The sequence below is a fragment of the Paramisgurnus dabryanus genome, chromosome 1 (assembly GCF_030506205.2).
Source record: "Paramisgurnus dabryanus chromosome 1, PD_genome_1.1, whole genome shotgun sequence".
Lineage (NCBI taxonomy): Eukaryota > Metazoa > Chordata > Actinopteri > Cypriniformes > Cobitidae > Paramisgurnus > Paramisgurnus dabryanus.
Genome location: NC_133337.1, coordinates 11,563,569 through 11,635,657, shown reverse-complemented (window position 1 = coordinate 11,635,657; position 72,089 = coordinate 11,563,569). Strand labels below are relative to the sequence as shown.

The window sequence follows — 72,089 nt, the reverse complement described above, 5'->3', positions numbered from 1 at the left end:
ATGTATTCCATAATTGTTTACTATCATTTTTTATTTCAGCAATTTTTTATTATAATACAGTTTCTTTTTCTTCTCATTTAACTTAGTTACAAAATTTCTAAATTTACAATATATCTGCCAATCCGATTTAACTTTAGATATAATTGCTACTTGTTTAGCTTGATCTCTTTCTTTCATAAGATCTTTTTAATTCTTGATCCAACCACTGGGTATTAACATTTCGAACAGTAATTTTTTTTATTGGTGCATGATTTTCTACAATTGTCATAAAACTTTTATCAAAAAGCTGAAATGCTTTCTCTGGATCTTTTTGTAAAGTTACCTCTGACCAATTTGCATTTCTAACATCATCTTCATATTGTAATTGATTAAATCTTTTAAATGACCTTTTCATTATTACTTTTGGACCCAATTTAGGAAATTTTGTTTTCCTTACAATTACAATAAGATTATAGTCACTACAACCAATTTCCAGATAGTCCCTTTGAGCAAAGTTCTGATCTATTTATAAACATGTGATCAATACAGGTAGCTGATTGAGTACCATCACTTTTAATACATATTCTAGTCGGTTTTTTAATTACTTGTGTTAATCCACATGTCATTGCTGTGCTCATTAATTTTATTTTCCTAGGACAATTCAAAGAATTCCAGTCTATATTAAAGTCACCCATTAAGTAAGTTTCCAGATTCATACTGCTTACATAATCTATCATGTTACATATTTTGTCCAAATACTCACTATTCACATTTGGAGGTCTATAACAACATCCTATAAGTATTGGCTTAAGATATTTCAAATTCATTTTTAACCAAATTACTTCAATACCAGAATACATTAAATCTGGCATCACTTTGACAGGTATATGATGTTGAATATAAATAGCAACTCCTCCTCCATATTTATTCCTGTCATTCCTGAAAATGCTGTATCCATCAATCATTAAAGTTGCATCATCAAATGTCGAATCTAAATGAGTTTCAGACACTGCCAATATGTGCAAATTATTTTGTTGCAGTATATTTGTTAAATCACTCATTTATTTCTTAAACTGCATATATTAATATGGGCAATTTTAAGACCTTTCTTTGGCAATTTATGTAATGTATCAAGGATCACTGTATTTCTTTGAATTCATACTATTAGATTCTATGTCGGAGCAAAACAATTTACAAAAAACAACTAAATTATACCACATATCTACATTCATACACATAAATTCAAACATACAAATTTGTATTGCCACTCTTATTGTCAAGGTTGCAATATTAGTGAGCTGAACTCCTCTTGACTTTCATTTCCTTAACATAAACTATAACAATATGTCATATCTAAGTGTAAATTATAAAATAATTTATCTGACTTGCTTATAATGCCCATAACTTAGTCAAAATTTAACAATCCTTAGAACGACACAATTATATTTTAGTTCCCTTTCAGTCGGTCACTACGACGTCACGTCGTGACCGACGAATTGGGAACTCGCTTAGAGAGACCAATCTGCTTCGAATACTACTAAAACGCCAATGAACTTGGCATTGAGATATTTGCATAATGCTGGCGCCGCCCCGCCAGGTGCGTATATAAGCAGCAGGTGCAAATAGGGAAATTAGCTTTTTATCGCTTCGAAAGCCGGCAGTATCTGCTACTGAGAAGCTACTTTACTCTGTTGGGATTCGATTGCTGAAGTTGGTTGGACTAGCAGTACCACAGCGGACGCTTCGCTTAATTCCACGACTCTTCATCTGTTTGTTGTTTTGAGTTTAGTGTGTGCGTTGCCTTTCCCTGTGCGCATCATCAACTGAGCATCTGAGTGAATTTCCCTAAAAGAGTGATACGAGAGAGCTTTGTGCCTTGTTAAAGGCAGCCACTCTCTCGTATATCCGGACATCAGCTTCCTTTTCAGGATGGCTTTTCGTCCGTGCGATCTTGGGTGCGGCAAATACATGGGTCCGAAGGACGGTCACGAGCGTTGTCTTTCGTGCTTGGGCATCGAGCACGCAGAGGCAGCGTTCGCTGGGGGTAAATGTTCTCACTGCGAGATCATGTCCCTTGTGGATTTGCGGAGACGGTTGTCTTTCCTCCGGGAAAAGCGCAACCCTCGTCATGCGAGTGCTGAACGCCGCCACGGTGCGGCTGTGAAGCTCTCTAAAGACGACCTCCGCATCACTGTGCTGAGCCGGTCGGGGGATTCGTCCTCCAGCTCTCAGCCTCCTCATCCACAGCCGGTTGATGTGCCGATGGAGACTTCAGCGTCGTGTTCTACGATGACTCTAGAATCCATCGTGCCACCCTCCGGGTCCACCGACGCCGCAGCATCCGAGGGTGGGCCTCCTCCCCCTGACGTGGACCCCGACGCCCTTCCTCCCTCTGGTCGGGTTGGGACGCCGGAGTTCGATCCAGAGATGGTGGCCGTGCTCGCTCGAGCGGCGGAGACCGTCGGGTTAGAGTGGGTTCCCCCCCTCAGCCCGAGCCGTCCCGCCTGGATGATTGGTTCTTTGGAGCTGCCCGGGTTTCACAACCCTCTCCACCGGTGCCTTTCTTCCCCGAGGTGCACGAGGAGCTGACTAGAACCTGGAAGTCGCCGTTTTCTACGAGATTACGGCCGTTTCAGCCCTCCCCCCTCACCTCCCTCACCAGCAGAGCCGCTAAGGGTTATACGGGGATCCCTCCTGTGGAGCGCGCGGTCGCGATGCAGCTGTGTCCGGCTAACGCTCCCTCTTGGAAGGACCGCCCAACCCTCCCCTCTCGTGCCTGCAGACAGTCCTCCGGTTTAACGGGCGCTGCCCACCAGGCATGTGGAGAGGCGGCTTCAGCCCTGCACGCTATGGCGTTGCTGCAGGTTCACCAAGCTAAGGCCTTGAGGGATCTGCACGAGGGAGGACACGACTCGCCTGTCCTTTCGGAGCTCCGGGCTGCCACTGATCTGGCTCTTCGCGCTACGAAGGTGACAGCGCAGGCAATTGGTCGTGCCATGTCCACGATGGTGGTCCAGGAACGCCACTTATGGCTATGTCTGGCGGACATGTCGGATGCGGAGAAGAACAAGTTCTTGGACGCTCCAGTGTCCCAGGCTGGCCTCTTCGGTGAGTCGGTGGAGTCTTTTGCCCAGCAGTTCTCCGCCGCCCAGAAGCAGACAGAGGCGATCGCTCAGATCATGCCCCGGCGCAAGCGACCTGCATCTCGCCCTCCAGCGCCGGCGGCCCCGTCTGCTCCTCGCCGAGGGCGCCCTGCGGCGGCTGTCTCCACCCCCCCCCCACTAGAACATCTTCCAGGCCACGGAGGGGGAACAGCCGTCGGCAGCCCGCCCCGCCCCACCCGCTTCCCGTGGTAAACGGAAATCGAAGCGGCCCTGAGACGGGCGACCTGGATTTGGATGGGATCACTCTACGGGAGACGGTGATGGCATCGCTCCCTCCACCGGTAGAGGGCCGGGTGGAGAATCTTTGGTTTCGTTTTGTTTCTGTTCCGCCGGCTTCTCAGCCGGCACCCACAAAACCACAAAAAGAGTGCATTCCTATTCCTTCTCCAGGTCTCCAGAGGATCGAGAGAGATGTGAGCGGGCATTCACATGCTCTTCCTCCCTCTCCTCTATCGCCAGCGGGTGCCCTGAGGAGTCCCAGCTCTCCGCTGAGGAGACGGGACCACCAGCACCCTCTTCGGAGTCTGTGCTCTCCGCTGAGGAGACCAGACGACCGTCACCCTCAGCGGGCTCAGGTCAGTGTCACACACACACATACTGTAGATACTTATGCTGTCACAGCAGACGTACCGGCAGTTCCGCCTGTCCCGCCTCGCCGCCCCACCGCGGGTACACTGGTAGTGCCGTTAATTCCTCTCGTATGGTCCCTGGGGGCTTGGCTTCAGCTTCCCAACCCGTCTCGTTGGGTTTTACGCACTGTCCGCCTCGGTTACGAAATACAATTCAACCGGCACACACCCAAATTCTCGGGCATTCGTTTCACCACGGTGAAAGCGTCCGATGCACATGTACTGCGTGCAGAGGTCGGAGTCCTGCTGGCGAAGGACGCGATCGAGCCGGTCCCTCCAACCGAGATGAGGGCGGGTTTCTACAGCCCGTATTTCATAGTACCCAAAAAAGGCGGTGGGTTGCGACCGATCTTGGATTTGCGCGTTCTGAACAAATCTCTGCAGAAGAGGTCTTTCAGGATGATAACACCGAAGCAAATATTCAATTCAATTCGCCCCCAAGATTGGTTTGCGGCAATAGACCTGAAAGACGCGTACTTCCATGTGTCCATTCTCCCTCGTCACAGACCGTTTCTCCGGTTTGCGTTCGAGGGTCGGGCATACCAGTACACAGTTTTACCGTTCGGGCTATCCCTCTCTCCCCGTGTGTTCACGAAAGTAATAGAGGCGGCGTTAAAACCCCTCCGAGAGAGCGGCGTTCGCATATTGGCTTACCTCGACGATTGGCTTATAATAGCGCATTCTCGACGGACGCTTTGCGAACACAGAGATTTAACGCTTCGGCATCTCGCCTGTTTGGGTCTCGGGTCAACTGGGAAAAGAGCAAACTCTGCCCCACGCAGAGGATCTCTTTTCTCGGTATGGAACTGGACTCGATCGATTTATCGGCGCGTTTAACAGAAGAGCGCGTCCAGTCAATTCTGACTTGCCTCGGTTCATTTCGAGGGAAGAATGCGGTCCCGCTGAAACAATTTCAGAAGCTCCTGGGGCATATGGCAGCAGCAGCGGTCGTGACACCGCTCGGACTGCTCCATATGAGACCGCTTCAGCGTTGGCTTCACGATCGAGTCCCGAGGAGAGCGTGGCGCGCCGGCATCCATCGTGTAGCTATTACACCTGCGTGTCGCCTAACATTCCCCCCGTGGTCGGACCCCGTGTTTCTCCGGTCCGGTGTGTCCATGAGACAAATCTCCCGGCATGCTGTTGTACACACAGACGCGTCCGACACGGGCTGGGGTGCCACGTACAACGAGCTTACAGCTTCAGGGGTGTGGACAGCACCCCAGTTGCACTGGCATATCAATTGCCGAGAGTTGTGGGCAGTATATCTGGGACTCGTACGCTTCGCTACGGAGCTGCGAGGGAAGGATGTACTAGTACGCACCGACAACACTGCGACCGTTGCGTATATCAACCGTCAAGGCGGTTTGCGCTCCCGTCACCTGTCGCATCTCGCTCGTCATCTCCTCCTTTGGAGTCAGAAGCATCTGAGGTCCCTTCGTGCCATTCACATTCCGGGCTCGCTCAATACAGCGGCGGACGCGCTTTCTCGAGCTGCGTGCCCCGGCGAATGGCGACTCCACCCCAGACGGTCCAGCTAATTTGGAAGAAGTTCGGTCGTGCGCAGATAGACCTGTTTGCGTCGCCGGACGATACCCACTGTCGCCTATTTTATTCACTAATGCGCAAATACGCATTCCCCCCAGTGAGCTTAATCGCACAGACACTGTGCAAAGTCAGGCAGGACGAGGAGAGCCTTTTACTGATCGCCCCGTATTGGACGAGCAGGAATTGGTTTCCAGAGCTAATGCTCCTCGCGACAGCCCCTCCCTGGCGGATTCCCCTGAGGAAGGACCTTCTTTCTCAAGGAGGGGGCACATTATGGCACCCGCGCCCCGACCTGTGGGATCTCCATGTGTGGTCGTTGAGCGCGCGCAAGGTTTAGGTGATTTACCACAAACGGTATCTAACACAATCGACGCGGCTCGAGCTCCGTCCACAAGACGGGCTTACGCGTTTAAATGGAACCTTTTCGTCACCTGGTGCTCTTCGCAACGCGAAGACCCCAGAGAATGCTCTGTTAACATCGTGCTTTTATATCTTCAACATAGGTTAGACGGTAGGCTGTCACCCTCCACCATTAAAGTTGATATCGCTGCTATTTCTGCTCATCACTCACTTATCAACGGCAGAACAGTTGGCCAGCATGATTTGGTTATTAGATTTTTAAGAGGCGCTCGTAGGCTAAACCCCTCGCGCCCTCCTTCTATTCCTCCCTGGGACCTGTCCATGGTGCTGAAAGCCCTTCAGGCCCCCCCATTCGAGCCTTTGCAGTCTGCGAGTCTGAAGCTTTTATCAATGAAAGCTCTGACCCTGCTAGCATTGGCCTCAGTGAAGAGAGTAGGGGATTTACATGCATTCTCTGTTGACGACTCGTGCCTTCAGTTTGGTCCTGCCGCCTCGAGTGTAACATTGAGGCCCAGACCAGGCTACGTGCCCAAAGTTCCCACCACTCCTTTCAGAGACCAGGTGGTGAGCTTGCAAGCGCTGCCTCCGGAGGACGCAGACCCAACCATGGCTTTGTTGTGCCCCGTACGCGCACTGCGACTCTACGTGGATCGCACGCAAAGCCTCAGGACCTCAGACCAGCTCTTTGTTTGTTATGGTGGCCAGCAGAAAGGGAAAGCTGTCACTAAGCAGAGGATGTCTCATTGGATAGTTGATACTATCACCCTGGCTTATAATCTTCAGGGTATTCCTTGCCCCTTTAATTTGAGAGCGCACTCCACACGGAGTGTTGCCTCATCTTGGGCTCTAGCTCGTGGTTCCTCGCTAACAGACATCTGTAGAGCTGCTGGTTGGGCGACACCTAATACGTTCATTAGATTTTACAGTGTTCGTATCGAGCCTGTATCCTCTCGTGTTCTTTCCTCACCAGGGAGGACACGGAGAACAGACTCGCAGGTCGGCTTGCAGCCTCCAACTGATGCTTCATAACTGTGTCAGTATGGAAGGCCTTCAGAACAAAAATGCGTAATGGTTTGAATTGTTCTTCCTCCGCTGCCTTGGCAGCCTTTGTTGCGGAGCATTGGCTGTCAGCCTTCACTAGCTGTATCCTCGCGAACCTACGTGTTGGCTCGGGCTCCACATTGTGTCCCATCGGGTTCCTTTGTGAGTATTTTTCCGTGGGGTTAATCCTACCAGCCCACGTTTCCCTTAGCAGAGCACTGCTTTGCTTACACAGCCACGGCTGTCTTTATTTCTTATCGTCCACCATTAGCCCTTAAGAGGGGCGGTGGCTTCCGCAGCGTTCCTATCCCGCTCAGGTAGGGCGCTTCCCAGTCGCTGGCACTTCTGTGGGTTAAAGGAACATCTAGTGCCCGGCCTTTCTGCCCTATCTTATTTCTCCATTTTCCCCGAGGGGATTTTGGAGGATTTTCTGCAGACACTGGAAGAGGTCAGCCCCTAGTGGCGTTTTGGTAGGGATTCCCAATTCGTCGGTCACGTCGTGACGTCGTAGTGACCGATTGAAAGGGAACGTCTCGGTTACGGATGTAACCCTCGTTCCCTGAAGGAGGGAACGGAGACGTCACGTCCCGTCGCCACAGGTGCTGCCAGCTGCTGTTACGGCCGGTCACACTTTCCGGCTTTCTCAGCGAAAAAGAAGCTAATTTTCCTATTTGCACCTGCTGCTTATATACGCACCTGGCGGGGCGGCGCCAGCATTATGCAAATATCTCAATGCCAAGTTCATTGGCGTTTTAGTAGTATTCGAAGCAGATTGGTCTCTCTAAGCGAGTTCCCAATTCGTCGGTCACGACGTGACGTCTCCGTTCCCTCCTTCAGGGAACGAGGGTTACATCCGTAACCGAGACGTTTTCCACTGCATTTCTAATTAGTCAACAAATTATTTCCACAAATTCAAACATTTGAACATTCAGTGATGTATAATCAACATAATATATAGGCTATGGAATCAATAGTTATACAATATATTATCTCCTCGCATTTATGTCCATATACCCATAATGAAATCTTCTAAATATATATCCGGCAGTTCTCAATTCAGTTCAATTAATCATACCTTCATCTGATGCATTTGTTTCTGTTACGAAATCCATACTTAAATGCCAGACAACGTCGGTCGAATCACTTGATTATAGTAGATCTCTCCTGATTTCAGATCTTGAAAATATTTTGTGTCTCCATTAAATGTTGTAAGCAATGTCGCAGGATAAATCAGGCCATGTTTTATTCCTGCCTGATGTAGTTTCATTCTTAACTCTTTAAACTGCGCTCTTCTTTTGGACACTTCTGCGGTTAAATCTGGAAAGATTTTAACATCCATCCCTTTGAAATGAAGGACTTTTTTTTCTACTATTTGTAGAATCGCCTCTTTCGCCGCATACCTCTGCATCCTGACGATCATCGGCCTTGAACCATGTTTTGTGACAGGCCCCACTATATGTGCCGTTTCCACCTCGAGTTAATACGGCAGATTTTTATCTTTAAATACCTCATTGAAAAAAGACTCCATGAATTCAGTGGGTTTTCCTTTTTCCATATCTTTATCCAGACCAAATACTCGTAAATTAAATCTTCGGCTGTAACTCTCCAATTTTTCAAGTTTTATCCCTCAGTTCTTTGTTTTCTCTCTGGAGAGTTTTACACACGCGCTCCGCTTCATCCATTCTGTCATGCATGCCCGACAGACCCGAATCTTTACAATCCTTCAGTCCGAGTTTTAATTCATCAAACTGTGGTTGTAATTTATTCATTGCTTCGTTTATTTCTTCTTTTATTATTGCACGGATCAAGGCAGCTAATTTAACTTTATTTACTTGCGCGGCGTTATTTTCCATTTTACTCTCAGCTGATCCTCTCCCAGCTGTAACAGGTGAGGTAGCAGCAGGACTGGAGGTAACAGGCTGTACTCTTTTCCTCGGCATTCAGTTATCCTTTTCCTTTTCTTTCTTCTTATTATAATGATTTTCTTTACATCAGTAATTCTTCATCAGGAGAACTAAGAAAACTTTCGAACCTTTAAATTTAATTTTGAGGAGTTCAGGGTCCCTGGTGTTTCACACGCTCACTCTCTGCAACCGGACATGACGTGACATCATGTTGAATCTGTCGTGCTTACCGACCCACTTACATCCTATGGGGTTGTGGTGGCCGGTAATTGCAGCAGTGTAGACTTTAAGTTTGGGACAGCCACCGTTCCAACCCTTAAAAGGACAGCACAGCACTGTTGGAACATTTTTGAGGGGTCTTCGCTATGAGAAAAACACCACTTGATGAACAGGTTTCGCTTCAGGGTGTAGGCTTGCTTCATAGACAGTGCTTGTGTCAAAGTGATGGTGTGCACTACCTGTGCTGAGGTAGTTTACCTAAAACTAGGTCCGATTGGGCCAAAAATCGCAACTAACAGGACCTGCTCCTTAAACACGTTCCTCTGTGAGGCATTGCTGTCTGTTTGCATGCAAGATATGAGCATCTGCCAACCCAGTCTCACCCCATTTCGTCAATATTTGACGACACTTGACCATTCGTCAATATGTGACGCGGAGGGTATACCTTTCGCGTCATTTTTTGACGAACTGGGGCTTTCAATACTATTACGTCCGTTGCATTCTCTTCTCCTATTTTCTTACCAATTTCGCGTCGGTTTAGGGTTAGATTTACATAATGACATCCCTACCCAAACCTAACTCTAACCCCAACGCCAGGTGACAACTGTTTCTAACCCCAACGCCAGGTGACAACTGTTTAATTTCACGTACACTGTTTAATTTAGCGTACACGGTTTAATTTTGCGTAATCTAACCCTAAACCGACGCGAAATTGGTAAGAAAATAGGAGAAGAGAATGCAACGGACGTAATAGTATTGAAGTCCCCAGTTCGTCAAAAAATGACGCGAAAGGTATACCCTCCGCGTCACATATTGACGAATGGTCAAGTGTCGTCAAATATTGACGAAATGGGTTGAGACTGTGTTACATCTGCAGTTTTCACTGAAATTACCTAGATGCCCCTGAACTTTGGGGGGGGGATTGAATTGCATAGCTGAGTCTGAAGGTGTAAAGAAGCCAGCAGCATGGGCTAGGAAGTGCTAGCCAGGCTCCCAGGGACCATACAAGTGGAACCAAGGGCACCACAGGTGTACATGCAACGGGGCAACAGGGCGGAGAACAGGAGTTTGAATAATACAAAAATATAGTTAAATTATTCAATAATAACTTTAAAAATGTCCACTGGCCCATGGAGCCATGGGAATTCCCAGGGTTCCAGACAACCAAAAGGTGACAGAGTGAGAGGTGTCTGTCATCTCTGTATCAGATGCAGGGCTCGCGTCATCCACAGCTGAAGAGAAGTTACACTATTTAGTGTTTTCCTGACATATACAGTTCTTTAAGAAGAATAGTTTTAAATGGACTTGGTTTCAAAGCGGCGATCCACAACTCAAATTTTGGAATATTTGGGCTCCACTAAAGTGCCTTTAAATGCACAACCTATTGTTGTGTCAATGTCATTTGAACTGAAACAAAAAGTCAGTGCGGAACATACCATGTAGCCGCTCCTCTTTTTAAAATTAACCAATAGGGTTTTGTTTATGGGAAAGCCCAGCAAAAGTCGCATTTGACAAGTTCTGAGACCCACAATTGATATAAATGTGAGTTCAATAGATTTAGATTAGCCTAAGTATAAAACTGTTATTACTGAAATAAAACCAGTGATTACAGCATGGGCGAGGCTAGCCCCTTTTTAGGGGTGCTTCAGCACCCCTAAAAAGGAGCTCAGCACCCCTAAAACTTGGAGCAAGAAATTTATTTATTCTAAAATGTTCGTTCGTCTTTGATAAGGTTAAATAATGTCCAAAACATACTCCGTAGATTGTGGTTTAAAATGTATATGTTAGGGTAGAAAATGAAAACCTCCCCGCTTAGCAAATGGTGTCATCCTCTTCTTTTACTTCTCTGTACCTGCATCGCTTAGCCCGAGCACGAAACACACGCAGAGTGAGAATCAGTTAAAAGTGTTGTGATGCAACTTTTTTGTTCAAATCTTACAAAATGTTTACGTTATGTTTATAATGAGCGAGTACATCACGAATCAATCTTTCAAGCCGTGTTTTTGTCTTATACTGAATCACCATGGTACACGTATAATAAGTGTTTATTTTCGGATTATTTTAGTCCGGCGGGTACCCGCGCGCTGCGGAGTAGTACAGTGCCTGGGTGACTCGTCCATAGACTTAAACGGAGAGAAGTAGCGCCGGTTACAATGTTCTTCCGCAAGACGCATGCAGTTTTGTGCGTCTCAGTGGGTAGATGCATACGTGTGTCTCCGTTGTTAAAGTTTATTGTATGATTTATCGTTAATTTAACAATCGGGAGTCATGTAAACATGACGTCACGTGCGTCTTTTCTGGTCAGTCGTCATGAAAACATGGCGTTTGGAACAGAGTGAAAACAAACTACATATCACTGTATACCACCAGTACCGGTAAGTTATGTGTGAAATCACTAACTGTCTGACTATCAAACTAGACAATAAATATTTTTTTAGTTTGTGACATGTAGATTAATATGAAGGGGATAACGTTTTTAACCCTTAGTGCAGGAGTCACAAGTGTTTTGTTTTAGACATATAGTAAAGGTAATGGTTCAATTAAAGGACTGTTAAAAGAAAAGCTGCAAATTAACAAACTATTAATAAACCTACCATATGTTGTAGGCATAAAAGTTATAAATTAGGAGATTTGTCATTTTGACAAAGGCTTAAAACGATACACTGTATATCCACATAAAACCATACCCACACTGCTGCTGTAGCCCACCTTTTGTCCTGATACTTTAATATGGCATTAATGGCAAAAAAGTGCTAGCTCGCCACTTATTAGAAATAAAAAGGTTGGCAAAAAAATGCATCTCAAAACTCATCAGATTGATGCTTTAAAATATGTAATTTTAAAAAAAGTTCTATGGGGGAGCATGCTCCCAGACCCTAGAGGGGTAATTTTCTTCTCATCTTTTTCACCCCCGAGCCGTTTTCATGCCTGAAAGGTCTCCAAAAAAATCTGGATTTTGGAGTTAGTTGAACCAATGTTAAAATTATAGTTATTTTACAATAAACATATTATTGGTTTCTGTAGGAAAAAAGAGTGGGTGGTGGCAGCGGAGCTCATTGGGTGAGCTCTAACCCTAGAATCGCATCTGGATTACAGTGATGTGTTATGTTGGTGTATGGTAGTGGTTCTTTGTGTATGTGCTGCTACAGCTTGCATGACAGCAATAGGAAGACATAATTTAACCCAATGGGCATAATAGTTACAATGTTTGAATAGTTTCTTATCCCCTATGCCACAGGTTCTTAAATTAAAGGTCTTCAGAAATGCCAGAAAATTGCAGGCAAGTGAGTTTGATTAGATTTAATGCTAAACTCTGCAGGAAAGTGAATCTTGAGGGCCAGAGTTGAGAACCTCTGCCCTATGTACATGTAATGCACTATGTACCATTCTCCATATAAGAACTAGTAAATGTCTTTTAATTTGATTTCATGAAGACTGCAAAATGAAAGAGGAGAGTGTAAACGGGCCAGTCGACTTTGTTTTAAATCACTGGCAACGAAAGACTTATACATTTAACCAAAACCGTTAAAACATAACCATCCCACCCATTATAATAAGACAGAGATGTGTGTATTCTGGGACAATGCATTTAGTGTGTTGTCCCTAAACTAACACTGATTCTGTTGTTTTTAACACATCCATTCTAAGAGTGTCCAGCAGTGCATTGTTTTGTAAAATTTTTACTTGAATGCTACAATTTTAAACAATAGACATTTACCTTAAATCTATTGTTTCTATTAACACATTTCTGAATAATGCAAAATATCATCCGTTTGTTGTTTTCAGAAAAAAACTCAGCAGAAACTAGCAGAGACATCTTTTTTTCAATATTGTAAACCCCTGAGACTACATACAATATTCAGTCAAGGATTTTCTACTCACTGTTACAGATGACTCCAGCATCTTGTACATGGCTGCAGGTGCTTGTTCCTAATGCCTTTGAAGGACAACTTGTTACTCTTGGCTCATTCCCAGAACAAGTCAAATCATCCAGCCACACGGGTCCTGAACCCTGACCAAAAAAAGCCCCGGTATATACTTCTATTGGAGTCCCACAACCCATGCTCTTACACACCACTGCAGCATCTGTTAAATCCCAGCCAGCATCACAGACGGTTCCCCATTGATTATTGTATAAAACCTCCACTCTTCCAGAACACAAATTAGATCCATTTACTAGTCTAATATCTAAAGGAGAGTGAAAGAATACTATAAGTAAATGTCAGAAAGTATCTAATTTTTGAGATACAGTGCAAAATTATTTTTGCTGTTTATTTTCTATATATACAGACAAGATACACATAAATAATTAAACTATATTATAAAACTGTTATTGCTGCTTATTTCTTAGGGATTTTCTATACAGCCATTTTTTGAGGCTGTGCCATTATTTATGGCTTGTTAGTCAACAGATTGTACCCTAGTTTGCAATATGCCTGGTTCAGATTTAATCTTTTCAACAGAATAGTTCTGTATGCTATCATAAACATCCCAGGCAGTTACTTAAAGGGCTGAGTAGAGACAGGCAAAGTAAAAACACTGATTTATATCTTATAGTACCTCTACAGATGACTCCAGCATCAAATGAATGATTACAGTTGTGTGAGGCCCATCCACGAAATTTGCAATCCTTTAAAGACCATTCATTCCCCAAACACCCAACATCATCCATCCATATTGTTCCTACACCAGATCCAAAGTAGGAATATAGTTTTGCTTCAGCACCGGTCGGACATCCAACCTCTCTACACACCACTACAGCATCAAGAAAATCCCAGTAATCTGAACACACTGTTCCCCACTGACCATTATAAAGAACCTCCACTCGTCCAGAACATGAATTCTCACCATTCACCAACCTAACAGGAGCTAAAAAGAAATGTTATTAAAAACACTGAAATATTCTTATAAATCCTGTCATTGTTTACTCAGACTCATGTTGTTTCACAGATGTACTGTAAGCTGTTATTACTTCTGTGGAACACCAAAAGGGACATTTAAAAATATGTAGCACTTTTACATACAATTACAAACCAACACGGCAGTTAAAAATGTGAATGATATTACTGGACTGTTGTCGAGGAGGAGATAAACCATGATGAATCAACCCAGTCTCACCCCATGGCGTCAATATTTGACGACACTTGACCATGCGTCAATATGTTGACGCGGAGGGTATAACTTTCGCGTCATTTTTTGATGAACTGGGGACTTCAATACTATTAAGTCTGTTGCATTCTCTTTCCTATTTTCTTACCATTTTCGCGTCGGTTTAGGGTTAGATTTACATAATGACATCCCTACCCAAACCTAACTCTAACCCCAACGCCAGGTGACAACTGTTTAATTTCGCGGACCTAACTCTAACCCCAACGCCAGGTGACAACTGTTTAATTTTGCGTACACTGTTTAATTTTGCGTAATCTAACCCTAAACCGACGCGAAAATGATAAGAAAATAGGAAAGAGAATGCAACGGACTTAATAGTATCGAAGTCCCCAGTTCGTCAAAAAATGACGCGAAAGGTATACCCTCCGCGTCAACATATTGACGCATGGTCAAGTATCGTCAAATATTGACGCCATGGGGTGAGACTGTGTTAGATGAATCACCTACAGATGCAGTAAATCACTCTCATTGGAAAAGAGTCACATGAAGTTTCTTTAAGTTGCCTCTTACTGATTTACTAATACACGTAGGGAAAAATTAGCACCGAGTCGTGGACATTTACGTTCTTTTTCAAGTGACCATTGCATATGCATTTGTAGGAGATTCTCTTTTAGACACATAATATATGAGAGGAGAGTATTTAAATTAAACACCCAAATAAAGCATGTCTTAAATTACTCTGGCTTTATGAATAAATCACTCTCAGAAATATTAAACTTCCATCTGCATTTTTTTTTCTTGGAATTGAGCTTTCATGCTAATTTGCCCTGTTTGTTAAATAAGAACCAAAGAATGATAAAGTCAAAAAAAAAAAAAAAATACTGATAGTTTTTAATTTGGGCAAACTACATGCAATATTTATTCAAGAATTTTAAGCTCACGGTTACAGATGACTCCAGCATCTCGTCCATGGCTACAGTTGCTTGTTCCTATTTGCTTTGATGAACAATTTCTCACTGTTGGCTCATTTCCAGAACAACTCAGACCATCCAGCCACACAGATCCTGAACCCTGCCCAAAGAAAGCCCGAGTCGTCACTGCTACAGGAGTCCCACAACCCATGCTATTACACACCACGGCACCATCTGTTAAATCCCAGCCAGAATCACAGACAGTTCCCCATTGATTATTATATAAAACCTCCACTCGTCCAGAATATTGATTAGATCCATTTATCAGTCTAACATCTAAAGGAGAGTGAAAGAAAGTCATAAGGAGATGTTTAAGATTCAAGATTTTTATTTGTCACATACACAGTATGCATATACATCCTTGTACCCAAGCCCACATATAGGTCTTCCGAGCAGATGCACAGGCAGAAAAGGGGACCACGTGCCATCCTGAAAGTCGTGTTGGGTGGGTCCGGGACTTCCAGGATCCCCGATCCTCTTGGCTGTTCTGGCCGTGCGCCCTCCAGGTGGAGTGTGAAGACACATTAAAACTTTGCTTAAGAACCAGTCTGACTAACTAGCAATTAGTTTGGGCTAATCAGTCTTACTATTTGAATTTAAATAACACCAATTTAGTATTTTATTTGAAATACTTAGAACTGTTATAATCAGTTTTGAAGAAAAACATAGATGACTAACTTTTAAGACGAGTCTAAGAAGTTTATTCAACCGGCCACAGGCACTGTACACTCTACAACAGTGTTGGGGAAGCTACTTTGAAACTGTAGTTAGATAAGCTACAAGCTACTTATCATTAAAAGTAGTTAAACTACAACCAAGCTACCTTTTGGAAAAAGTATAGTTCGCTAAACTCAGTGTTGTGTGTAACGCGTTACAAAGTACAGTAACGCGTTACAGTAACGTAACTACTTTTTTGGGTAAAAAGTAGTGTAACGCGTTACTACTGAAAATTTGGTAACGTAACGTAGTTCATTTCCCAATTCAGCGCAACGTTACTTTTGGTTAGATTTGACAGCGACACTGCCATCTGCATGCTTGCGCAATAGTCACAAGGTCCACACACATGACAGAGGCTTGTATCAGTCTGCAAAGAAATCATGGCAAGCAAGAAGCAGCTGACGCTAACTTTTGAGGGATGGAGGCATCTTAATTTTAATCAATGTTTTATCAACCAATTGCCTGATTTGAATAAATAAGAAATAAATTAAAGAATGATGAGGAGGAGGAGGATGATGCAATGGCCTTTAGTGCAGACTCGGAGGTACTAACTTGAGTACATGAAATCGAGCTTAGAGTTAGAAGTTTTCAACCGTTTCCCCCAAGTGAAAGCTGTGTTCATGAAATACCATCCAGTGCACCAGTGGAAAGGCTGTTCAGCCTGGTAGGTCTTGTGCTTACCCCCAGAAGAAACAGACTTTCAGATAAATCTATTTTAAGACATATGCCTCATTTTGAGGTTACCATGTTGTTCTTAAGGAACTTATTGATACTTTTTTATAATAAAGAGCACATAATAAATACCTGTTATATCCTCCATAGCAGAGATGGGGACTCGAGTTTGAGACTCGGACTCGAGTGCGACTTAAGTCGCACACACAGTGACTTCAGACTCGACTTGAGACTCGACCCTCAAAGACTTCAGACTCGACTCGGACTCGAGCCGCACGACTCGTGAACAATGTTTATTTTTAGAAAACGTCTGATGAGCTCGCTGTCATACCCCTCCCTCCGTTACCTACAACCTGCCCACGACGTCACATGTGACGTATCTGCTCCGCGCGCGCGGCCGCGAACATACATGTCGACTGCACCGGCTGCTGCTGTGCCATTCATCTGAAGCTTTGGGTAGTGCTGTGACGGATCCGCGGTTCGGCTCGCATGCGATTCGTGGATTAATATGCAATTTAAATAGGGTAAGATTATCATTAACGTGTTTCTAAGGCTTGCAATTGTTTAAATGGTTAAACAATTTAACCGCAAAAAGGTGCTCAAGTGAGCAGATTTCTGTACGCACATGCGTTTAAATGTGTCCGGTCCAGCTCCAGTCAGGTCCAGAGTTGCGCTACTTTGTGTCATACTGTAGTGTAGTCCATTAACATACATTTGCTGAATAGACCAATGAAAAACAATGTAACATTTTTATGTGAAGCGACTGCTGTATCTTATTCCTGAAGCGCTGTTTGGAATTCACACTCTGCCTGTGTTTGAGCACGCGTTTAAGTGCCCTCAGTAGTGCACATACAGAGAGAAGTGTTTCAAAAGTTAAGCCAAAATAAAATCTTTCTTTTCTTGACAGGGCACATACACACAAAATGATCTCACAGTATTCTTTTTCTAATAAAAACATTTTTGTTTATGTCTTAAGAAATCAGTCAGAAACCAGTCTGGGCTTATTTGTTCTTAATAAAGAGACAGTAACCTCAATTAACCTACTTAAGTCTGTGTCATTTATGTTAATCAAACAACCCAAGACAAACAGAAAATCCCTTCTATTGCTCAAAAATAATAATAATAATATTTCATTTGTACAATAAAGACAGTGTTATTATCCATTTAATTTAATTTCTGTACCTAATGCTAATTATAGACCTTACTTAATGTGCAACTTTGTTCTTTTTATAACTGTTTATAATTTCTTTATTTGTTATTAGAGTTTTACTTGTTACAACGAGACTTGAGACTTGACTTGGACTCGAGCCCAGAGACTTCAGACTTGACTTGGACTCGAGCTCAAAGACTTCAGACTTGACTCGGACTCCAGCTCAGAGACTTCAGACTTGACTCGGACTCGAGCTCAGAGACTTGTGAGCATCTCTGCTCCATAGTATAACTTTATTTAGGCCTACACATTTAGAAACAGATATTGGGTTCTGCCCAAAGTCAGGCAAACCTTTAAGCAACGTAAAAGTAACGAGTAACGTAAAAAGTTACTTTCCAAAGGCGGTAACTAAGTAAAGTAATGGATTACTTTTTAAAACGAGCAAACACTACTTTTTTAAAGTAACTTCCCCAACACTGGCTAAACTACAAGTTGCTATAAAAATGCCAGCGTGTGAAATATTCTCGGAGTTCTTACATGGTGCTGCCCTCTGCTTCTCTGATAATTTCCTGTTTGTTCCCCATTTAAGCTAAACTCTGACACAGCCTAAACGTGAAGTATTGCCAGTTTACCCTGCATACCGAGCGTTTATCGAGAGTGTATTGTCTGCCTGTATATGACCATTGCCTGTTTACCTGTTTGCTGTTTCTGGATTACCCTTACAACCTGTTTGCCTGGATTGGACTGCTTACTGTTATTGACCTGCCTGCCTGTCTCTGTTTACCCTCTTGCCTCATGTTTGGATTTGTTTGCTAGATTGGCTTGTTTTAATAAACATCCGCAAATGTTTTGCGTCCTCCTTACATAATACAATCAGTTTACTTTGAATTACTCATCTTACCAATCATCACAAAATATTGTAACTCTTTATGATTCAATTCTTATGTTACCATATCAATTAAATTCTTTGCATTTTTTTTATCTTATTGATTTAACCATAAACAACCTTAGGAATGTTCTTTTAATCTCCAGCCAACTTACCTCACAAAATACAGAGTCAATGTTTTCAACCTCAGTAGATATATCCCTCCTTATTGCTGTTTATAAGTGTGGAAGACTGACTTAATATTAAGAAAATCATGGTAACCCATTAGTAATTAAGCAAAATTATTGAGAGAACAGAATGCGCATTGTTTATTTTCTTACTTTTGAGAAATTCTGTTTTTATTGAGAGTGGACAAAAAAAACTAGACACTTTAAATGTTTAAAGTTAAAGTTTTAAATGATGTATAAATCATATCTGAATGTCCAAATCAGCAGTGTAATGTAAGTCTCTTTGCAGAGTGATTGAAAACTAAAGAGTTTCTGGCACGTGTGCCACAGGCGACCCATGTTTTTACTTTCTAATGATAGAAAAGTGGTGATATAAGCATTATCATGTGTTTCTGTAAGTGAACACAGTGACGATCAAAGTCAATTTTTTTAGCAAGCCAAGTTCATTTTTTGCACAGAATAATAAAGTGTAGTGTCAATAAAATTATTATTTTTTAGTATTTTTATAAATTTTATAATTTTTATATCGTGTTATCTTACGAATTTGAGTACACTCCTCACATTTCTGCAACTACTTTAGTCTTATCTTCTCAAAGGACAAATTTATACACAGATCCGCCATAACATTATGACCACTGACAGGTAAAGTGAATAACACTGATAATCTCGTTATCATGGCACCTGTCTGTGGGTGGGTCAGTCTATATTAGACAGCAAGTGAAAATTTTTTCCATAAAGTTAAAGTGTTAGAGGCAAGCATAATGATCTGAGCGACTTTAACACGGGCCAAATTGTGATGGCTAGACGACAGAGCATCTCCAAAACTTCAACTCTTGCAGCGTGCGTTTGATAGTCAGTACCTATCAAAAGTGGTCCAAGGAAGGACAAGCGGTGAACCGGCGACAGGGTCATGTGTGGGACAAGGCTCATTAATGCACGTGGGGAGCGATGGTTGGCCCACAGGTTCTGATCCAAAAGATGAGCTACTGTAGCTGAAATTGCTGAAAAAATGAATGCTAGTTCTGATAGAAAGCTTTCAGAACACACAGTGCATCGTAGTTTGTTGCGTATGGGGCTGCGTAGCCGCAGACAAGTCAAGGTGCCAATTCTGACCCCTGTCCACTGTCGAAAGTGCCTACAATGGGCACGTGAGCATCAAAACTGGACCATGGAGCAATGGAATAAAATGCCCTGGTCTGATGAATCACATCTTATTTTACATCATGTAGATGGCCAGGTGCGTTGCTTACCTGGAGAAAACATGGCACTAGGATGCACTATGGTAAGAAGGCAAGCCAGCAGAGGCAGAGTGATGCTTTGGACAATGTTCTGCTGGGAAACCTTGGGTCCTGCCATTCATGTGCATGTTACTTTGACGCATACCACCTACCTAAGCTTGTTGTATACCAGTGGTTCTCAACTCCAGTTCTCGGGCTCCACCTCCCAGAAAATGTAAGATGTCTCCTTATATAAAACACCACAGTCCACTCATCAGGATCCTGCCAGAATGTTTGAAACATTTCCTTAATTAACACACTAACAAACTGATGAACTGAATCAGGTGTTTTATATATGGAGACATCTTAATGTTCTGTGAGGGGGGGCCCGAGGACTGGAGTTGAGAACCACTGTTGTAGACCATGTACACCCTTCCTTGATAACATTGGCCTCTTTCATCAGGATAATGCATCCTGCCACAAAGCAAAAATAGTTTAGGAAGGGTTTGAGGAACACAACAAGTTCAAGGTGTCGACTTGGCCTCTAAATTCCCCAGATCTTAATCCAGTCGAACATCTGTGGGATGTGCTGAATAAACAAGTGTGATCCATTAAATGCCCTAAATTACAGGACTTAAAGGATCTGCTGCCAACGTCTTTGTGAAAAATACCACAGCACACCTTCAGAGGTCTAGTGGAGTCCATGCCTCAACGGGTCAGGGCTGCGTTCCCCGAAACCTTCTTAGCTCTACGTCGTTCTTAAGTTGTACCTTAAGCTGTACCTTATCGTTAATATGTGTTTCCCGAAACGTTCATAGTTACGTATCCCTTCTATAAGTCAATCGTTGGGAAGGTTGGTCTGGAGCACTCTTAGCTATACCTTATCCCACTTGACTCCGCTTGGGGCCATGGCTGTGATAAAAGCTTGTGTAGATTGCAATCTATATAACTAAATATCTGTAAAAAAAAGTTGAAGTACACTCCGTGTTAAATTAGGCATTTTTTTAATTTAAAGAATAAAACATTCACATAATCAGACATTATTACACTGATGGTGGTTAGATGTTTAATATTTTTTTCCAAAGGAACATCAGCTTCGTATTACAGGCTTAAGAAACTATTAAAAAAAGAGTTTGGGTGGAGGAGTTGGTTAAATGTGGCAGGCAGCTATAGAGCGAATCTTACCATTTCATTTGTGCATTTCAAATCCGTTAAATCTTTACCGGCTATTTTAGCTGCAATAAAACAAATCAAGTACAAATTGCATGCCACGGGAGCACATTCATCACGAAATCATAATTGTTGATTTTCCTAAATATTATTTTTGATGTTAAGTCGACTTTGCATCGAAGTTTTTAATGTTTTCTTTGAGGCAGCTGCATGCCATATTCTTTATAAACACTCAAAAGAAACTGCTCCACTTGATTATTGCTTGTATAAGGTCAACAAATTTTCCACATTAAAACTAATCAAAGCTAAAATCTAAAACAATCATAATATACTTATATATCATATAATATATATTTATATTTTATACTTAAGTTAAACAGACAGGCGCGGCTCCAGAAATGCTTCCATTAAGCGTTATCCGCATTGTAAACGCGCTGCTTGCGCATCCAGTGTCCACGGGTGAACTAATGAACAACATTTTGTTTTTATATATTTGAAGTGTAATGCACAGCCAAGCCAGGTGACTTGCACGACCCACCTTATTCCCCTGTGCAACGCACTTATTGGGAACCCCTAATATAAATTATCCTTTAAAGTGAAGGCATAGCGAATGCAATGGAGCAGTTTATGCATGATACGTTTGGAAATGAAGTTGCGGGTTTTGCACGGGTTTGATATAAAATAAAAGGTTAAATTTAGTTGTTTGCAATTTGAAATATTTTTACAAGATATTCCTAATAATTTAACTTGAGCTATTTCTGAAATGTTTCTTTAATAAAGAACACCGCTATCTCATAACGCAGCGAAACCTATTACATAAAGTGAACAATTGATTGTCGAGCAATCGAAATCAACCTATTCAGCACCATCGCCATGGACAGCACCTGGTAACGTCGTACGTAAGAAGGAATACCTTAAGAAACCCGCTAAGGTACATTTCAGGAAACACGCCTACAAAAGGTATACCTGTAGTTAAGGTTTAACTTAAGAGTCTTTGTAGCGCGCTAAGAGACAACGTTATCGGGAAACGCAGCCCAGGGCTGTTTTGGTGGCAAAAGGGGGACCTACACAATATTAGGCAGGTGGTCATGTCTGATCGGTGTAGAAATAAAATGTGGATATATTTTAGGAGTAGTAAATGTGCTACTTATTTATATTTACTGTCCTCTGAAAATAACTTAACATAAAGCCATTTTTGTCAAAATAGCTTGAAACAAAAGTGAGTACACCCTACACTCTAAATTCTGCTGGGAATTTTTTAACCCAGTGCTGGGTAAATTATTGGACAGAACACATGTTGGGTTATTAAATAAACCTATGCTAGGTTGTTGTTAACAGTGATAATAGATGTACATCATTTAACCATGCAAAGCCATAAGTCCTGTTCATCATGTTCATGTTTTTGTCTGCTTTAGAGGACCATACAAATTTACGTATCTTGTATTAAAGCTGTGAAATTTGTTGCTTTGAGAACAATCCGGTCATACTGAAAACTGGATGTTGAAAAGGCACATCATGGCAAAAATTCTCTGAGGATTAGGAAATTAGAACTATTGCTCTCCACAAAGATGGCCTAGATGGTTCTCAACTCAGTTCCTGGAGGCCCACTGCTCTGCACATTTAGTATGTTTCTCTTATCTGACAGACTCACTTCAGTTCATAGAGATCTCTACTAATTAGCTGATAATTTGAATCAGGTGTGTTAAATAAGGGAGACATACAAAATGTGCAGAGTAGTGGGTCTCCAGGAATATCATTGGGAACAAATGTCCTAGGCTATAATAAGACCAGGAACATCCTGAAACTGAGTTACAGTATAGTGGCCAGGTTTTCCAAGACGGTTCCACTTGGATCAGGCCTTGCAAGGGTCGATCAAAGAAGTTGAGTCCTTGTGCTATGTGTATTGCCAGTGCTCAAACCATACACTGCAAAAAATTGGTTTGGTTAACCATACACCTTCAGATTAAAAGATTTTTAAGATCAAAGTTAACATTTCAGTCAAGTGTTTCAAAACTTTTGACCGGTAGTGTACATCTTTTATCACTTAGGGTGTACTCCCTTTTTTAACTAATAATAATAATAATAATTCGTTACATTTTTATAGCTCTTTTCTGCAGACCTCAAAGCGTTTTACATATGAATGGGGGAATCTCCTCAACCACCACCAATGTGCAGCATCCACCTGGATGATGTGACGGCCAGCTATTTTGACAATAATGGCTGTATGTCATTTTAAAAGGACACTAAATCCATTATGCTATAAAAGTACCACATTGACTACTCTTGATATATCCAAATTTAATTTCTACAGAATTATCACTTGAAAAGATATACTAAAATGCTTGCTAAATGTGAGGGGTGTACTCACTTTGTGATATACAGTAAATAAAAGTTTACGTTTTGTATATTTAAGGTTTCGTTTTTAATCTGTCATTTACAGCAATCACAAATGACATATTTTTGTCATTTTTGTGGTCATGATGCACTAAATCTCAAAATGAGATCATTCGACTTTAGCCAGGGATTTACAGGCAGGCAGAGGTGTCAAGTAACGAAGTACAAATACTTCGTTACCTTACTTAAGTAGATATTTTGGGTATCTATACTTTACTTAAGTAATTATTTTTCAGACGACTTTTTACTTCTACTCCTTACATTTTCACGCAATTATCTGTACTTTCTACTCCTTACATTTTAAAAATCGCCTCGTTACTTCTATTATTTCGGCTTATTTTCTTTTTTTTAACATTCTGTCTTGTCATCGTTAAAAAAACCTATCTTGATAAATTGCATCATCCAGATGAATGCGATTGTGGTTGGATGAGAAGTATAAACATACACCATTCCGACACCCTATTGGTTTGTACGCAATCCCCACCCTCCCAGCTGACCGCAGATGATCAAATGTTTGTTCGATACTGCTGCAAAGATAAACATAAAAGAACAGCGAGAGCGATTAGAAAGCATGCGGAGCATTCTCCTCTCGCGATGCTTTGATATAATCCACCATCCGTTTGTACAGTAACAGAACGCAGCATTCTGTCTTCAAATGGAAAAGTACGAAATAAATCTCGCGCATCACTTTCAGGTCAGTTCACATTCACAAGCCTGTGTAAATGTATAGCTGGCTGCTGACACCAACTCATCTGTGTGATTTAAATAGTGTAACAATACCAATTTATATCATGTAACTTCAGTTGTTCAACTTAAATGACATTGTGCTGCGTTGCGTTTTGAAGCATGGCAAAGATATCTATGCTAAAGACATTGTTGTTTTGTAGTTGCTAATAATGCCCTAAATTTTATTTGCATTAACAAACCTACTTCGCTGAATGCTTGAGTGTCAAATCAATCAAACACATAACCATACATTCAAACTTTTGCTTTTGTTAATATACATCAGCTGTTTCCTTAAACCTGACTTTTAATTTACTTACAAGAAAGACATTTAGTAATTCTCCAAAATTGCTTGGATTTATACTGACTAGTAAAGTATACTAAAGTCCATTAGCTACAAGTACATATACAGGAATATAGGCTATAATATATCATTGCATATTTGTATAATTGTAGTTTGTGTTGCTGTCAAAACACAATTATAAATGATAACAATAGCATATTTCTATTCTCACACATACTATAGTTGTGTGTGATTTTGTTGTTTTTTAACTAAAGAGGGCACCACTGTAAAAGTTTTGCCATCAGCGACCCTACTCTGAAGTTTGACTTTTTGCACCATTACAATATTTATAGGCAACTAGTCATCATATCTTCCTCTCTATAGAACACATGTTAATGCTCAGTAGTACACATTTATGGTTCTTTAATGCAGTGGTTATCAAACCTTTTTCGCCTCCCTTGTGTACAGTGGATTCATTTGCGGCCCCCCCAAAGAAAATGTATGACATAAACATTCTAAAACTTACAATTTGAATTAAACAAAACATATTAAATTATACAATGTATTGCTTTTGTTTAGTAGCCTTATTTTTCTGAGGTTTAGTTACACAGAATTTATAATAAAGTAATGTATTTCATAAAATATTATAAAACTGGGGCCCCTGGCACCATCTCACGACCCCCAGTTTGAGAACCACTGCTTTAATGTATTTGTTTGCATTGTATTAAAAAGCGTTCATTTTTAATGTGAATATACCGTATGTGGTTGAAACAGATAGCCTAGTGCAGGGGTAGGCAACATGGAGTGCCGATGTCCTGCAGTGTTTAGCTCCAGGTCTAAACAAGCAGACCTGAACAAACTAATAAAGGTTTATAAAGTCACCTGAAACTACAGGTAGCCAAGGTTTTATTATGGTTGGAGCTAAAATCTGTAGAACATCGGCACTCCAGGATGGACGTTGCTTACCCCTGGCCCTAGTGCATCCCAAATTTTTTAACATTAACATTTTAAATATAGCACTATAGTTATTATGGCCTTTAGAAACATGTTTTAGAGGAGATAGGGTAGTGCACAAAAGGCTCCTGTGGCGCGGCCTAGGCTTTTTTCCGTAATGACATTTTTTCCTTACATTACTTTTACTTTTATACTTTAAGTAGTTTTGAAATCAATACTTTTTCACTTTTACTTGAGTAAAAAGCTTGAGTTGATACTTCAACTTCTACAAAAGTCTTTTTAAACCCTAGTATCTATACATCTACTTGAGTAATGAATATGAATACTTTTGACACCACTGCAGGCAGGGACACATAATTATTAGATATTACACAATATAATAATGCTGTTATCATTTTCGCTTATTTCCTGAAAATCAGAGGCGGACACTACTTGAGTACTTTGAGTACATTTTCCAAGCATCTGTGCTTTATCAGAGTGTTTGTCTTGGAATTTTTTTTTACTTTCCCTTACTAAAAAATGTTCACTACATTCTAAAGCATAGAACCACACGGTGTATTCCTTTTATAAAATTTATTTAATACATAATTACATAAAAATTGTGTACTTTTACTTTCTTGAGTACTTTTTACTTAAATAAAAGTAGAAAAAATACTAGATGTTTAATGTACTTAAATATTAAATATAAACCATAAACTTGAAATTATGAAATGTAGTGGAGTAAAAATTATGATAATATGCTTTGGAATGTATGTTTTCCAAAGAAAAAACACTGATAAAATACAAATACATGAAAATGTACTTTTCTGTAGAAAGTAAAAATACTTAAAGCAACACCAAAGAGTTTTTTTTAACCTTAAAATAACGTTTCCAAAAAAGTTTCAGTGGTTCATCCACTCAAAGCAGGGTCAATGGCACTTTCACATTCGCTTTGCAGCCCTCTATCGGCCAAAACCGCACTAAAGAAGTTTCCAACCGTCGGGTAGTGGTCCTGTAGTTCGAGTGAAAACTACAAGAACTTGCTTTACGGCAGACCTACAATCCAATCAGAGCCAGCTATGCTGCAGTATTTACGACAGTGCTAATGAACAATTAAGCGTCTAACCTGTAGGGAGAGCAAAGAATAACTCTTTAGTGTTGCTTTAAGTAGTGTCCGCCTCTGCTGGGAATTTTTTGTACAGTCATTCATAGACACTGCCATTATTTTTTTGCTTGCTGGTCATTAAAACATACAGGACTTTAGTTTGCATATCCACCTTATTTTTAATGTAAATGTGGGCACCGCCATCTTTCAGCTCTTTTATGTAAGACTTAAACAACTTTAACAAAAATAAACAACTTATAAACAATATTTTCTACGTATATGAAAACATTGCCATATAGTTTATTTTTGTTGTTGAAGAAAGTGCATTAAATGTAATTCTAGTGCAGTTTTTTAAATGTTTTAAGATTATTTGTTGGTTTTGTGAATTTTAGAGGATTGTTACGTTTTATAATTTTCAAACTGTTATAAAACATTATTGCTATTCAGTTGCGGCTGGTTATTTTAATAACTGACTTGTTGCCATGGTTCGTTATTGAGGGGAGTCCGAAACGTGATGCTAGATGAAACAAACTGTAATTGGTTGTTTGACATGACGGTCAAACAGCTCGTGGGGGGTCCAGAAAAAGCAGCAAAACCACCCGAACTTCAATATTGAAGGTTTGACTACGAGAGACTACCATTATAGTGATCAGTGTCTGTTTTAGTTAGACTCTTGAGCTTACTAGCCTTTCCTCTGGCTGCTACAACTTTGTTTTTAAAACATGTTTGTTGTGGTAAAAAGATGCCAATAATGTAATAATCCAACCACAGTGGCAATTAGTATCTTATTGTTAAGATCATCATCTAGTGAGTTGATTTATTCATTCAGTGTTTGATCAATCAAAAGTATATTTTTCTGTTAATAATATGATACTGCAGTAAAAGATCCTGCACTCTCATAGCAGTTCATAATTCTGACAGATTTTAAGACAATTTCCACATGAAAAAAAGAAAAGTTGGGACATTTACGCATAAAAAAGGTAAAAAAAAAAACGCTTGACTGACTTTCCCACAGTATAGATACTGGTATGCCTTTGTGCTTTTAAAGTTATGGATCGAAGACCTGTTACATGAAATAATTTAATATATCTTCATATGATGTATCAGGCCACTTCTTCATTTCATCCTCTCACTGGGTTATTCATGCCAGGTGCAGTAAATATTTACAATAACTGTTTTTAATCATGTTTTATGTGTGCATAAATGACATTGTTTTATACTGACTGGCTATTGAAACCTAAGTCTTGCACAGAAAAGGAAATACGTCACATTACTTCCACATTCTAAAATAATTTGGATAGTCTGGTTGTGTGAGTAGTTTCTTGGCTTTATACAGGGCCATTTTGTATGCAATCATCAAGATCCCATTTAGTCAATTGAAGGGTTGAGCAAAGACTGGCAAATACTGTGTCTGTCTTACCTCGGCAGATGACTCCAGAATCATATGAATGATCAGAGCTGGATGTCCATCCACGATTTCTGCAGTCCTTTAGTGACAATTCAGTCCCATAACAAGAAACTACATTCATCCATATTGTTCCCACACCAGGTCCAAAGTAGGCAAATCTTTTTACTTCAGCGCCAACCGGACATCCAACCTCTTTACACACCACTGCACCATCAGTAGGGTTCCACCCATCTGAAGCCACTGTTCCCCATGTTCCATTATGAAGAACCTCCACTCGCCCGGAACATGAAGTACTGCCATTCACCAACCTAACAGGAGCTAAACATGAAAAACAAAATAATAAAAATGCAAAAATATTCTAGTAAATTCTAGTATTTAGCTCTTATCCATACAATGACAAAACAACAATGGAAAATGAGGGCTGACGTAACGGAGAAGATTTTTCCTAATAAATGACTTCTAATTAGTCATAAACCAGTGTCACTGGAATGGAGCCACAGGAAGATTCTTCAAAATGTCTACTTTTGTGTTAGCAAACAGTTCAAGAACAATAAAGTTAAGAGCAAATCAACAATTTTTTATTTTTGTGTGAACTACATACAATATTTATTCAAGGGTTTTAAGCTCACAGTTACAGACGACTCCAACATCTTTTGAATGGCTACAGTTGCTTGTTCCTATTTGCTTTGTTGGACAATTTTTCACTGATGACTCATTCCCAGCACAACTCAGACCATCCAGCCACACGGATCCTGAACCTTGCCCAAAGAAAGCTCCGGTCTTTACTGCCACAGGAGTCCCACAACCCATGCTACTACACACCACTGCAGCATCTGTTAAATCCCAGCCAGCATCACAGACGGTTCCCCATTGATTATTATATAACACCTCCACTCTTCCAGAACACTGATTAGGACCATTTACCAGTCTTATATCTAAAGGAGAGTGAATGAAACCATAAGCAATGTCAATTACTTTTCTACAAATCCTATTCAGCTTAATACTGCTACATAATACTAAATATGGACATGACAGATATAAATATATTACACATTGTTATAATACTTTTTTTTTTTCATTTATTTCTTAGGAATGTTCTGTACAACCATTTGCAGAGATTGTTGTCATAATTTATTGCTCGATTGTCAGAAAAGCAGATTGAACTTCAGTTTGCATAAAGTCTAGTTCTGTGAGAATAGATTTAGCAGTATTATAAGAGCATCTATTATTCTTTTCCTGAATTTATCTTTACATTATTGTGTAAACCTGTGTTTCTACTTTACAGGTAAACAATCTGCAAACATACAAATCCCAAAGACAATTCTAAAGCAAGTTATGACCTCTCGAGGAAAATCACTTTTCTTGGACTTTCTTGGACAATAAACAGCAAAGTTGTAATGTTTCAGTTACTTGTGTTACTGTTTGACATTGACATGTAATACATTTGCATAATGCCTGCCCACTGCCTAAATGTTAATGTAGTATTTAGCTGTCTGCTCACTCATTTCACTTTCTTAATTCTGTTTACTGCTCACAGTTGTGTCGATAAAGACTCAGCTACACCCGCTTTAGATAACTAACACTGTGTTTTATTATGTAGTGATGATCAGCCCTATGCCCTTATAATCTCTTCAAAGACTTCATCACTCACTGTAAAAGCTCTTCTGTGTAACACACAGATATTGTGTGCACATGTGCCAACCTTTTCTATGAATGGTTAATTCTGCATCATTTCTGACATGTATTAGATGATTACAAAATGATAACATATTTCTGAAACATCCTTTCCAATTATTCTTGTGTAACCTTCCACAACCACTTAAACCGGTGAATTAACAAAGCTCTACCCCACTCATTAAACTGATAGCGAAACCGGTCTGAGTGGGACTCTTACCGGTAAATCCACGTAAATATCGCTTTGTGTCTTGGACTGATGCCACCGATTACATCAATTACAGAGAAGCTACATCACATGCCCCCTAAGAGGCACAACATCTCTTATACACACACTAAACGACTGACAACAGACCCGGCCAATCACAACAAACTAGACCAGCATGACCAATCAGAGCATTTTGCAACAAGGCTTTTTATAGGCTCAGGTGCAACAACAATGAAAAATATGTGGAAAAAATAATGTTTGTTTAAACAAATCAACTATGAAAAGCTATTCTAGCATACCACAAAAACAATATAAAAAAGGACATAATAGGTGCTCTTTAATCTTTATATCAGGATCATTTTTGTTTGCAATCACAAACATCCTAGAATCACTTGAAGGGTAGAGTAGAGATTAGCAAAGTTAAAAGCAAACAAACAAAACCACTATCTATCCCACCTCGACAGATAATTCCAACATCATATGTATGGTCAAAGTTGGATAATGGCCATCCACGATATTTGCAATCCTTCAGTGACACTTCATTTCCTGAACATTCAAGTGAATACATCCATATTGGTCCCACACCAGGTCCATAGTAGGCATAGCTTTTCACTTCACTGGTTGGACATCCGACCTCTCTACACACCACTGCAGCATCAGTAGGGTTCCACCCATCTGAAGCCACTGTTCCCCATGTTCCATTATGATAAACCTCCACTCGTCCAGAACATGAGTTACTGCCATTCACCAACCTAACAGGAGCTAAACATGAATAAAGAACATGTTATTAAAAAAGCTCAGATGTTCTTGTAATTTCTGTCATTATTTACTAACTTATTTAAAAAATGTGTGCTTTTTCACAGAAAGAGAAAACAAAAACACCTCACCACAGCTTCTTTCTATAATATGACAAATCAACAGCTTAAAAATAACATGGTAAATGAGATTACTTCGTTAGGTTACAATTACTGTAGGTCATTAATCACTGTCACAGGAAGAAGAATTAGCAAAGAGATTTAGAATGATAAGGTTTGGAGCAAATAAATAATCACAGAGTTTATATTTTTTATTCATCTATATCAAATATTTATCCAAGAATTTAAAAAGCTCACGGTTGCAGACGACTCCAGCATCTCGTCCATGGCTACAGGTGCTTGTTCCTAGTGCCTTTGATGGACAATTTTTCACTGTTGACTCATTCCCAGAACAACTCAGACCATCAAGCCACACGGATCCTGAACCCTGCCCAAAGAAAGCCCCTGTCTTTACAGCTACAGGAGTCCCACAACTCATGCTATTACACACCACTGCAGCATCTGTTAAATCCCAGCCAGCATCACAGACGGTTCCCCACTGATTATTATATAAAACCTCCACTCTTCCAGAACATTTATTAGATCCATTTACCAGTCTAATATCTAAAGGAGAGTAAAAGACAATCATAAGGAAATGTCAATGTGTCAAAGTAATTTTTACAATTTCTCTGTTTAGTATAATGCTGTGTTACATAATATTATAATACTGTTAATATTTCTTTTGTTTTCCATTTTTACAGACTGCAGTGCCATTATCTATTACTTGCTGATCAGCAAAACAGAATAGACTTCAGTTTCCATAAAGTCTGGTTCTGTGAATACAGATGTAATGCTTTTAACATGATCATTGTTTGTATGTAATCACAAATATCGAAAGCAGATTTGGTAGTTTCGGGGGGTTTATTGAATTTGTATTATTGAAAATACACTGGTTCTATATGTTACACTCATATTATTGTTTCCACTGGTATTTTCCAAAGAGCACTGAATGGGCCCTATCTTGCACCCAGCACAATTGACTTGATCAGTGACGCATGTATCATTCGTATTTTGCACCGGCACACAGCAGGTTTTTTCCTCCACAGACGCACGTCGGCAAACTAGGGAATGAACTTGCGCTCCCTGGGAAGTTCAGCGCAAAAAAGGAGGCGTGTTCCGGCGCAAACCATCCCTGATGCTATTTTGCAGTTTCAAAAAACAATTGCGCCACTGACCAGAAAAAAAATGTCTAAAGTCAGTGGCGCGTTGCGCATTATGCTATTCTAAGGGCGCATGCTTGACCATAATGTATAGCGTGCACAACGCGCACACACTTTCCTTATCTAATCTACACAGATGCAACAGTTATTTTTGCAAATCATAAATTGTTACAATAAAAAATATTAACACATGAGATAAGGGAAATCATTGTGGTGAGCATTGTGGTGATAGATTTAATTTATTTTGTGTGGCTGCGTTAAAAAATATCATGCAAATAACAATTAAAATATTTTCATAAGTTTGTTGTGTGGCTGTATTACGTTTATTTTATGTAAATAATAATTAAAATGTTTTCATAAGAAACCTTAATGTATGTGAACTTGATTTGTAAGTGTACTTTGGGGTTGGACTGCTTGCGTTTCTTGGCTTTCAGCGGTGAGGGTGGATGCAGCGATGTCCTCTGCTGGCGTCAGGTCCTGTATAGAGGCAGATCCACCTCCGTTACACGGCGTGCCCGATTTATGCTGGCAAGCTTGGGATTCCCCCGTCTCCTGACATCATTGTAGAGCTTGCGGCGCAACGTCCTGGGGATGCCAGCTGATGAGACAATTGTGCCTATTTCCTCCCACGCCTGTTTAACCGACGCTGATTTGGGCGGATTTCTCCCATCCCCATACACAACAAGTTTTCTGTCTTTGACTGCTCTTACAAGAACGTCAGTCTCCTCGGCTGTGAACCGCTCCTGGCGTGCGCCTGGTAAATCCGTCATAATAAAAGCAACCCGCCATGGAACTTGCGCACTTGCGTTTAAAGGGAATGTTGGATGACGTTCTGATTGGTTTATTTAACGTTACGCCCAAACCACACCTATGAATAATGAACCTACTTCAAACCAACCCCTTATTGATTTGCGCCTGGGGCAAGAGTTATTTTTCCCGCCGGGAAAATAGCAACAGCGCCCAAGATCCGCCCACAAAGTCACTTGCACTTTGCGCTTCGCACTTGCATTTCAGATCGTCAAAATAGGGCCCAATATGTTACTGATTTACTGCACTAGAAGTTAACAACACTTTATTAAATGTCATAGCGACATTTAATTTACTTTGTTACGATTAGAAAACATTCAAGTAATAAATAACTGTGACAGGTCGAGGGTGTAACATCCATACCAACATGCCACCAGAGGGAGCCCTCACAGGAGTTCTAACCAGGCACTGCTCTCTGCTTCTCTCATCATTTCCTGTTTACTCCTTATTTAATCCTACCCTGCCATAGTTTAGACGCGAAGTATTGTCAGCTAACCCTGTGTACCAAGTCTTCTGATAAGTATGTTGTTTGCCTGTTAATGACCTTTGCCTGTTTATTGTATTTGGATTACCCCTATTTTTGTTTGGCACCTGGAACCTTTGGCTTGTGAGTTTTTCTTCAGAAGAATTAAGCTAAGACTTTTTGCCACTACACAGTCACCTGAAGGGTTGAGTAGAGACTGGCAAAGTAAAAAATACTGTATCATTTCCTACCTCGACAGATGACTCCAACATCAAATGAATGATCGCAGTTGTGTGTTCCCCATCCACGAAATGTGCAGTCTTTTAGTGACAATTCAGTCCCTCTACAATAAACATCATCCATCCATATTGTTCCCCCACCAAGTCCAAAGTAAGAAAAGCTTTTCACTTCACCACCGGTCGGACATCCAAGCTCTTTACACACCACTGTAGCATCAGTAGAGTTCCAGAAATCTTTACACACTGTTCCCCACTGACCACCATGAAGAACCTCCACACGTCCAGAACAAGAGTTAATGCCATTCACCAACCTAACAGGAGCTAAACATGAATGAAGGACAAGTCAGTTATCAGTCATTATTTGTTGATACATGTTATTTCAAAGTTGTAAGATATTTCTGTGGAACACCAAACGAGACATTAATGAAATATGTAGTATGACATATGTTAAAATGTCATCCATATAATGACAAATCAACATAGCAGTTTTAAAATGTGGGATGGTGAGCGAAGGGAAGATTTTTAATGATAAATTAGGAAATTAATGACTGTCATTGGAAAAGAATGGGGAAATGAATTTCAAGGCTCACGATTACAGATGACTCCAGCATCTTCTGAATGGGTACAGTTCTCTATGTTCCATTTTTTTGAGTTACAGCTTTCCAGTGTAGTCTCACTTCCAGCACATTGTGTGGCATCCATCCATATTTGTCCAACACCTTCACCAAAATAAGCATCAATCTTTGCCGCTTGAGCATCTCCACAGCCCAGTTCTCTACACACCACTGCAGCGTCTGATAGATCCCAGCTGTTATCACACACTGTTCCCCATTGACCATCATGAAGGACCTCCACTCGTCCTGAACACTTGCTACTGTTATTCACCAACCTAACAAAGTCTAAGGTTACATACAAACAGGATCAAGGATTAGAAATAGCATTTTGTGTTTGTCTCTTTGGCAGGGACTGATCAGCGACCGGCATGAGCGTAGATTTTATCTGTCAGTGGAAAACAAATATGATGGAATTCAATGTGTACCATAAACTGTGAGCTTACCCTAATTTATCAAAATATCTTCTTCATTATTTATCACAATACTTCCATAATATTTGTTTTCCTCCTATGGAAGTCAATAGTACGGTGTACATTTTAGGACATCCTCAGATGTCAGAGTCAGGTGTCAAATGAAAAGACAAAGCATCGGACAAAACGGCATCAGAAGATTTTACATGTGGCCCCACCCCTTCACATGACATCACTATCACAAACTTAAAGACTTAAAGAAATCAATAAAGACTTATGAGGGCACTTTTGTTTCTTTAACTGTGTATTTAATTGTAGCCTTGACACAAATTGTTGTTGTTCCTTTTCTCACTCACCTCTGTATTACAATGATTTATTTAAACACGATTTTACACATGATCAAGCAATAAAGAGAGCGAGCGAGCAAGAGAGATCCCTACTAAAAATGGTTATAGTTGTTGTGGTACGTTCCTTAAGTTTTAACACGTTATAAATGGTTGAGTTCCGAAACCCGGTGCCATGCCTATATGGCCGGTACCTACCGGACTGAATCAGAGGTTTTGGTGCCTCTTAAATTACTGAATGGTCCACTAAAATATTTTGCTCTCTCTGTCGCAAAACCAGCCCGGTACATGATGCTAGTTAAATTATACTGCACTCAAATGGTGTAATTACTAATTTCCTGAAAAAGCATGTGAAAGTCATAAAAGTTTCATAATGCATAGGATTCAAGTTTCATTTCTTCTCTTAATTTAAGTGAGTTGTCCATTTTTATATGGTTGTGGTTCCCTTTCGAGGAACTCGAGCTGTGTCGCCATAGCAACACTTCGGGGAATGCCTCGGCGTGACTGATCTGAAGCACGTGTAAAACATAATCAATAATTAGATGATTGGAAATAGGCTGGATGCCGCGCGGACCAGGGGTATAAGAAGGCACCCCAAACAGACACACTCGCTTTTAGTGCCTCAGCAAGTGACTGCGTGTACGTTTGCATAAATCTGAAGTATGTTTTAAGAATCAGTTCAAGTATGTGTATCTCCCTGTCGGCGCGATATCACAGACAAGGATACACATGCATATGTGTCTTAGAGTGCAGCACGCACAGTTGGCTTTTGAGAAACCTGGCTGTGTGCACTGTGAGAATTCACTACATGTGTTGCGCTCCAGCCTCGCGCTTCGAGAAGGATATATCAGGCTCACGCCATCACGGATTCGGTCCCACTTCTGTCGAGGCAGAGCGGTCACTGCACTCGTGCGTGCAGGTGGCAGTATCCCCGCCTACGTGACATCTGTCTCTCGCTCTCTAGGAAGCTTGGGTTCGCGGCTGCGATCCCACTTCTCAGCGGCGGTTGCACTCGTGGGAGTCTCCGCCTGCACGTGAAGTCCCTCTCTCTCACTCGCCGGATCAGGAATGCGCCCTGCGTGAGAGCCATATATTTTCAGCTGTCTATCTCCGGAGAGATGGATCCTCTTCATAATCCGCCTACTGTTTAAAGCTAAACGTGCAGTTTCCACGCGAAGCCTCCTCTTTTTACAGTATATAGGTATTATATGTGCATACATAATAATGAAAATAATAATATTTTTACGTTTTCTACATTTGTATGTGTAGGCTATGTATGTATATCTGCCTGTCACAGCCTGCATGAGCTGTGTCAAACAGTGATTTGTGTTTATGCTGAATGTTGCTTGTACAGCTGTACACAGCATTTATTCTTCTGATCGGCCGCTGGTGCGCCGTCAAGATTTGATCTTGTCTGTTACGATTCGAGTCCATCATCCGCTGAGGCGGGTAACGTCTTCGTTCGTGTTCAGTATTTCTTATTGAAGCAAATCAGCTCACACCCCATTTATGGTGCCTGCTTCCCTTCAGTGCCCTCGCAGGGCACACTCATTGCTGTGCGTAGTACCACAGGCAGCCACAATTAACCTACTCCTGCATATGGTGGAACGGCATACAGCTGGTGTCACAGGTCGGGGCGGACCACAGATGTAAACAAGCCGCGCCCCTTCCTAGTTTCCACCTTGAGGAGGTCCCAAAGTCATCCCAATGACCAGACAAACACAAGCGTAAGTAAAATTTAAAAGACACTTTATTTAATTAAAATAGGTAGGAAAAAGGGGCAAGGGTAAGTTAAAAATAAGGGTCTCTCTTTCTGCTCTCCAGGTGAGCCGAGAAGAAAGGGAGGGGGGCAAAGGGGAGACAGCAGGGCGAAGCTCCTATGCCTTGGCTCCTTGATCCCGTGGCGCCCTCCTTTTCCTCCTGGAGGCAGATTAAAACAAGGTAAGTGGTGATTAAATGTTGCGGAGCCCTGGGGGTCTTGTTGGCGACAGGCTGGCTATCCCCTTGACGCTTTCCTAAGGTGGTGTTCGGTAAGTACTTCACAGGTATGATATGCAGGTTCTCTCCTTCTGCAAGCTTTAAGCTGTAACACAGAGGATTACATAACAGACTCTGGGACTTTCACTCTTACCGTGATGACGTACAGGTAAGTACCTCACAGGTATGGTATTCAGGCTCTCTCTCCTCCTTCAGGCTTTAGCGCACAGGTATGATATGCAGGTTCTCTCCTTCTGCAAACTTATAGCTGTAACACAGAGGATTACGTAACAGACACTGGGACTTTCACTCTCACCGTGACGACGTACAGGTAAGTACCTCACAGGTATGGTATTCAGGCTCTCTCTCCTTCTTCAGGCTTTAGCTCACAGGTATGATATTCAGGCTCTCTCTCTCTCTGCAGGCTTGTAGCTATAACACAGAAGATTTTGTAACAGGCACTGGGGTTTCAATTCTCACCTAGTCGACTTATGACTACGTGCAGGTAAGTACTTCACAGGCGTGTTATTCAGGTTCTTTCTCTCTTTCTGCAGGCTCGTAGCTGTGGCACAAAAGTTTACGTAGCAGACACTGGGGTTTCCATTCTCACCTAGTCGACTTATGATGACGTGCAGGTAAGTACTTCACAGGCGTGGTATTCAGGTTCTTTCTCTCTTTCTGCAGGCTCGTAGCTGCGGCACAAAAGGAATTTCAGTTATAGACCCAGGAGCTCACACTGGTTAGTAGGGCAGCTCCTTATAATAAGCAAAGGCGAGTTAGCTTTAGCTACTGCATTTCTCCAACCTTCCTTCAAAGTTTTCGTAACTCTCTCATTCAACAGATACTAGCAACATTGGAAACGGCTCATGAACAGTGGACTTACGGTGACTGCGCTTCACGCTGTATAGTTATGCTCCAAACCTTAAGAAGGTAAGTCGTCGTAACTTCGCCCTCCAAAAAGGCCTCTGGTACTGCCAAGGGGGAAATCCAACACCGTCACGCCGAGCCGAACGCTGCCCTCTCCTCTCTTCCACTTCGACTACAGAGAACTAGACAGGGGCGCACCTTTGAAAAGGCTCCATGACAGGTGAGATCTGATCTTCACCACCGTTCCTATAACAGTACGAATGTCTTCATACACACGAACACTTATTAATGTGGATTTTACTCACAGCAGTCAAAGAATTCGATGTCCTTCACCACCGTTTCACTGAGCCAGGCCGAATCCAAAAGATGACCAGAACAGACGTCACAACTGAAGCTTTAATACAGGGTCACACACACAGCATATACAATGAGTTGTTTAACCGGTCTCCACAGCCTCTCGTTCTCCCACGGCGGGTTCAGCAAAGGGAGGGGGGTTACAGACAATTCAAACACAGCACGCCACTGCACTAATTCAAAGTGTATTCTCACAGCAAAAGCACAAACTCACCCACAGCATTCTATGTGCACATTAAGGTCACAACCCCGTCTTCCTCGAGCTACACCTGGGACCGGTTTGCGTTGGAAGTGAAAACCAGCAAGGTAGACGTTGCTGTGGCGCCCCGTGTTCCTTTCAGGTTCGTCACTCCCCGGCTCTCCCACCACTTTGCTCCGTGGCAGGGCCGTCAACCTGAATACTGAGAGCTCACAACACACGTTGGACAAGACAGCTCCACAATACACACTGTATCAAACACTGAGTACTCACAATGGTTTAATAATGACCTCCTTTGTCTCTTTCTTCTCCAGACCGATGAGATCCTCTTCACCCGTATTCAAATACACCACTCGGATCTTCATCAGCAACTCTTGCGGTAAGTCATTCCTCCTCAATGCTCCAAACACAACAGTAATGCACATAAATCCATTCGTATCCAAACTTTTCAGGGTTATCACTTACTTGGCCACTGGCTCTATTTTCCTCTTCTGCTTTTTTCCCAGTAAACAAGCTCCTTACTGTTTCCAGCGTGACTGGAAACGGTTTGTTTACACGACACGGCCAACGCAGCTCCAATAATCAACCCCACAAAAGACTGCAACTTCCTTCACACGACCACGGCGTCCTTTCGCCCGGACCAGCCCCGCACTCTTTCCGCCCGCTTTCTAGCGGTCGCCGGATCAGCGGAGCCTGCGGACTCTTCGGAGGCTGGTCTTTGTTGTGTTGCCCAAGGCGGAAGTTAACTCGCCCGAAATCGCCCCTTTCTGCTTCTTCAGCCCGTCTTTTAAATCTGCAGTAATCATATGACCCGCCTAGTAATTAATCGCTGCCTCATTCCCACACCTGTTGCGAATCAAGCCTGATTTCGTCTCCATGGAGAACCAGGAAGTAAACTTGTGTTTAAAAAAAATTCGCTCCGGGCGGAACCTCTCCTCTCCATTTTTGGTTCCGCCCTAAGTCACCCTGTGACACTGCCTCCAGTGGGGAGCATGTATACATTCTTGTGCAGGAGGCTGTAGAACCTCCACATGAGAGAAATGATGACCTACAGCCATTGCTTTATTGTTTCAAAAAGGAGGGATTTGTAATTGTTCAATGATGCAGCTCAGTCCTATGCTGTGACTGAGACAGACTGTGATTTAATCAGATCCGTAGACTGATTCCTTACATTAGAGCTTATGTCTTCATTCAACACGGGAGGGTTTTCCCCGAGGGGAATCCCGTCTCACATGATCAAAGTCACGCACCGTTGTTTGCGTGCTCTGGTAACAGAAAGAAAGCCATGGCTTCTGTCCCGAGGTCCTGTTTTGGGTGCGCGTTGTCGATGTGTAATGCTGACAACAGAAGCATCCCTCACAGGTTGTTGCGATTATGGAAAGCCAAAAACGCTGAAACTCAAAAACGCTGAAACTCATCATCGGCTATGGCACTGAAATTGCCTTGGAAATGATGGTGGTATGGGTTGGACTCCCATTTCCTTCTAGACCTGAGGAGCCATCATGTGTTTGTCTAGACAGACATCACATCGGTGGTTTCTTAAATAAATTTCTAAGGAGGTCTGCAATCAAAGTCACGCATTGTTGTCTGCGTGCTCTGGTGGTGTGGAGGAAACCTTGGTTTCTATCCTAAGGACTGTTTTGGGTGTGCGCTGCTGGCGTGTGACCCTGACAACAGACGCATTCCTTTACAGGTTGAAGTACAGTTATGCAAAGCCGATAGGGACAAAATCACAACATTGTTGATTTTGGGATAATGGCATTTGTGGTCTCTGGACAAACTGTGCTCGTTGATGACAGTTTAGATCCAGGCCACTTGCATATGGCAGATGCCCTGTAAGGCAAAGCCCATTCCTGGGAGTTGAGATTCCAGCCAGATGTAGTGTACCTGTGGTGTAGATTATTTGGACGAGCAGAGGTGGATCTGTTTACGTCTCAGGACACCACACACTGCCTGATGTGGCTTTCTATTCTTACCTCCAATCACTCTGCCACAGAAGTTCTGGAGAAAGTTTTCCAGAGATATGGTAGCTGTCAGCTTGGCCTCTGAGGGGGCCAGGCTTGCAGGCTCAGGTCTCCCAACTGAGGTTGTGGAGACCTTACTTTACTCCTGACAGTCCCAGTCAACTGCCCTGTTGTTGTGGTGCTGAAGTTTCTGTAGGAGCAAATCTCTGCTGGCTTAACTCTTTACACTCTTAAGGTTTAGGTGGCAGCAGTCTCTGCCCACCATACTCCTTTGGAAGGATGTCAGGGTCCCAACTGGGGTTGTGGAGACCATATGATTACTCCAGAGCTTTCTCAAGGAGAAAACTTAGGCCTTAAGTGGAGAAACTTCACTTCTTGGTGTTCAGCTCACCTGACAGACCCAGTCAACTGCCCCTTGACGTGGTGCTGAGGTTTCTGCAGGAGCAATTCTCTGCTGGGTTAACTCCTTTCACCCTTATGGTTTAGGTGGCAGCAGTCTCTGCCCACCATAAACCTTTGGAAGGATGTCAGGCTCCCAACTAAGGTTGTGGAGACCATATGATTACTCCAGAGCTCACTCAAGGAGCTTAAGCCCTAAGTGGAGAAACTTCACCTCATGGTGTTCAGCTCACCTGACAGACCCTACAAACTGCCCTGTTTATGTGGTGCTGAGGTTTCTGCAGGAGCAATTCTCTGCTGGCTTAATTCCTTCCACTCTTAAGGCTTAGGTGGCAGCGGTTTCTGCCTTCCGTATTCCTTCTGGAAGGACCTCATATCTCGTCTGGAAAACCCTTGAGAGAGTTTTATGCCCTTAAGTGGAGAATCTTTCACCTATTGGTGTTTAACTCCCCTTACAAACCCAGTCAACTGCCGTGTTTATGTGGTACTGAGGTTTCTGCAGGAGCAATTCTCTGCTGGGTTAACTCCTTCCACCCTAAGGTTTAGGTGGCAGCAGTCTCTGCCTACCATACTCCATTGGAAGAATGTCATGCTACCAACTGAGGTTGTGGAGACCATATCATTACTCCACCTTTAAGGTATAGCTTGCAGCAGTTTCTGCCTACCATACACTTCTGGACTCTCTGAGGGCAGTCTACATACCAGTCTACATCTGACAGACCCAGTTATAACAGCCTGTCGACGTAGTGCTGAGGTTTCTGCAGGAGCGTTTCTCTGATGAGTTTACTCCTTTCACCATTAAGGTTTAAACCGCAGCAGTTTCTGCCTACCATACTTCGGTGGAAGGCTCATCAGTGGGTAGACACCCGTTACTGACTCGCTTTCTTTGTGACACTCGCAGGTTGTGACGAATTAGCCGCACAAGGGTGCCAACTTGGGACCTACCAGTCAGGCTGGAAGGGCTCTCGTCGGCTCCGTTCAAGCCATTTGAGACCTTGCCAGATAGGTTTCTGGCCTTTAAGACTGTGATCCTTCTGCTATCACCTTTTTAAAGCGAGTGGGGGACCTTCAGGCCCTGTCAGTATCCCCGACATGTCTGGAGTTTGCACCTGGGATGGCTAAGGCTTTATTTCACCCGAAGCCAGGTTATATTCCCAAGGTGCTGAACAATGTGCAGAGGCCCATTGTTCTACAGGCCCTTTGTCCTCCCCCCTTCTCTGTAGTAAAACCATGATAAGGTATACTTTTCAATATAATGTAAATACACACACACACACATTATATATATATATATATATATATATATATATATATATATGTATATATATGTATATATATGTATATATATATATATATGTGTGTATATATATGTATGTATATATATATATATATATATATATATATATATATATATATGTGTGTATATATATATATATATATATATATGTGTGTGTATATATATCAACGTTGTGGCATCAACGTTGATGAAGCACCTAAAACTGCCATTTTAAGCACTGAATGAAAGAATGACAGGCTCCTTGGTAACATCACGCAAGGCAAAAAAGAGGGTGACATCTAGTGAAGAAGACTAGTAATTTGATCGTTGAACGTTAATCTTACGTTCAAGGTTTGCAGAAAAATATATGAAAAAAAAATCGATTCTGCTCTTTGAGAATCGATTCTGAATCGACCACGTTTAAAAAAAACTATTAATCGAAATATCAATTTTTTTGCCCAGCCCTAACACATACATACCCTATGTATGCGCGCGTTCATATACATTAACCCTGCCCGTGCTGTTTGCTTGACCGTTTTTAATGATAGAGCACACAAACTATTGATATTTGAGAAATAAAACTTACCGCTGAGTTAAGCAGATCTTACTTCACTCTGTCGTCTATGTGACATGCGACAGTCAGCACGTGATCATTTTAAATCAGTTTACAAGACAAATGCTGTTGTTGTTTAATATAAAGTTTACATCAGGGCTTTGAACCTGATTTTTTCCCCAATTGGTTCATTCCGAACAGAAACAGTATTTTAACGTTTCCGGTTTTTGGTTCAATCCTAAAGCTGACGTTCCTGAACCGGTTAGAACAAAAAAATAAAAATCCAGAACCGGTTAATAACGTTCCATGTCAGCTGTGGGACATAAAAATAAGTAGGCTGATCTTTAGGACATTAAACTTAAGAAAAATTATGTAGACTAATAAGTTAAGTCTCTATCTTGTCATCGAACACACCCCTTAGGTGGTGCAAATACCTTCAGAGTGGGGGGTGAAATTGTGATATAGATCTTCAAATTAATATAACTCTGGCATTTTTTGGTATAGAAGCCTAATCTTGGTCTTGTTTTAAAGAAGACCCTTTGGGGGTTTTCACAGAGGTGAAAGGAGTTGAACATATTCAATTATTAAATTGTTATAGCAGTTTACATTTGTTTTAATAAAAAAAAATAATTCCATAACATATTATTTTTATAAATAAAAATATAAAAATGTAAATGTTTCACAAAAGTAATAATGCAAACATGAAGCCATACGTCTCAAGTAGTTCTGATCCGAATTTCAAGTTAAAATCACAAAAAATGAGGTGTGTGTCACACTTTTAGTGGTTTTGCTAACAACGGCCACTAGGTGTCAACGGTTTGCAGCATACACTTGTCACAAATTATTCAATTACTATCACTGCATTATTTTTACTGCAAAAATGTTTTGAAATATGAAAACTACATTCTTAGAGCTTTCCAACAATATATAGTTTGTCAACATTTTTGAAGATTTATAATATGATATTAGAATTATGAATATATAAAATTAATATGCATTTCTATGGGGGGTGGGGTCATGTAACTAAAAACTGTCACTACATTATTTCTATCATCAAATGACCTTGAAATATGAAAACTACATTCTGAGAGCTTTCCAGTGATATATAGTTTGTCATGATTTTTTAGGTTTAGAGTAGGGTTTTAGTCTTATAAATACGTAAAAACAAATTAGGCCTACCTGTGGCCCCGTGACATTTAAGAAACTGACTCTCATTACGTCATAATTCTCCAAAAATGGCAATGCAATATGAAAACTACACACCTAGAGCTTTCCAACAATATATAGTTTGTCAAGATTGTTTAGGTTTAGAACAGGGTATTAGTGCTATACATATGCAAAAACAAATTGAGTCCAACTGTGGCAGTGTGACATTTTACAAACTGACTCTCACTATATCATTATTATCCCAAAATGGTGATGCAATATGAAAACAACACTCTTAGAGCTTTCCAGTGATATATAGTTTGTCATGATTGTTTAGGTTTGGAACAGGGTATTAGTGTTACAAATATATAACAACAACGTGGGCCCACCTGTATACCCGTGGCATTTTAGAAAATAGCTCTCACTATATCATTCCTTTACCAAATTAGTGATAATAAATAAAATTTACACTCTTAGAGCTTTCAAATGATATATAGTTTGTCATGATTGGATAAGAATTCACATGCAAAACACTGAAGTAAATGTTGCCGTCCCGCTGGCGGGACAGTGACATTTATCATATTTAAATGTTTTGGGGCGCACTCTCTTTAAAATTGAATCAATTACTCTCCCCTCATAATTTATTTTATAAAACACTGTTGATATATGTATTCTAGAGGCTTAGACCTTTCCAACAATATATAGTTTGTTGTGATATACATAAAATTTATATGGAAAATATTGACGTAAACGTAGGTGTCCCGTGAGCGGGACAGCACCACTTATGGAGTTAAAAAGGCTAAATTATGTAAGCGGCATAACTGACATGCCTACATTTGTTAAGTGCACTTAAACACACGCGCACACACACAGACGGAGGACGAATTCCAAACGGCGCTTCGGGAAGAAGATGCTGCATAAACAGTCGCTCCACATAAAGTGAAAATTAAGATGTTTTTCAGTGCTTTATTCGCCAAATGTATTTTATACATCAAGAGTTCTGATCTTTGAAGGGCATAGGGATAATCATATTTGATTGGAGTTAGGGCTGTCACTTTTGAGAAAAATCAAATTCATACGGATATCTAATATCATGCAATGTATCCGAATATATTCGAATATCTAGGTGCCCCCCGCGCGCATCAAAAAAAACCCCACCATAATGGAGATTCAATCACAAATTTATTAACAGTGACAGTCATAAACAGGAATGTCTGAATTACTTTTTTTTACTTTTGAAACAGAAGGTTATCAACTTATAAATAACAACTTATATGAAAAAAAAACTATTCAGAACAGGTACAGACAATAACTTAAACAGCAGGAAGCCCAAACGGATTTCGCGCCCACAGATTTCGGCGGAAAACTCAGCGGATGTAATGCGCTTGACAAGCAAACATATCCCGCGCTTGAGCGTGTTTGTGAGAACTAATATCTTTGACAACAAGCACACATACATAGCCTATCCCACACGTTTGTGAGCCGTCATTGAGAAGTACATTAACCCTGCGCGTGCTGTTTGCTTGATCGGTTTTAATGATAGAGTGCACAAACCCTTTGATATTTGAGAAAAAATTAAACTTACCGCTAAGTTAAGCAGATCTCATTTGACTCTGTTGTTTATGTGACATGCGACAGTCAGCACATGATCATTTCAAATCCGTTTACAAGACAAATGCTGTTGTTGTTTAATATAAAGTTTACATTGCATTTTAAAAATCGAATGCATATTCGAATATCGAATAAAAAGTGACAGCCCTAATTGGAGTTGGGCCGGACACATTCAAATGCATGTGCGTCTGTGTGTACAGAATTTTTTTTATTTTAGTGCCTTTTTGTGGTTAAATTGTTTAAAATCACTTAAGTGTTAACATTTGGTAGCCTACAATATTTACCTCTTATGATTGAGCATTAGAGACTTGGGCTTGAGTAGGCTATCTGCTGGTGGCAAGCTTCTCATTTCTCTGAGTCAATGACGACCGGAAGTGAACTTCACAGAGTCAAATTGCACAGAAATCTTGTCAAAGAACTGAAAAAATAACGTTATTAACCGGTTACCATTATTTTCAATTAACGGTTCTGTTCCGGAACATGTATTTTTGGAAAGTTTCTGGTTTCGTTTCTGTTCCTTGCAAAACATCAAAAGTTTCTGGTTTTCGTTCCTTGAACCGGTTCAAAGCCTTGGTTTACATTCTTCATACATGCTTATTTCATAACGAAAATGTATTAAAGGGACATTTCACTTTTTTGAAAATATGCTAATTTTCCAGCTCCCCTAGAGTTAAATATTTGATTCAATCCAATCCATTGAATCTGATCAGACCATTAGCATCGTGCTAAGAAATAACCAAAGAGTTTCAATATTTTTCCTATTTAAAACTTGACTCTGTAATTACATTGTGTACTAAGACCGACGGAAATTAAAAGTTGCTATTTTCTAGGCAATTATGGTTAGACCTATACTCTCATTCTGGCATAATAATCAGTGACTTTGCTGATTTAACATGGCTGCAGGAGGTGCAATGATATTACACACTGCCCGAAAATAGTCCCCTGCCATTGAAAGTAACCAAGGGGACTATTTTCGGGCAGTGTGTAATATACTGTTACTACGCCTGCTGCAGCCATGTTACATCATTGATTATTACGCCAGTTTGAGAGTATATTTTCTCCGTAAGAATCAAATATTTAACACAAGCTTTTATTCTGCTATAACACTAAAAACAATAATATATGTAATTTTTTGTAATCTGGTTCGTGTTGGTCCAATTTAATTCAGAGCACTTGTTTGGTTTGGTGTTATTATTTTCATTGTAAGCCTTTAAAAAGTTATTATTTTTGATGCAATTTTGTAATATTTACGGCTTAAATTCTCTTATACATTTTTTTTTTAATATTTAAAATCATTCCGCAGAATTATCCAAAAAATTTCCACAGAAAAAGCAAAAAAAAGTCTGCAGAAGCCGGAGCCACGTCTTCCCCGTCTTGCGCACAGTTGCCGTCGGTCTCACTCTCAGCTTCCTCCCTATTACGAGGTGTTAAACTGTAAAAAATGTGCTACACATGGCATTTTAAAAACCGGATGGTTTATTTATAGTGGATATTTCACCTCATGTTTGAATGCATATTCGAATATCAAATAAAAAGTGACAGCCATACTTCTTATTAAACTGTTTGTACATTTACAAAGTTCAACTTGGGGTTAAGTGCCTTGCTCAAGGGCACAATGGTGGTGACCAGGATTCAAACTCACAAATTCTAGGCTAGCATACTAGCCAGGTTCCTTAACTGCTGTGCTACTGTCACCCCTTTTGGCTTAGTGCCTGCTTTCGAACCACACCCGTGGAGATATCTGCTAACAAATGGACAATCAATCATGGGGCTACAGATGGGGCTTGTGGGATTTTTATGTTGTTTTGTTGGTCGGTATGTCATGTTGTAGTTGATGTGTGCCGTTGTGCTTTCTGTGCTGAGATATGTGAGTAAATGTCTGTGTGTAAAGTTGAGAGGCTGTGGTTTCGGTTGGGGGAGAGACCAGCAAACGCTGATAACAAAGCCCTGAAGAGAAAACACGCAGAACAGATGGTTTCAATAAACAAGTTGTTTGCTTTATAACTATGTTATATTTAGAGAAAGTGAAAATTAGTATGTTTAACTAATGAATGCATTTAACCAATTCATGAACAATGGAGTACTGTTGTGTTGTTGAATAATTATGTTTTACATATTTACTGCCTACATTTCATGCTGATTGCTAAAAGTGTTAAAGTTACAAAGATGTCCAAATAAGGACTGTGGAAATTGATTTTGTTCCATGTTATATTTCTTTAATTAATCATTTTATTCTATAAACATTGTGTGTTTTATATATGCACTGAGCTATTATGTAGAAATGAGGTGTTTATGTTTGAGAGTGGAGAGTTACCAGTTTTTGTGTGTGTGCTGCAAGGAGGAATTTAGGAATTTACGACTGGTATCGATCAAGATAAGAGAGAGGCCTGAGGGGGAAAGCAAACAGGCGACTATGTCATTAACTAATGCCTTAATGTTCACAGGATGAAATATGCAATGTATTTCTTACTTAATCAGTATTAATCATTGAATAATTGATGTAGTAAATATAAGATGTTGTCTTTGATAAATGTGTATTAACCAATGAAATGAAGGTTGCATACAGAATAACTTAATGGGGGCAGGGCAGCTCAACCTTGAAGAACAGAATCTCCTGTGTGTCTGTGTGTTTGTGTTTTCTTTGCTAACAGATGGTTTTTAATAAAGATTAAAGTGTTTGCTTAGAAGTAGTATTGCAGTAAAAGATTTAATATGTGTTTATCTATCTAAAGAAGTTAATGTGTGCCTTATTCATATAACCAATTTTACAAATAATGAAATGATGTCATGATATTGAAATATGTTTTACATAATAATCACTTTCATCTTACAGCTTATGTTTTTTATAAATGAATGTTTTATTAATGATTTGTTTTTAAGAAAGCATTATAACATGCTATTCAAAGTGGAAGAGTACTGGAGAGGAACTGCAGGGCTCCCAGGGATGAGAGGAGAACAGTTTGTTTTTCTTTGTCTATGTGTGTCCATCTTTGCCTACAGGCTAAAATTGGGTGTGGTGATGGAGTCAGATGGACGAGGGGAACGGCCTTTGTGGGTGGAGATTTTCTGAAGAAAGATCGACGTCACATATCTTATAAATATGCATGTTACTTCCTGAGCTGGTTGTTCGCTACTTGAGAGGACCCAGCGCTGTTAAACTTTTTCAATCTGATCAATAAATATTTGAACTTAGATATTCGTATCTTGTGCCTTTCCTCTAAATTATGAACATGCAAATGGACGCCTTAAAGTCCAACAATTGGTGACCACCGACGTTTTGTGGAGGGAAAGGAGAGAGTGAGAGGAAGGAGGGTTTCACATTGAAGAAACCAGAGTAAGGGAGGGCTCCATTTCAACACAAAGAGCGCTCTAATAAACAAGGTAAGCAGAAACCTGTTGTATCGAATTCTGCTATTTGGATATATCAAATTAATTGTGTTGATAAGGAGCTCCGAACTGAAATTGATTATTTAAACAATAAGAATTGATCAGAGTGAAAAACTTTTTGAAATTTTTGAATTTTTTTTTTTTTTGTTAAATTAAAGGTTGAGGATTCCTTTAACGCATTAGGCGTTATAAAATACCGACTCGGTTGTAGCCGTAAGGAGTGAAAGGCTCTTGGATGAAAGGTCCATAGATACTGTTAATGGCGGTGTAAGTTAACAGAATTAAATATAAGGTTGAGGATTCCTTTAATACATTAGGTGTTATAAAATACCGACTCGGTTGTAGCCGTAGGGGGTGTACAGCAGCCCGTGAGGTGTAAGGCCTACGAATACTGGAAAAGAAAATTGACGTCTTACTGTTATTGTTGTGGTTTTGTCTGAGAAATTGTATTGTAATAGTATTTGTACCGTGTATTGTACGTTGATATATATTATGGCTGAATTTCAGAAAGAGTGTGATGAATATGTGTGTTCACCGGTGTATGTGCCATGGCAAAAAAAATATTTCAATTCATGATGGCCCAAACTGATCCTAAAGATGTTAAGAAAAGACAGAAAGAGGTTGCATTAGTTAGGGGAAGTTGACAGTGGTGCAGCTGCAAAGCCAAAGGAAGTTAAACAAGGAAACAGTCAGCCAGACTCAAGTGTGACACCTACGGCTCCTCCTCCAGTTCCACCCCCAGTGAAATCGATCTACCCCTCCTTGCACACACCTCCTCCTTATGAGAAATCCAAAGCCCCAATGCAACAGCCTGTTTTTCAAATCAATAGCGGTGAATTAAATGTAGATGTAGATTTTATTTGTGTGAAAATGTAGTGTGTCTGTGATATAATGTCTGTTAAAACCATAAATGGGATTAAGCAAAACCTAGCAGAACGACAGAAGCGAAGCTTTGAAAGAAAAAACAACAGATTAGACAAAAAGAGTAGAGACCTAGTTATTAAATGTGGAAATAAAGATGAACAATTGAAAAAGGACAGAAAATTGTTAAAAGGTGAATGATACAGATAAATTATACAAAAAAAGATGTAACAAAATGAAGAGGAGTCTTCATCTGATGGTGGAAGGTGGTCACCAGATAAATTTTATTTTAAATTGAAAGGCAATATTTTGCAATGGGTTAAGTTAAACCTTGAAAGGCTGAAAGCTCTCATCCTTTGACATTCAAGAAAGTGAATAAAAGCTGGCAAGAAACAAACAATGAAAAACTGTGTGTGACATCAAAGTGTTGGAGTTGCAAAGAGAGAAGTAACTCATAAACTGGACTGAGAACACATTCTATTTGAATGGGACTATACTTGAACTCAAGCAGTGAAGGGGGCACTGCATATGGTCAGAGACATTTACAAGGATGAAACACCAAAAAGACTGAGTGGAATCCAGAAAGAGACTAACAAAGACAATAATGTTCTTGGAGGCAAGAGAAACTGGACAATATTTCACTGGACACTGAACTTTTTCATCTTCATACGGGCCTTTGAGTGAAAAAGGGGAAAGAGTAAACAGCCGTTCAATGTTTAGTAAAGACCTTGTTACTATAGGGACACAGACAATCTTTATGAGAAAATCAGCTAGACACATTTAAAGGCTGATCAAGAACTTTGTTGTTAGGTGTGACTACCTGTTCTGAAATCAAATCAGACTCCTATTAATCTGACAGGAAGAAATGCATAATTGAATTTGGTATCTACAGAGGAAGTCAGAATTCCACTGATGGTACTGAGCAAAAAAGCAAATATAGATGGCATAGAACAGCTATGGCAGAAAGGAAATTAAAATAGATATAAGAAATAAATTGAAAAAGAAAAAAGAACACCATAGAACAATATAAAAGGTAAACAAGAAAAGCTGTGAGTATAGAAAATAACTGATTATTGTGACCAACTTTGTATTTAAGGAAATCGCCAGCCCAGACATCATATATGTGCATGAAGGTGTTCACATGGCAGATCTAATCACTGAGGGTGAGCCGCAGGATTGTATACCATTGACTGATATACAAATTATTCTTATTGTAATTAATTATAGTTGTTATACCATTGACTGAAAAAGCAAATAAATTGAGAGATGGTTTGTTCGCGGTACCACTGACAACTACCCCACCGTTAATCACACTGTTTACAGATGGTTGTTGTTTCAGAGCAGCAAATGACACATTGAAGGCAGGCTTGGCTGTGGTTGAGCAAGTTGTGGGTGATTTTGTAACAAGACTGAGTGGTAGATTGAAAGGTAAACGGTCAGCACAGAGAGCTGAAATGACAGCTGTTATCAAAGCCTTGCACTACACTGGTGAAGAGAGGGTGATTGTTTATAGTGAATCTGCATATGTGATTGGTGCAGTATATATGGAACTGCCATATGGCAGATAGGTGGGTTTGAAACCAGGAAAGGCCGGCCTATAGTAAATGCTAGCAAAGCCTGACACATACTACAGGCTGTGAAGGTACCTAATGACGTGGCTGTTGTCAACTGCCTAATAAACCACTTATATCCCCAACCATGGTTTCCCAAGACAAAGTTAGATCTGACAAAATTGACAAACACGCACTGGAATTGACATATAGTTTCGGGGCTGCTTATCACCCCAATGTTAGAGCAAAGATGAAATAATGAACCTGACTTTGACATTAAAACTTGACTTGACAAACTATGTGCACAGACAAAAATAACACGGCTTGACGCATTACCAATTGCATTAATGTCTATTCGCTCTTCTGTTAACAGGATTTCTGGTTTCACAACCTTTGAATTGCTTACAGGTCGTCAGTTTCCAGGCCCACGGAACGCCTTGGTGCAGGATCCAATCCTGCCACTAACTAATGCTGTTTATTTCTAGAAACTAACTGCTATGATTGAACATTTTTCCTGCCAGGCTACCAAACAACGAAATTGTGAGAACGACCCAGCTGTTAAAAATGATGATTGGGTTTCTAACAGACATAGGTGTGGACCTGAGGACTCAGGTCCAAGAGAGGGAGAGTGTTGAAAGTGAAAGTGAATCAGCTGGAATACAGAGAGGACAAACAGGAAGTGGTAACACATTAGTGGTAACACTCACACAACACCAACAACAAAGTCAACAAACACTCTGTAAAATTGTGCATAAAAAAGGTGACATTTTTTCCAGCCCAGTAACAGAACCCCTAGCACACTATGTGAGCACAGATTGTGCCTACGGAGCAGGTATAGCCGTACAGTTCAAAGCAAAGTACGGTACACAAAAGGTTGTAAGTCAAAACAAACACACAGGTGAATGTGCAGTTACCCATGAGGACGACGGCAGATTGATTTTTCATTTAATAATAAAACAAAATTGTACTGATTTACCAACATATGAGAATTTTACCTACAGCCTCAGATGTATGAGAGAGTGGTGTGAGAAAGAAAACATAACAAGTGTATCCACTCCCCGGCTGGGGTGTGGCTTAGATAAATTGGATTTCCACAAAGTGCTGGAAATCCTGACAGAAGGGTTTAGAGACCTGAATATCACAATTACCATATATTCATTATAACCTACATACCATATTGACCTTTGAATTTTGATCTTTGAATTTCTTAAGTTTCTTATACAATTCTACAGTATTAATTTCATATTTAATTTTTCTTTTCCTTTCTGAATTTACGATTGTTATTTGAGTATTAGCCAATAGGCATAAGTGTATTTTTTCCACAGAGATGAAGCTATATGGAAATTGGAAGGTTCTGTGGCCCTAGGAGGTAGAACTGCAATTATAGTCACCATAATATTTGGCATAAACAATGGAGATCCCTGTGTAATAGACTGATAGTGTCTGCAATAGAGAAAAGAGAATAGTCCACCCCCATATAGCATGCCCCTATTAGGCCTACAGAACCTGGACGAGGAGGAAGAAGAAAATGTGTGACCTCTTTCAGAGGTCAAGAGAGGGAATTGTGGGATTTTTATGTTGTTTTGTTGGTCGGTATGTCATGTTGTAGTTGATGTGTGCCGTTGTGCTTTCTGTGCTGAGATATGTGAGTAAATGTCTGTGTGTAAAGTTGAGAGGCTGTGGTTTCGGTTGGGGGAGAGACCAGCAAACGCTGATAACAAAGCCCTGAAGAGAAAACACGCAGAACAGATGGTTTCAATAAACAAGTTGTTTGCTTTATAACTATGTTATATTTAGAGAAAGTGAAAATTAGTATGTTTAACTAATGAATGCATTTAACCAATTCATGAACAATGGAGTACTGTTGTGTTGTTGAATAATTATGTTTTACATATTTACTGCCTACATTTCATGCTGATTGCTAAAAGTGTTAAAGTTACAAAGATGTCCAAATAAGGACTGTGGAAATTGATTTTGTTCCATGTTATATTTCTTTAATTAATCATTTTATTCTATAAACATTGTGTGTTTTATATATGCACTGAGCTATTATGTAGAAATGAGGTGTTTATGTTTGAGAGTGGAGAGTTACCAGTTTTTGTGTGTGTGCTGCAAGGAGGAATTTAGGAATTTACGACTGGTATCGATCAAGATAAGAGAGAGGCCTGAGGGGGAAAGCAAACAGGCGACTATGTCATTAACTAATGCCTTAATGTTCACAGGATGAAATATGCAATGTATTTCTTACTTAATCAGTATTAATCATTGAATAATTGATGTAGTAAATATAAGATGTTGTCTTTGATAAATGTGTATTAACCAATGAAATGAAGGTTGCATACAGAATAACTTAATGGGGGCAGGGCAGCTCAACCTTGAAGAACAGAATCTCCTGTGTGTCTGTGTGTTTGTGTTTTCTTTGCTAACAGATGGTTTTTAATAAAGATTAAAGTGTTTGCTTAGAAGTAGTATTGCAGTAAAAGATTTAATATGTGTTTATCTATCTAAAGAAGTTAATGTGTGCCTTATTCATATAACCAATTTTACAAATAATGAAATGATGTCATGATATTGAAATATGTTTTACATAATAATCACTTTCATCTTACAGCTTATGTTTTTTATAAATGAATGTTTTATTAATGATTTGTTTTTAAGAAAGCATTATAACATGCTATTCAAAGTGGAAGAGTACTGGAGAGGAACTGCAGGGCTCCCAGGGATGAGAGGAGAACAGTTTGTTTTTCTTTGTCTATGTGTGTCCATCTTTGCCTACAGGCTAAAATTGGGTGTGGTGATGGAGTCAGATGGACGAGGGGAACGGCCTTTGTGGGTGGAGATTTTCTGAAGAAAGATCGACGTCACATATCTTATAAATATGCATGTTACTTCCTGAGCTGGTTGTTCGCTACTTGAGAGGACCCAGCGCTGTTAAACTTTTTCAATCTGATCAATAAATATTTGAACTTAGATATTCGTATCTTGTGCCTTTCCTCTAAATTATGAACATGCAAATGGACGCCTTAAAGTCCAACAGGCTGCATTCAAGAATTTTCAATGTATGTGTTCAAATTCACATTCTGCGTAAAAAAAAAGTTTTGATGAGAGGTGATGGAGGGTGGTGTTTGGCACTATGACCCTATCTCGTCTGCAAATTAAATTGGTGCAAAACTGGCCGCCATGCTTGCACTAAGTGTGGCCTTACTTTGCCTATTCACGTACTTTGTCACTTAATTTTACTGACTTGCACTAGAAGAAACGGCAATAAAGATTTTTTTTATCTTTGTGATAAGTTTATCCACCAGTGTTTTGTCTACTTTATACCTAAAACTTTTTCTTTAAAATGTACCTTCTGAGATGCAGTTATGTCAAAGCACTCGTTTCGGCTGGCCAGATTGGAACAGACCTGAATGGGAAGATGGCAGAGCTAAGACTGACAATGTCCAGGAAAAATGTTAACTAAAAATGAGTGTTTTTCCTCAGCGAGTGAGTTTGGGAGTGTTTTAAATATGCCTAAAAGTTTGAAAATGTAATACTGAGGGAAAAAAGTGAGTGCTTTGAAAAGGCTTTAAAAACTGAAGTTGATGGTAAATGAATTTAAAGTTTTTACTTGAAAAGTTTGTACTTGTTTGTACTTGTCAAGTCTGTGCTGAAAAAAATGGAGTAAAGTTTGTATTTGAAAAGACTTGGAATTGTGTGTTCTGTAGAATGAGTACACATATATGTGCAGGCTGTATAAAAAACATAGTTGTGCCACTAATATAAGTGAAAGTACATGGTGTCATCATATAAGAAGCATATTTGTATCCCTAATATAAGTGAAGGTACATGGTGTCATCATATTTTAAGCATATTTGTATCCCTAATATAAGTGAAAGTACATGGTGGCATCATATAAGAAGCATATTTGTATCCCTAATATAAGTGAAGGTACATGGTGTCATCATATTTTAAGCATATTTGTATCCCTAATATAAGTGAAAGTACATGGTGGCATCATATTTTAAGCATATTTGTATCCCTAATATAAGTGAAAGTACATGGTGGCATCATATAAGAAGCATATTTGTATCCCTAATATAAGTGAAAGTATGTACTATGGAAATAAGTACATATATGCATGTATACATATATGTGTCTTGCATATATTTCACATGTATGTCCATATATGGGAAAATATATGGCACTTACATGAAAACGGCCATTTTTGCTATATTTTGAAATATATTTTTCATATATGTCTATGTATGTTACATATATGAATTTTGCATATACTTTCATATATGCAGCAGACATACATGGGCACTGATATTATATATGTAATTTACATATATTGACATATATTACATTTCTGTATGGGATCATGGACACAGATGTTTTCAAAGCTGTGCGTTTCAGGAAGAAATTGAAATCTGGGGCTACAAAAAATTTAAATATGTGGAAAATAATGTGTTTTATCCATAAACCATATCGGTCTTAAGCTATACTGTTTTATCTCTTTTTGTGTCTACTGAACCTGTAAATGTAATATGAGCTTTTATTTTCACAGTTTCTCTGCCAACTGCTTGAGTTGGGTGAAGACTTTTATGCGTTACTTTGCACTTATTTTGGAAAGATATATGTCATAAGCGGAGACATGCGCACATAAACAAAAAACTGCAAGAAAGATAATTAAGGTGTTTACATGCAACACAAATTGTGGTAATGAGCAAAAAAATACCTGTGGTGATCATTTTCTTTTCAGTGTAAGACTGTGCATGTAAACTCATTCAGTTATATGAAATGTATATTCATACATAAATTTTTCACCACTCTTCGGGGCACCTCCCCTCACATGCTCCGGAGCCCCCCAAACTTTGAAAACCCTTGGATGCAGCCTACATTTACCTTGACAAATGACTCCAGCATCTCCACCATGTCCACAGTTGGTTACTCCCCACCCAGCACTTCCACAGTTTATCAAGGAAGACTCAGTGCCAGCACAGCTTACATCATCCATCCATATGTGTCCTGTACCTTGTCCAAAATAAGCACTAGACTTTGCCTCTATAGCATTTCCGCATCCCATTTCTTTACACACCACTGCAGCATCTGATAGATCCCAGTGATCACCACAAACTGTTCCCCATACACCATTATAGAGAACCTCCACTCGCCCAGAACATCGGTTGAAACCATTCACCAACCTCACAGTAGCTTCAACTTGAGGTCCATTTCTAAAATCTGTATGTATTCACAGGACATTAAACAAAGTTATGCATACATATATACCAGAATGTTCCTGTAAGAGTATAACTGAAACTTATATCCCATATATACTATATGTTTCTTACCAAGCAACAGAGTAAGGCACAAGAAATATAACATGATGCCTGCAAAGAAATGAAATATATATATATATTCAGAGTTTATGTCATTGAAATTAGTTATTTTTAGATTAAAAATGTATTTCTGTTTTATAGCCTTTAAGAAAAGTTAATTAAAAGCATTTAAGGCAAACAAAACAAATAACATCAGAATTAATGACACATCAGGGCCATAGCCAGCCTAGTGGAAGCGTGAGGGTTCTTTTATTCAAAAAGTGGACCTTTTTGCAGTTTTACTCTCTTTTTGTGTTCTAATAAGTATATGATGCGTGCAAGTGTAGTGGAGGACTTTTATTATGCTTTTATTTTCATATTATTATGTTTTATTTTTCATCCTATTTTTCATTTTTTAATAACAATCTGAAGCTCACAAATTGTGATTCATATGGAGATCATGTTTTTCTGCTAACGTACAGAATTATGCTCTTTCTGTCTTTTCAGCAAGTACAATGTCCAAGGAAGGACTTAAACACCATGTACCAGCATGTACTGTCCTTTATGATTATGTTTAACGGTTTTTTGCTCTTAATCACTGACAACTGAAGGATATCTTCTAAATGACGTAGAAACGGATGATTGTACGTGTTTCAGCATCTTACTATAAATGTGTCTTCAACCTTGTGATCGGGGCTCTTAGGTTTTTAAACTTCTTGCACCATGGGGGTGAGAGCCTATTCTGCAGAATATATAAAATTCAGACAAAGAAAATTCTGTCGACAGTGTGTCTGTGTGATCCTTGACTTTGACTCTTAGTGAGTATTATTTGATGCGGCTAAAATTCCACGACAATAATGGCGACGAGGATGCGGATTCCACAGCTGTAGACTCCAGGTTTGGGAGAGACTGACTGATCACCCCTGAGACAAGAGGTCTCGGGCTCCGTACCCCAGGCCTAAGGGAAGGGAGAGTCTCAACCATTTCTGAAGTCAAAGCTGACGGAATCTGGAATAGAACCGTTGTGGTGGCATCTGAATAGATAATACGGTAAGCGTTATTTCGTTCGTGACCATGGGTCAGGGTAATTCGAAAGGGAGTACAAAGTCAATGGATCTGGAAAATGGCGTGTATGCTCGAGTGATCAAATCAAAGGGCACGGGGGCGTTGGAAAGCGTAAAATCTGGGAGAAAAGGTATGATTTTCCTCCTAAAGGAACACTGAGTGTAAAAGCACTCATTTTATTAAGGGAAAAATCATTGCGGATGGCAGAGAAATGAGAGCACAGAGTAAGATAAAGACCAAGGACGAACTGACTCAGACTAAGTCAGAGCTAAACATTAAGCAAATGTTTTTCCTACATCAGATTCATTACATGATGAACCTAACTTTCTTTTTTTTCCCTCCTCCCTATGCACCTGCACGTACCCCACCTGGGGTACATTTCCAATTCACAAGGGTACCGCTTCTGGACGATGACCTCCAACCCCCTCCACAACGTCGCCCTCCACCACCACCTGCTCAACAAACCAATGCTTACAACAACCAGCTCAACAAGCCGCACAGATACAACAGCCAGCACGACAAGCACCACCTTCTGCACCCCCGCCACCGCCGATGCAAGAACTGCCACGTGGACCAGAATCAGAGATCATCCACATCCTTGACAGCACTTTTGAAGATGACAAAGATGATGTTCAGATAAAGACGGAACGGGAGGCAAGGCCTAAGGAAACAGCAGAGAAGCCATTCACCAGAGAAACAGCTATCTTCAGCTTTTGCCAAGATAGGAGAATGGGCACAGCCACAACATAACAACGCAATTTCTCTTCGCAAGGACAACGCTCCCGAGAGAACGGGCAGCAGAGAGAATGAGAGAAGAGGAGAGGAGATCCGAAAGAAAATGTTTGCTGGTATTGCGGACAGAAAGGACATTTGAAAAACCAATGCTTCCATTTCTTGAAAACTCAAGGGACGGAGGAATCCCAAGCGGGCGCGGGCAACTTGCCGGCGTGTAAGGAAAAGGGTGACTGAAGCCAGGAGGGGGAAGGGGAACATCGTACGGAGGCGGGTAAGTCCAATCTTGTTTTTTCCGCGGTTCAAATGCCATATTATCTGCTTGCTAATTCTGTTTTTTTCTGATGCTGATGTGTGTGAAAGGGAAAGAAACGCTCTATGCAATGAAGAACTTGCTTTGCTTGATGTTGAACGAGAGGCATACTCTAAACTGCCTCTCGAAGAAATAATGTTTGAGGGACAGGCATTGTTGTTTATGGTAGACTCTGGTGCAATCAACTCTGTCATACGCAAAGATGAAATCCCATTTGTCACCTTGAGTGGGCAGTTTACCTCATCTATGAGTGCTACGGGGCATATAGTGAGGGAAGAATTTACTGCTCCACTCTGTTGTATGCATGACGGTAACAAGTTTATGCATATGTTCCTTTTATCTGACGCGTGTCCGGTAAACCTCATGGGGAGGGATTTGATGTGTAAAATTAATGCTAGCATCTTATGTAACAACCAAGGCCTGAATATTTCTTGTTGGGATCCCAGAATGTCATCTATATGTATGTCTCTGTCTGTATATGTGTATGAATGGGCCTTTCTGAATGAAGAGTTGCATGCTGAAGGGAAGATAAGATTGCCACAAGCCAGCGAGGTCATTCCAGCTGAAAACATGCATTGCACAAGCTCATGTTGTTGACATAACAGAAAGAGAGTGGCAAGAGAGATTGTTTTCTGTAAAGACAGAGGGTTTTGACTTTAACCCATATATGCTGGAATGACTCGTGGTGTGTGGCACTCGTTAAATTGACAGAAAAGCAAGAACAAATTTTTGATGTAGAAAATTCGGTACCCCATGTTTCCATTGCAAAAAATACCAGTCAGCCATGGGAAAAAGCAGGTGAATTTGCAAAGGCCTGCAGCGAGGCTGTTGATTGGGAAATGTTGTCAGATAACGTGCAGTTCTCAGAGCAGATAACAGCACACAGGAGAAGTTTCTTTTTTTCATTGCTGAGGGAGAGAGAAGTAATACAGAAAGCTGTTTCTGCAGATTCAAATTTACAAAACATTTGGCCAGCACACATGACGTGTGCTAGTATTGATTTACCGCAAGAGTTTCTTGACAAAGTACCTGACTACCTGTGGGCTAAAGATAAATATGATGTGGGTTTGATTAAAGGGTGTGAACCAGTAGTTATCACCCCAAAGAGTGATTACAGACCATGCAAACTTCAATACCCTCTGAAAAGGGAGGCGCTTGAGGGAATAAGGCCAGTATTTGAGGCCTTATTGGAGAAAGGGATAATTGTTCCCTGCCCAAACTCACCTGTGAGAGCACCCATTTTTCCTGTACAAAAGGTCAGAGATGCAGGTCAGCCCACAGAGTGGAGGTTTGTTCAAGACCTCCAAGCAGTAAATGCTGCGGTGCAGGTAAGGGCACCAAACGTGCCAAACCCTTACACAATTCTCTCACAGATACCAGCTGACGGCCAGTGGTTTTGTGTAGTGGATATTTCAAGTGCATTCTTCAGAGTTCCTGTCCATTCTAATAGCCAGTTTTGGTATGATTTTACATTTTAAGGGGTACAGCGAGAGCCGCACTATTTACAAACTCTGCATTGCATTGTTCATTACAGACACTTGTGTTGGATGATGATGTTGTTTTATTGCAGTACGTGGATGACCTCTTGGTGGCGGCACCGACTCAGCAGTCGTGCACAGACAACACCATACGGCTGCTCACTCATCTAGCTGAGGAGGGCCACAAGGTCAACCCCAAAAAGGTACAGTGCTCTGTCCAGAAAGTAACCTTTCTAGGACACGAAATTACACCTATGGGTAAGTCTCTCTCTCCAAAGAGAATAGAGGCAATAGCTAACATACCAAAACCCATTACAAAGAAACAGGTGATGTCATTCTTGGGTATGACATCTTATCGCAGGACTTTTATTGCTAATTATTCTGAGATGCAACAACCATTGCATGACATGATTTATGAGAAACCTTTGGCACGATCAGAGAAGGTAGAATGGACAGAGAAGGCTGAAAGGGCATTTGTGGAACTAAAACAGACATTACAGCAGGCATCCACTTTGGGGTTGCCAGATCCAAAAAAGCCTTTTATTCAAACTGTGGATGAAAGAAATGGCTGTATGACCTCTGTTTTGTTACAAGAACATGGTGACAAGTTGAGGCCAGTTGCATATTTTTCAGGACGCCTTGCGGCGGTGGCCAGGGGCCTACCAGGATGTCTCAGGGCAGTGGCAGCTGCAGAGAAAGCTGTGCAAGCGAGCAGTGAGTTTGTGGGGTACGTGCGTAAGTTGCGTCTGTTGGTTCTCTCACTCTGTGTCTCACATACTGCTCGAACAGCGCACATCTCACTTGTCTGCAGCAAGGTGGCTGCGTTATTCCTGTGCATTGTTACAAATGTCTAATGTCACAGTTGAAAGATGTACAGTGCTAATCCCGGCGACATTGTTACCTACACCTGATGAAGGTACACCACATTGATGTTTGTCTGCCCTACGGGAAGTATGCACACCAAGGCCTGACCTTGCTGACACACCCATACCTAAATGCACCCTCACATATTATGTGGATGGGTCCTCTTCCAGAGATGACAGAGGTATGAACAGGGTGGGGTGGGCAGTTGTGTCTGACTTTGAAGTAATGAAATCCGGATGCTTACCACCTCACAAATCTGCAAAGGTGGCTGAATTGCATGCACTAACACAAGCTTGTCAACTTGCTACTAATCAATCTATAACCATTTACATTGACTGCTGATTTTACTGACAGTTTCTCTCCTATAGCAAATTTTACTCCTTTCTCAAATAGCTGTGTGCAAATGCAAAGCACACACCAAGGAACAGGACGTGATCTCCAGAGGAAATGCACGCACGGATGCGGAAGCATCTCTCATGACTACTAACAAAAACGTTTCTCTTACACAGATTTCACAGGAAAAGGAAGCCGAAACACCACAGGAGTTACTAATAAGCATGCAAACATTTTCTCTTCCAACAGAAATAGCTCTATGGAAATCGTGTGGAGCAACCAAAACTCCTGAAGGGATTTGGATGGGTCCAAATCAAAAACCTTGCTTACCTAAGCATTTTTATTCCCATTTTGCTAGGTTGACACATGGGGACCACGGTGACATGCGATACTCTTCAAAATGAAAATGACATGTTGCAATATTGTATTTCTATGTCCTCTGTATTTCAAAATATCTCCAAAGCAGGTTAAATCAGCCCTACCCCGTCCAGTAGAAGAACCATTACACAACATCAAACCAGGGGATTACGTGGTGGTAAAGAACCTCAGGTGGAAATCCTGGAAAGCCAGACGGTGGGAGGGGCCATTTCAGGTTCTGCTGACGACTCACATCGCTGTGAAGGTCGCGGAGCGTGCCACCTGGGTGCACGTTGCCCATTGCCGGAGGTTTGGTCCGGGACTGCAAGGTGTAAACCAAAGGGAGGACGGCTAGTCGACTGCTACGGACCACTTTTTCGTATTGGTGGGAACCACAGATACCTGTATACTGCAAGTTTATACGAAGAACGACACGAGAGAACTGCAACAGCTCACAAAGTATTGGAGGACGACTCCAGTATTCTGGGTTTGGTTTGGACACACGCACACGACATCTTTAATGTGGGTAATCGACACGACGCTTGCAGCTTAATAACTGTAATTACAACACCAGCTTTGAGACCCCACATTAATTTAGACACTAAGATAATTTCATTCGAACAAGAAAGCAGGATAGCTTGGCACGACTGCACCGTGTGGTCCTACCAAACCCGAACCTACAAAGGAAATTAATCAACAAGGGCTCACGACCCCAACTCTAACTGTGCTCAGGGCTCACGACCCCAACTCTAACTGTGCTCAGGGCTCACGACCCCAACTCTAACTGTGCTCAGGGCTCACGACCCCAACTCTAACTGTGCTCAATCCGGAATCATCAAGGGCTCACGACCCCAACTCTAACTGTGCTCAATTTCTTTAAGAAAACGAACTATTTTTCTTCTTTCAAAAATGAGATTCATGATCATACTATGTGTGTGTGCATTTTTACTTTTGCAACTGCACAGAACTATATGTACACTATTGGTTAAGGGTAATAACCAGAGCTACGCAACGATGACAGTAAATGAAGTTATGAATAAATCATAAAAAGGGAGGAGTGTAGTGGAGGACTTTTATTATGCTTTTATTTTCATATTATTATGTTTTATTTTTCATCCTATTTTTCATTTTTTAATAACAATCTGAAGCTCACAAATTGTGATTCATATGGAGATCATGTTTTTCTGCTAACGTACAGAATTATGCTCTTTCTGTCTTTTCAGCAAGTACAATGTCCAAGGAAGGACTTAAACACCATGTACCAGCATGTACTGTCCTTTATGATTATGTTTAACGGTTTTTTGCTCTTAATCACTGACAACTGAAGGCTATCTTCTAAATGACGTAGAAACGGATGATTGTACGTGTTTCAGCATCTTACTATAAATGTGTCTTCAACCTTGTGATCGGGGCTCTTAGGTTTTTAAACTTCTTGCACCATGGGGGTGAGAGCCTATTCTGCAGAATATATAAAATTCAGACAAAGAAAATTCTGTCGACAGTGTGTCTGTGTGATCCTTGACTTTGACTCTTAGTGAGTATTATTTGATGCGGCTAAAATTCCACGACACAAGTTTAACACATTTACTGAAAGAGATTCACAGAAGTGTACTCTAAAAAACAGCACTACTGTATATGTAATTCACTGGCTTGTAATTATGGGGAAACAATTTATAATGCTATATAGTGTAGCACCTACAGTATGTAGCACCATGGAGTGCTATGTACAACCCCAAATCAGAAAAAGTTGGGACACCATAGAAATTGTGAGTAAAAAATTAATGGAATAATTTACAAATCTCATAAACTTATATTTTATTCACAGTAGAATAGAGATAACATATCAAATGTAGAAAGTGAGATATTTTGAAATGTCATGCCAAATATTGGCTCATTTTGGATTTCATGAGAGCTACACATTAACTCTTTCACCGCCAGCGTTTTAAAAAAAAGTTGCCAGCCAGCGCCAGCGTTTTTCATGATTTTCACCAAAGTTTAATGCCTTCCAGAAAATGTTCTTCTTTAAATATATAAACATACAATATACCAAATGAAAGAACAGACCCTCTGCTTTCAAACAAAAAAAACCGTTTCATCCTACCTTTAGTGGTTCTTTTGCAATCAGCTTTTGAATATGGGTAGGTTTTTGCAAAAACACCATATTTTGAGCAAAAAGCAGATATAATTCCATTTTTATGACGGACGTTTCATAGAGATCCCATTCAGAGCGATCTTTAAAACAGACACGGACATGCAGCAGCTTGCCATAGGGCAATACTTCCGGTTTTAAAAAGTTGCGGAAGGGCGCCACCTGGTGGATAATAGCGGTATTGCGGAAAGACGGAAAATCTCGTCATTGGCGGGGAAGCGTTTTCTCTTAATTGACGAGATATCTCGTCAATGGCGGGGAAAGAGTTAAAATTGGGACAGAAAATGTAAATGTACATATAAGGAACAGCTTAAGAACTAATTTGCAATTTATTAGGTCAATTGGCAACATGATTGGGTATAAAAAAGCCTGTCAGAGTGGCAGTGTCTCTCAGAAGTCAAGATGGGCAGAGAATCACCATTTCCCCCAATGCTGCGGCGAAAAATAGTTTTCTGAGTTTCTCAGAGAAAAATTGCAAAGAAATTGAAGTTATCATCATCTACGGTGCAAAATATCATCAAAAGATTCAGAGAATCTGGAACAATCTCTGTGCGTAAGGGTCAAGGCTGGAAAACCATACTTGATGCCCGTGATCTTCGGGCCCTCAGACGGCACTGCATCACATACAGGAATGCTACTGTAATGGAGATCATAACATGGGCTCTGTAATACTTCCTGAAAACATTGTCGGTGAACACAATCCACCGTGTCATTCGCCATTGCCGGCTAAAACTCTATGGGTTAAAAAAGAAGCCATATCTAAACATGCCCCAGAAGCGCAGGTGTTTTCTCTGGGCCAAGGCTCATTTAAAATGGACTTTGGCAAAGTGTAAAACTGTTCTGTGGTCAGACGAATCAAAATTTGAAGGTCTTTTTGGAAAACTGGGACGCCATTTCATCCGGACTAAAGAGGACAATGACAACCCAAGTTGTTATTAGCGCTCATTTCAGAAACCTGCATCTCTGATGGTTTGGGGTTGCATGAGTGCGTGTGGCATGGGGAGCTTACACATCTGGAAAGGCACCATCAATGCTGAAAGGTTTTCCAAGTTTTAGAGCAACATATGGTCCCATTCAGACGTCGTCTCTTTCAGGGAAGACCTTGCATTTTCCAACATGACAATGGCAGACCATATACTGCATCAATTACAACGTCAAGACTGCATAGAAGAAGGATCTGAGTACTGAAATGGCCAGCCTGCAGTCCAGATCTTTCATTCACAGAAAACATTTGGAGCTTCATAAAGAGGAAGATGCGACAAAGAAGACCTTTGAGCAAGAGTCAAGAAGACAGTTGAGCAACTAGAAGCCTGTTTTAGACAAGAATGGGACAACATTCCCATTCCTAAATATTGGTCCTCCTCCAGCTGTTCCTTTATATGTACATTTACATTTTCCGGCCTCTTATTGCTACCTGTCCCAACTTTTTTTGGAATGTGTAGCTTTCATGAGATCCAAAATGAGCCAATATTTTTATGACATTTCAAAATATCTCACTTTCAACATTTGATATGTTATTTATATTCTATTGTAAATACAATATAAGTTTATGAGATTTGTAAATTATTCCATTCCTTTTTTACTCACAATTTCTACAGTGTCCCAACTTTTTCTGATTTGGGGTTGTAGAACCATAAGTGGTGATTGTTTTTTTTAATTACTGTTTTAATTATTTTTGACATGTGTGACCTTAAAAAGGTTATTGTTAGGATTCTGTCTGTGTGTTCTTTGATGTTATTATTTCCCTGTCATGCTTTGTTTAATTTTGCTTATTGTTACATGTGTTCCTTGTTTATTGTATTACGTCCTGTTTTTTGATTGGGGTCTTGTCTTTGCTTATGGATTTGCTTTGCATTATATCTGGTTCTGTTTTGTTTCTTACTCTGTCTTTGTATACCTTGTTTTGATTAGTGTCTTACCTGTGCTCCCTGTGTTAATTCTGTCTCCGCCTAGTCATTTGTTACCCTGGTTATTCATTGTTTTCACACTCCTCCCCTTGTTTGTTGTCTTAGTGATTCATTGTTTCCGCTTACCTATTGGTCATTGTTTTGTTTATATTCACTTCCGTTTCCCCTGTCCTGTACGGTTCATTGTTGCGTGTTTCACGTATGTTACGGTGTCGCCACGAATTGTTTGTTGCTTTGTTTTACCTTTTGGATATGAGTAAACACTGCATATTGGATCCGCTCTCTCCTGTCTTCACTCAATTGTGTGCAGCATCGTGACAGAATGAACCGTCGTAAAAAGGATCCAGCAGTATCCAGCACGTTTGCGAGCCACATGAAAAGGTTCGGTGGTTTTCACAGTCGTTGTGTTCCAGGACCCACTTGGGACGATCCACCCCTATATGGACCCGGTTTTGGGAGAACTCCTGTGGATTACTTCTCAACGACACAGAGATGAAAATATGGTTTAACCATTGTCTGGGTGAGCCTCTTTCTATTTCACACATTCACGATCTGAAGACTATGGACTTTTTTGCTTTTGCCCGACTCGCAGATGCACGTGATGCAGGGCGTGCGCAATTCACGCTGGAATTTCCCGAGGCGAGACTCACACCCTCCACACTAAAGACTGTTGAGCCGGTGAACACTTCTTCCTCATGCTGTGTGCATAAGCGTCGGAGGAGGACCATGCCCGAACAGCCAGTTTCTGTATTGGACGCTGCTCTCCCTAGCCTCGTGCCACTTGTGTTTTCTCCTGTCTCCGCTGACAAGATGGCCGCCGTCATATCTGTCCCTGTTCCTAGAACGGCTGTTAGTATGTCCATGCCTGTTTTTGAGTTTGCTACAGTCGTTCCTGCCCTGAATTTCCAGAAAGCCATTATCACTACTACACCCTTGGTTAAAGGTGCACTAATAACACCTGCACCTAGGATCAGAATTTCTCCCACACCCAAACCACTTCATAAAATGGCCGCTAATACACCTCTTCGTCAAGAGACTGCCTTATCGACCTTTCCTGCGCTGTCGAGTTACCGACAGTTAATCGCCAGCTTGGCTGACGTCCCATTGGCATTTGTTCAATTGGCAGGTGCTTTTAGTTCTGTGGTCATCAGTTTTAAGGCATCCCCTGCATCTGAGGTAACGCTATGCCATTTTAATACTGCTCTTTCTACATTTGCCATTGCCTTGTGTTCTGTTTGGTCCGTTTTCTGCTCGTCTGTCTCCTGTGATGTCTCCCAAGCCCCCGAGACTGGATCATTGGAGTTATCTGATGTGCTGCCTGTCATGGATGGAGGATCTGGACCTGTGTCTTTTGACCTGTGTCTTCCGAACCTGAACCTCCTGCCCAGGCCATCTCTGAGCCGTCTGTCACTGAGTCACCAGAGCTGTTTAAGTCACGTGAGTCTAAGACATTTGTCGATTTGGATAAAGATGGTATTGAGTTTTTTTAAGCTAACTGCTTCTACAAAGTCTGCTAAGCCTACAGTTTTCAAGTTTCTTGGTTCTACCATAAAGCCTGTCACCGAGCCCCCTGAGCTTCCTGTCAAGGATAAGATGGTTACTCATGTATTCCCTGTGTCATGTAGGTCAGCTTACACATTACCGCCCAAGCCTCATAAACTCTCTGTCCTTGCCAGGAGGGTTTTGGATTCACATAGACTTTTTGTCCCCACCAACATGCTCACTTTGACTCTGAACGGTTTATTCAATCTAAGATGGCTATTGTCACGCCTGTACCTGTTTTTAGGAAGGCGACAGAGGTATACCCCTTGGACTCCGTGCTTCCTATGTTTTCTATGGCTCTGGTGTCTGTGGTCTATTTTTTTTTTTGTTCGCCTGTCTCACCCAAAATGACTGTTTCTGTACTCAGTGTGCTGCCCAGCGAACTGCCAAGTGTGCTGCCCAGTGAACTGCCTAGTGTGCTGCCCAGCAAAGCCCTGCCTGCGCCACCGTGGACTGTGCCTTTGCCCGCGTCGCCGCCCTGGACTGTGCCTTTGCCCGCGTCGCCGCCCTGGACTGTGCCTTTGCCCGCGTCGCCGCCCTGGACTGTGCCTTTGCCCGCGGCGCCGCCCTGGACTGTGCCTTTGCCCGCAGCGCCACCCTGGACTGTGCCTTTGCTCGCAGCATTGTGGACTTGTTTTGCCCTTGTTTACTTGTTTACCTGTGTTCCTTGTTTATTGTATTACGTCCTGTTTTTTTTTTATTGTGGTCTTGTCTTTGCTATCTTGTTCTGTTTTGTTTCTTACTAGAGCCCGACCGATATATCGGCAGGCTGATATTATCGGCTGATATTATGCCTTTTCCAAACTATCGGTATCGGCATTCAAAATGGCCGATAAATGAATATTTTTATGCAGCTGGCATTAACGAGAAAAATGGGTTTAACCGGAGAAGGTAGGCTAAATAGGATTTTCTTTCTAAACAAAAACATGTCAGACTAAATAAAGAAGATATTCATATTTGACTGAGCCTTCAATCCATGCGGAGTTTTAACGTGCATTAAAATGCCATAATTTTTTTATTAGCATTTTGTAACATTAACGTTAAAACAAAACCACAACTAGCACATCTCAGTTTTTAAATGTAGTGCACGGTAAACCAGCACCAAAGGATTAATTAAACAAACAGTTTAACTTTTAACAACCTGATGTGTCACTAGTAGCCTACTCACCAGTTTTTCCAGACATGAGGCAGATAGCCTATATAACTGAAGTTGGGTTTGTTTATGCCATATGCTGTTTGGCCTAATTTTCTTCTCAAATTGTGTGTATTGACTCCATTTCTATTACACGCAAAAATACTGTAAGTGCAATGGTAGTACTAATAATTGGCATAATTTCATTCGGTGTTTCGGTTTTCGGCCTTGGTTTCCTCGGTTTCGGTTTCGGCCAAGAATTTTCATTTCGGTGCATCCCTACATTTAATGATTAATTGATATAAATTTCTTACGTACTGTTCCTTTAAATAAATACTGCATATTGGATTCTCCTGTCTTCACTCATTTGTGTGCAGCATCGTGATGGTTATGACACCAAAAAACCCATATATATTAAAATAAGTTAACAGTAAAATAAGAACAAATATTTAAATTACAAGCAACAGCACAAATAAATACAGATCAAACACAAATGTTCAGGTTTTTCAGATTGGTCTAATGGTACTGTGATTTTTAGGTACATAAATTGAATTGAAGGTAATTAAAAGTAAAGAATAATACTACATTCACTACGGCTGTCACAATGATAAAATATTTGTCTTATTGCAATAGTTTGACCTCATTGCAATGATTTCAGATCACCGCAATGATTGCAAATCTCTCTTAACCCTAAGAGCCCTAAGGTCATTTTTACAATGTATTGTCCGTCTGGTTTTATTTTCTTAGAAAGCTTGTAAAACATCAACCCTGTTGTGCACAGACAATCTACAAACATCTTTTTTTTTCAGGACAAGTTGGACTGTCAGAATGTTTGTTTTTATTGATGTCACATGAATGTAAAATAAGTTATGGGACCATAAAGACAAATAAAAAAATAAAACGGAAATTGAATCACTTATATATTTATTGTGATCACACACAAAAGAATAAAAGCTAAGCATTTTTCCTCTGTAAAACAGTTGTCTCATGTCTTTGGAGTCCTGGAGCAAAGAAATGAACATTATCAATTACACAGATCAAAAACTATTTACATTTTTACAAAAAAAAGTCCAGGCGTTTTCATGACATTTCATGACGTTTGATGCCAAGCCTCAAGCCACATGCGTGATGACACACACATGCGTGATGACGCACACAAACAGAAAGCATCAGTGGACATTGTAGCATTGAGCTAGCGGCAAACCCGACAGAAAATTTGATAAATTATGGACATCAAGTGGATAAATCTAGGATGTAAGAGTTTGGATGCATTGCTGAACAACTCCGAAAAGAGGGACAAGTTTCAGGCTGGATAGAAAACCTTCTGTAAAAGCTAGAAAGACACCAAATATATCCCTGTAATCCTCAGCTATTAGCAGAAAAAACGGGAAGAAGCTACGTTTAACGGTTATTAAATTATTTAAATATGAATCAGAGGTGCCGTTTTCAATCGTCGGCGATTGATTAGGTTTCTGAGGGTAAAAAACACAAGGGAGAGCTGAAGCGCCTGTATTAATAAGACCATAACAGATGGAGCTCCTTAACTGACAGCGTAACGCGATACATTGCAAAGCCATAGCCATTCAATACAATGGAAAAACAGCATTTAAAGAAATGCTGCAAAACTTTCATAAGCAGTATGGACTGCCAGGTAAAACAAACATTTCCAAAACAGCAATACTAAATTTAGGAAAGTGAAGGATGCTATTATTACAGATTTAATCTGTGTAATATGACCTTTGTAGAATTGGCAACTATTTAAGGTCTGTTCTGATATAGTCAGATTATTTTGATTTCATTTTTATTTTCAGTTATTTTTCAGACACTTTATTGTGTTTATTTCTTATGAAGAATTTTTAGTTTTTAAAATATATATTAATTAAAAATAATTACATTAAATATGTGTTGTTTGTTAAAATTTACTGGCAGGTAAACCTTGCAAAAGATTAAATTTAAATAATCAAAAAAATGAGTGAGAATTATTTCATGAACAATTTATAAGAGAATTAACCGTCAGCCATATTTCATAACCATGACAGCCCAAACATTCACTGTATAAATTAAATGTAGATGAATCATTATTAAAAAAGCTAATCAGTCAAGAAGTTTAAGGTTATCATATCTGCTGTCTCTTTAAGAACTAGTGTAATGCACTGATTTAATATATTGTTACACATGCTTTTTATTTAAAAATGTTGACATTTACTTGAGACATGACAGACACGTAAACTCACTATGGGGCCATCCTCATTGTCGAGCCCTGTATTAGCCATCATAAATATATATAAAAAAAACTCTTAAAGAAAAGTAAACTTAAAATCTAGACCTTTGGCAGCAATGGGCCACCCGAACAACACAAATGCCCAAACCCCCTCCACCCAACATGCATGCATATATTTTCAGTATTGTATATAATAAAATACATTTATATAAAGCCCATCATAAAGCCCATCACCATTTATCAGATTTCTTTAACCTGGTAAAATGTCACTCCTTTTCTGCAGTTTCTTCGTCTTCAGTGTCAAGGAGACTCAAGGAGAGTGTAGATGTTTTTTTTGCTACAGGAATCACCTGCCCTCTCTGCTCCTCCTTTTCACATCATTCTTTACATGTTTCTTTATGCATTTAGCAAACAGGGTTAGCCAAAGCTACTTGCAGTGCATTTAAACTATACACTGTCTGTATACACTACACTGACTTTAACTAACGAAATGCTACTGTAAGTTATTATGCAGCATATCCAATTCCTATTTGCATGAATGTGAATAAAATAAAATATGTGAATAAATAATTATTTTTCAAGGTCCTGACAAAACGTTTAATATCTATTCAAGGTGTGTAAGTTTATTAATTTCTGAAATATTTTCTGGACGCATTTCAACTAACATTTTCTAGATGTTTGTGATTTACATATGAATTTTACAGATAGCTGCTGCTGTTACTTTATTTTTGCTTACATGGAGTGGATTCACTATTCTGTGCGTGGATCTAAACATATCTGCATATACACACATCCAAAATAAATTTGATGGCACTTCAATGGCCACAGGAATTAGCAGAAAACTCTGTCTAATGTACCTCATCATACTCATAAAGCTGTGTGCAAAACCCACAATCTGTCAGTATTTATTTTTGTCAAGTTTGGTGTATCCTTGCCAAAAACTTCTTCAAAGAGTGAGGACAATTTGCCATTCAAAGCCAATGGAAAAAGGCCACATTTTCTGAATTCTAGACTTTAACATTTGTTTATATTTACATGAACATACTTACAAAAAACCTCATGCAAGTAGCATGACTTTAATAACAAAGCTATACAAAGCAAGTTGAGAGGCAAAAGCTCTAACAGAGAAGCATGCTAGAACTGAGATGATATTTTTTCAAATCATTGAATCATTTTGACAAATCTTTAATATGACTCGGGAGTAAACGAGTCATCTCAGAGATTGATTCGTTCATTTTGTGTTGACTGCGATGTGCAACATCTATTGGCTCTGTGCAGGAAAGATAATTGGTTAGTTTACCTCTCGAGCCATCGGGTCCGAGTTATTCTTTCCTTTCACATGTGACACCAATATACTATGCTATATGTATTGGAAAGTGAAAGTATTAGTTCATCTCTCGAGTCTTCGGGTCCAAGTTGTTCGTTCCTTTTTACACGTGACATCACAATAGCCTATGCTATGCTATCTGTACTGGAAAGAGAAATTATTAGTTCACCTCTTCAGTGTTTGTGTATAAGTTATTATATACACGCTTCCCGGCTCAGTATTTTACAAACCATTCATTTATTATCTTCAAATGATCAGAAGATACAGTGCAAAAGACTAATAATCAACATTTAATAATAAACTGTTTCTGAAAAATGAAAGTTTTTGATGAAGGTCTTTGATGATTATTTTTAATGAGAGTGGAATAGTATTTTGTATTGGTAGACTTCAAAGCATATTGATAGTTTTTAAAGAGTCTCTGAGAATTCCATAAGAAATCTGCAGTTTGTTCTTTTCCACTTCCGTTCTGCTTTTCTGCATAGTAGTCTCAATAAGCATGTAATTTCAAAAGGAGCACTGGCATTTAGCAAATCCAACCACGTGAAACTTAGTAACCTTAGATGTTGGTCGGCATCCAAGTCGGTTAGAGATGACTCCAGAGACAGCGATACACTGACTTTATTAAAACTGGCAGAACATTTTTTGATGAAAATTAGGGTGAAATGATCAATTCAATTTAGCAGCAGGAATAGGTTTAGGTTTT

At 40.3% G+C, this 72,089-nt stretch overlaps 1 protein-coding gene across 1 annotated transcript; it reads right to left on the bottom strand.

Annotated features, from left to right (window-relative positions):
• Positions 1-15,193: 15,193 nt before the first annotated feature.
• On the bottom strand, positions 15,194-56,033 carry LOC141279852 (scavenger receptor cysteine-rich domain-containing protein DMBT1-like). Its single transcript, XM_073811719.1, has 16 exons — positions 56,000-56,033; positions 55,554-55,889; positions 39,896-40,000; positions 38,193-38,319; positions 37,935-38,114; positions 37,672-37,760; positions 37,110-37,191; positions 36,406-36,605; positions 33,832-34,053; positions 33,296-33,475; positions 30,744-31,049; positions 30,217-30,393; positions 28,484-28,684; positions 27,762-28,067; positions 15,292-15,424; positions 15,194-15,200 (listed from the first exon to the last, which is right to left on the bottom strand). The coding sequence occupies exons 1-16, from the start codon at positions 56,031-56,033 to the stop codon at positions 15,194-15,196; spliced, it is 2,685 nt and encodes an 894-aa protein (XP_073667820.1).
• Positions 56,034-72,089: the final 16,056 nt, after the last annotated feature.

What these genes read in the sequence shown, in the direction of transcription:
- LOC141279852 (XM_073811719.1), bottom strand. Translation starts at nt 56,033, where the DNA reads ATGTTATATTTCTTGTGCCTTACTCTGTTGCTTG. An exon ending in CACGGGATCAAGGAGCCAAG is followed by an intron (nt 34,054 to 36,405) that starts GCATAGGAGCTT and finishes ATGTAACCTTAG; the next exon opens with ACTTTGTTAGGTTGGTGAAT. An exon ending in TGCTGGAGTCGTCTGCAACC is followed by an intron (nt 30,394 to 30,743) that starts GTGAGCTTTTTA and finishes ATTCATGTTTAG; the next exon opens with CTCCTGTTAGGTTGGTGAAT.